Genomic DNA, 71,915 nt, shown 5'->3' on the forward strand with positions numbered 1-71,915 from the left:
TTAGAAATTTCGGTTGCTTAATAAGAAAAGCAGGATTTATGTCAACTCTCCATGGGACATGATACCCTGTAAAGGCTCAGGATGTTGGGGTAACGGAGGCCTCTTTAGAGGAGGTTTTGAAACAAACTGATAAATTGGGTGCGTAAACATGGTCGACTGACCTGAAAAAAGATGTTTTGGACTTGGAATATGATCAGACAAGGGCAACCAAAATTAAAAGGATTATAGAACGGCTGCCATATGTGGAAAGATTCATGACACTGGGCCTTTTCAGCTAGAAAAGAGGCAACCTAGGAAGAATATGATACAAGGCTTAATGATCATAAATAGTATGGGGAAAGTGAATAAAGAAGTGTTATTTTCTCCTTTACTTAGCACAAGAACTAGGGACCACCAAATGACATTAATAGGCAGCAGGTTTAAAACAAACATAAGGAAGTACTTTCTCACACACCACAAGGCCTAACTGGGAACTAGTTGCCATAGCATGTTGGGAAGACCAGCACAATAACCAGGTTCAAAAAAGAAAAAGAAAAAAACCTCAGTAAATTCATGGAGGACAGGTCCCTCAATGGCTGTTAGCCAGATTGCACAGGGATGGTGTCCCTAGCCTCTGGGTACAGAATCTAGAGCACCTGGCATTTTCCAATATCAGAAGACAGGGTATTGAGCTTCCATTTCACCCAGTATGGACATTTTATGCTCCTTTGTTTGTATGATAGTAGGCAAACTCTTCTATGGTTCTATGAAACAGATCTGAGGCAGAGGACTCAGGAAAAACAGAGGATGCAGTAGGTTGTGTTAAAAAGAATTTATCTGCTCACAATAGGACAAATAACATCTTCACAGCCATAGATATTTGCTACACAGCATCTCAGATCGATAGCCATGTTAGTCTGTAGCTTCACCCAAAAGAGCAGCCTGGTAGCACCTCAAAGTCCATAAAATTTAACATTTAACCTGGGACTTAATAGATATCTCAATTATCTTATGCCTTACAAGGGCAATTCCCACCCACACCCTATCTATAGTCACAGGAATGGCAGCCATCCCATTCCCAGGCCCTATTAATGACAAGTGACTCCCCCCTTCTGCCCCCCCGCCGATCCATGCTATACGGACCTTGGATTCTTATTTTTCCTCCTACTCTGAGGAAGTGGGTCGTACCAAAGAAAGCTCATTACCTCATAAATAGAATTGTCAGTCTTTATGGTGCTACAGGGCTGCTTATTTCACCAGCTGGGTGGTGAATCTCTGGAATGGACTGCCCAGGGAGGTGGTAGAATATCCATCTCCTTCTGCACCATGTATGCCATTGCAATCTTGGGGAACTCTACCGTCCTGTTCATCATGAAGATAGAGCTGTGTCTCCATTTGCCCAGAGTATATCACTGAACAATACACAGTCATGAGTTATTTGTTCAAAATTCATTTCTCTGAATGATGAAAGTGTCATTTATCAGTGTGTGAGGAGTGACCAATCTGCTTCACCCATAAGAACAGCCTCCAGGAGTGCATAGAATCATAGAATGCTAGGAGTGGAAGGGACCTTGAGAGACAATGAAGTCCAGCCCCCTGCCCTCATGGCAGGACCAAGTACTGTCTAGACAATCCCTGACAGACATTTATCTAACCTGTTCTTAAATATCTCCGGAGATGGAGATTCCACAACCTCCCCAGGCAATTTATTCCACTGTTTGACCGCCCTGACAGTTAGGAACTTTTTCCTAATGTCCAGCCTAAACCTCCCTTGCTGCAGTTTAAGCCCATTGCCTCTTGTTCTATCCTCTGCTGGGGAATCAGTCTATGTGGGGCTCATTCATTCAGAGCTCTTTTACCTTCCTAACTGCTGGTAACTGGATGCCCAAGGCCGCACCCCATTCCCTGCCTATTTCCCCACACCCCACCTTTGTTAGTCCCTCCTCTCAGCCCACCCCAGCAAGGCTCCCTGGATTCTCTCCATCTCCCTTTCCTCCCACCGGGACTCCCTCTGCCCCAGACTCCTGTCTGCTGCTAGGAATTAGGGGATTTTGAAGTTCCTGGGCTCCTTTCGAAAAGGAGCCCCTTCTGGACGAGCTGTGCGGCAGTGAAAAGCGGCAATTCTGAAGAGCCGCGGCCGGAGGCGTGCTAATGAGGCACTGAATATGCGTTTCAGAGCCTCATTAGTAATCTCCAAAATGGCCATTTGCGTGGCCACTTCGAAGGTTTGGGCTAGTGTGGACACGGCCCGTTGGATTAAAGGAGAAGGGGGAACTCGCTTTCAAGCAAACGCACTCACACCCTCCTGAACTCACACCCTTTCATGGGCGAACTCGGGCAGGGGAGGAGTTGCACAGGGTCAGTGGAGGAAGCCAAGACACAGCAGGTGTCACGTGTCTGGCTGCAGTTATGAATCCCGGGTGCAGAGCTGATTGGACAACCCTCTTGTCAGCCTGCTGTCTTGTCAGGGTAGGACTCCGGAGCAGGCAGTACCACCCATCCCAGGGTCTCCTCCTGACTCCCCAGCCAGCTGAGACTATCTCCTGCAGAGTGGTGATGGCAAGAACCCTCTTATAGCTTTTGAACCCTAACTTTGTATGTTTCAGTCCATAGCTCTTGTCCCGTCCCACTGCCCCAGGACTCTGTATGACCAGAAGTCACCAGGTAACAGCAGATGGGGCCTTCCCTTGATGGGGCCTCTTTCTCATTCTTGGGTGGGTTCTTTTGCAGGGCCCAGCTCCTATTATGTTCTGTCCATCTAGGTGCTGCTGGCCGCTGGTCATCCAGACAGGCTGACTTCAGGGACTGATTCCTTTGCGCGCGCGCACACGCACACACACACACACACACACTTTCCACACTCACACAAAGGAAAGCTCACTGCAGAGAAAGCAATTTATTTTACAAAGGAACAGCCAGGATTTCTTACAGACGTATGGTATCTATAACCAATTTTTCATACCATATAATAGCTAATATAGTCCTAGCAGCTGCTACAAAACAATCCTTCTTTTAGAGAAAGCTACAAGACTCACATCTGCATTGTATCAGACTAAGCAGAGGCTTTATACAACAGAGGGCAGAGCCCCTGCAGTGGATGTGGGCAGGGAACCTTGTTCCCTGAGACAGGTCTTGGTGAAAGAAGGGTGGATCAGGTTTGAAGCTATGAGGACAACAGGTGAGAGAGGCAGAAAGATATGGGGGTGGCCTTGTGTTAGTTAGGAAGAAGGGGTGCTGGGCAGAGCCTGGGGCAGCTTTGGTAGCTCATAGAGAGAGAGGTAAGTGACAAACCTTCTATTAGCTGGTTCTCTAGAGCTACAGGGCACACATTGCCCGGGGTGGATACTGAACCAGAAACTGAGTCTGGCATACGCTCTTGTTGTAGTGCGTTTTGGTAGCTGTGTAGCCAGGCTGCTAGGTAATATTATCCTCATGTCTTGAATGGACTGAGCCACACAGAGGCAAAGTGATTCACTCAAGGTCACACAAAGAGTCAGTGCCAGATCTGAGAATGGGAACTGGGAATCCTGATTGCCCTTTAATCTCATTGCTCTGGCCATGAGCTGGCATTTTTTTTTTCCCTTGGTTTTATTAGATGCCAATAATAAGCAGTCGTGTAGCACCTTAGAATTAGCATCCTCTGAGGAAGTGGATTTTGCCCACGAAAGCACATGACCTAAAACATCTGTGAGTCTCTAAGGAGCCACATGACTGCTTGTTGTTTGTGAAGCTAGAGTCTGACATGGCTACTGCACTGAAATGATTTATTAGGTGCATTGAGACAATTTGTGTGCCAAGGTCATTGGAGGAATTTATTAAAGAAACAGCTAAAAAATACAACCGTAAACATAAGCTTCCCCACAGCTCAGCCTCCAGCCTTGTCTAGCTGGTTTACAAGGGACCACAAACTTCCTAGAATGCTGCACAGTGAATAGAGCTGAGTGATGTTCTGCAGGCACCAAATCAGGGCACTGTGTGACTTGACAACCCCGATCAAGGCCCTTCGGTAGCAGCAAAACAGACATAATAAATACCCACCTCCACTTAATACATGGAGGGGCTGTGACCAAGTCACCCAGTGACTCTAGCACAACTTGGATTCTTTCCTCCCAGCTCTCTGGTCTCTGCTGATGCTTTGTCTCTAGGTCAATGACTTGGGCCAGATTCTCAGCTGGTGCAAGTCAGGGCAGCTCCACTGAAATCTGGGGAAATTCCCTCACTGGAGAATCCAATGGCGAGAGCGCACCAGGCCTCTGGGCTGCTGCAAGGGCCATGCATCCCAGATCCCAGAGAAACTAAGCAGGGGATCAGCAGTTAGAGCCTAATGGGTTGTTGCTGGATACAGACACTTTCCTCCCTGTTTTGAGACACCTGTTGGTCTCTCTAGCCCCATATCTAATCCAGACAGCCACGTAATATGTTATTGAGCATTAAGGCCTAGTAGTAGTATGCATCCTTCGATCCCAAGGGATCATGGGTTTGCGCCCCAGTTGGACTGGTTTGAGCAGTGTCTTCTGCGGCTGTGCAATCCAATGTGGGAGTGGCAGTCCCTTCCGCACTGTGAGCAGCAGTAGGCAGATGTCGCTCTGGTATCACGGGCACCGATCTTCCTGAGGGCTCTCCTGTCCTGTGCTTCCTTCACCAAGGTAGTTCCATACATAACGAGAGCTTCCTTCACTCCCTGTTTCCAGGCGTGCCTGTCTGAGGCGAGCGAATACCAGGTGTTCGCACTGATAGAGAGAGCACTGAGGTCACGCTTGCACGTGTCCTTGTAGCACAATTTAGGTCGCCCTTTCGGCCTCTTTCCAGACGCCAGTTCACCGAAGAGGAGGTCCTTCGGTATCGGCCATCCGTCATGCGCGAGACATGGCCCAGCCAGCGCATACGCCTCTGTTTGAGAAGGGTGAACATGGAGGTGGTGCCTGCCCTCTCAAGCACTGCGCTATTGGGGACCTTGTCCTGCCATGAGATACCGAGTATGCGCCTAAGGCAGCGCATGTGGAATGTGTTGAGCTGCTGCTCTTGTTTTGAGCACAAAGTCCATGTTTCACTGGCGTACAGCAGTGTGCTCAAAACACAGGCTGTGTAGACCTGCACCTTGGTGTGTACAGTGAGCTTATTGTTAGCTCATACTCTCTTTGTCAGCCTGGAGAACGTTGTGGCGGCTTTTCTAATGCTCTTGTTGATCTCGCTATCAAGTGACAAGTTGTCCGAGACCTTCAAGCCTAGGTACACAAAGTCATGGACGACTTCCAGTTTGTAGTCTAGCACGTTGATAGATGGCTCGTTACCCACATTTTGGCCCCTCACCTGGGTCTTCTTTAAGCTGATTGTGAGGCCAAATTCCATACATGCATCTGCAAAGAGAGTTATGAGTGACGGCAGTTCCTGCTGAGTGTAAGCAGCAATAGCTGCATTGTCAGCAAAAAGGAATTCCCTTAGACACTTCGTAAGCACCCTGGTCTTCGCTGTAAGCCTCGACAGTTTGAAGAGGTTGCCGTCCATTCTTGTGCAGAGAGAGATGCCCTCTGTAGCAGTTCTGAAGGTCTGTTCACGATTCTGGCTAAGATCGGCTGTCCCCCAACTCTGCTCAGCATGATTAGGGCCTTCCATGAAGCATTATTAGGGCTGTCCATACGACGGATCCATATCTGAACACTTTGAGGTTCTCAGCAGAGTGAAGCAGGGGTTTGTGTTGGCTCCAATGCTGTTCAGCATCTCCTTTGCAGTTTTGCTCAAATATGCATTAAGGCCTCATGTGGATGGAATGCACTTCACACAAGTCTCAGTGTTGCAGTTCTATCTCTGGGATAGCAGAAGAACCAGCAGATAAGTCGGTAACACCAGCCGGATTGCAATAAAAGTGTGCAAGATGTGAAGTTCCCAAGCGGAGAGAAAAGACCTCATGGTGTGCAGTGTATTTGGACGGATATATTTGGAGTCATTCATGGATCCAGAGCCCAGTTTGGACGTAGGGTTTTTTTCTGTTTGTTTGTTTGTTTTTTTGCTGACTTCCCCACATCTTGTTCTCCATGTGTTGAAGCACGTCTGAGATGGAGCCCCTCACACGGACAGGTCACCTGTCCAAATCATTTCTAAGCAATCGACCATTGCCTGGCTGCTGGGTTACATGTTCACAGTCAGGTTCCTCAGATATGGATTGGCACCTGGTCACATTCTTTATCTCTCAAGTACAGCTTCACATGATGAGGAACCTCTCACAGCAGGTCACCACACCTCCCCGTGAGGTCATCCGGAACAATAACTTCAAATACAAGCAAAGAGCCAACACTTATAACCCCTCCTATGAAAATTATTTAAACATCAGAGCGGTGAAAGTAAAATCAGTGACTTAACAGCCATCAATAGACCCTCACTTGTCCCAGTTTGCACAAGATTTGGAGCAAGCACAGAACAGTGGTTACACCATCTTGCAATTTAATCTCCAACTCCAATAATGTCACAGAGTGTACCCCCAGCACTTTATATATGGAGATACCGAGGCAGCGGGAGAGGAAGGCTCTTCAGCCAAGAGCATAGCCCATGATACCCCAGCTGCTAATGACTTGCTGAGCCTCTCTCAGAGCTGGCTGTAGCCAGAGACATGGTTCATGCCCTCCAGTGGTTAGATACTTCAGGAGGCCTCCCCTGATTTCCATGGGGCTCAGCCCACTGATATGAGCAGGGGATGGGCCTCAAGTCATTTAACTAGAGACAAAAGGCAGCAGAGAGCTTTTTAATTTAAAGATATACGCATCTGATAAAGCTGGAAGGGACTTCAGGAGGTCTTTGAATCCAGTCCCCTGCCCTCTTGGCAGGACCAAGCACCATCCCTCACAGTTTTTTTTTTTAAACTATTTACCCGAGTCCCCTTAATGGCCTCCTCAAGAGCCAACCTCACAACCACGGGTTTAGCAGGCCAATGGTCAAACCACTGAGCTATCCCTCCCCCAGTGAGCAGCTCTCCTGGGACTCAGGTATGCTGGGTGACCTGGGAGAAGGCACTTTCTCTGGGTCGCTGCCTCCCTACATCCTAAATGTTACGTTCCAGGCCACTAGTGGGCAGGAACCAAAGGGAAGTGAAAGCTAAAGAAATAAGCCCTGCCAAGGTCTCTAAGCTCGGGACATTTTAGCCAAGCTACAGGGGCCATGAGCTGTGTGATTCACATATTACCCCTGAGGAAATGAGACCCATGAGAAGGGAGAGTGGAGTCTGTGCTCTACAGCCTTGGCAGAGAGTCAGTTGGCCTTTAGCTCCTGTGGCAGAGCACAGGGCTTCAGCTCCTAAGGTCACAGGTTCATTCCCTCCTGCTGCCAACATTGGTCCAATGGCCTTACATGCAGCCTCACCATCCTGGATCCCACCCCTCAGCTGGTTTCTATGGCTTACTGCTCTGCTCCCCATGCACCTGTCTGCTCTTGCACCATGCCTGCAGAGCAAGCACCTGATCAGGCAGCTGCTGCAGTCCCAGCCCCAGAGCACACAGTGCCCAGCTGAGAGGAAAGCGAGGTTGAGATGGTCCTGCCCATGGCTGGGGCTGGAAGGAAGAGGAGACAGCACCAGGAGTGGGACATGGGGAGAAGAGGCCAAGCCCAAGCACGCACTTGGGAAGGGGGTGTAAGGGGCTCGTTTATCAGCAGTTACAAGTGTGACAAATGACAGCCATGTGTGGAGCATTTTCTCAGCACCTGAGCACCAAGAGGAGACTCAAGGTCCCTTTGTGTACAAATATCCAGAGCAGCCTGACCCAGATCTGTTTGGTCCTCTCCCCGTAGATGATGGGGTTTAGCATGAGGGGCACCAGGAGGCACACATTGGCAATGAGAACGTGAACATGTGGGGGAATATTCTGACCAAACCAGTACATGAGGAGAAGAGACCTGGCATACAAAAGGCTAAGATGGCACAGAGACGGGAGACGTAGGTCCCAAAAGTCTTGATCTGGGTGTCTTTCGTAGGGAGGCGGAAGGTGGCCCTGCGAATCTCGCTATAGGACATAGCTATGAAAATCACATCCGAACTCAACACACAGAACAGCACAAAGAGGCCATAGGAACTGCTGACGTGGATATCAGCACAGGCCAGCTTCACCACAGCTATGTGCACACAGTACAGTTGAGGGATGATGTTGGTTCTGCAATATGGCCACTGCCTGGCCAGGAAGGGATGGGGCATTAAAAGTATACCAACACGCAGCACCATGGCCAGTCTGACTTTGGCCACCATGGGATTTGTCAGGATGGTGGAGTGTCTCAGAGGATTGCAAATGGCCACATATCTATCCAAAGCCATGGTCACAAAGATCCCAGACTCCATCACTGAGAAGCAGTGAAAGAAATGCAGCTGGGTGAGGCAGGCATTGAAACTAATCTCACTGTCATTGAACCACAAGAGGCTCAGCATTTTAAGCAAGATTGACGTGGACAGCACAATGTCAACAACAGCCAGCATGCAGAGGAAATAGTATGTGGGCTCATGGAGGCTCGGCTCCATTATCACAACACACAGAAAGGTGAAGTTTCCCAAGAGGGCTGTGATGTACATGGTGCAGAAGGGGATGGAGATCCAGACATGAGCTACCTCCAGGCCAGGGATGCCCATCAGGATGAAGGTGGAGGGGTTGGTGAAGTAGGTTGTGTGGAAATCTGACATGGAGAGGGGGAGGTATACAACTCTGAGGCAGAACGGTGTTTTCTGCATGTACTGTATGTTCTCCTGACTTCCGTATGTTCCCAGCTCTATGGTGATGATGACAGTCAAAATTCATGGAAGAAGAGACAATGTTAATATGAAACAATACAGGCTCAACCAGAGATTGCACTTGGAGTGAAGATGAATGATGAACAACTGACCTACTGATGACCATTCCATATCTCAAGATGTTCTTATGCATTGTGGTGTGGGAAGCATGAACAGACACTAGTTGGAAACATGAGGAATCTGAGAAGGGAAAACCCAAACCTTTGCCAACACGTAGGCCTGGGGGAACCATCCCACCTAGAACACACCTCAGAGAACAGACCTGGCCCTCACTGGGAGGAGTTCCACAGAAACAACTCCCTAAAACAACCAGAATACATCAACAATGAAAAGGGTGGCAATTTTGATCACTTAGTCCCTCTAGAGGATAAAGCAGATAGAGGGATTTCAAATATCAGAGGGGTAGCCGTATTAGTCTGTGTCTCCAAAAACGGCAAGAAATCCTGTGGCACCTTATAGATGCATCTAATGAAGAGGGTCTTTGCCCATGATGTTTTATGCTCCAAAATCTCTGTTAGTCTAGAAGGGGCCACCGGACTTCTTGTTGCTGTTAGAAGGACTTCTGACAAGCTGTGAGGCTGGAGAAGGCTGCCATGTGTGGACAGACTGAAAAGTTTGGGATTGTTTAGTTTAGGGAAGAGATAAAGAAGGGGCAATGGACAGAGCAGAGCAAAACAAAGGTGAGGTAATTTATCAGTAAACCTGATGGAGGAAAAATTTAGGCAGAAAAAATATTAATAAAAATTGAGACCATGTTACAAAGAGATTATTAGAGGTAGAAAGGTATGAAAGTGGACAACTATGGACAAAAAGAAATCTGATTAAGTGGCGAAGTGGAGGCAGCAATTAAAGGGAAAATACAATATCAAACACATGGGAAAAGGAGAAAATGGATTGTGAATAATACAAACTGGATGTTGTGAATTTTGTAAGGAAAAGCATCTGGGAAAATCCACTCTTGGCCAGGCTAAGGATCTAAGTATTAGGCATAAGCTTACAATGATCAGAGAAAAGGTGTAGGCCAGCTCCTCGAGGGAGAAAGGAAGCTTCTTAATGTCACAAAAGGTGTAGATGTATTCAGGAAACAGACTTGTTACACATGTGGAAAGAAGCACTTGTATCACTCGAATTGTTGAGATACTTTCTAGTCCATTAGCAGTGAAGAAGGATATCAAACAGTTTCTATAGGAGAACATTAGAATTATTAATGGCAGTCACACATCTGATTCAGAACCAGAAATTTACAGACACCAAGGGCTTGTCTATACCAGCTCCCTACTTCGATGGGAGCATGGTAAGTAAGGTGTCCAAAGAGGATTAATGAAGTGCTGCACTGCATAAGTAGCACTACATTAAGCTAATTCACCCCTGGGGCAATTTCGAAGTGAAGTGTTGAACTTCGAAGTGCCGGCTCGTGTGTAGCTGTGGCTAACCCGCTGGTACTTCGAAGTGCCTGGGCAACTTCAAAGCACCTTTATTCCTACATGTGAGCCGGCACTTTGGAGCTTAACACTTCAAAGTTGCCACGGAGGAAAATTAGCTTAATGAAGTGCTGCATATGCACCACAGCACTTCATTAATAATCTCCCCTCATTTTACCATGCTCCCTTCAAAGTAGGTAGCTAGTGTAGACAAGCCCCAACAGAGCCAAAAAAACCCACAAAAGGTAAATCCAGGACAAAGTTGGTGGACAACACTAAACTAGTGGGACAGGTAGATATGTTGGAGGGCAGAGAGAGGCTCCAGAGTGACAGATTAATTGGAGGATAGGACCAAAAGAAATGTGATGAGGTTCAACAAGGACAAGTGCAGAGGCCTGCACTTGGGACAGAAGAATCCCAGACACTGTTACAGGCTGGCGACCGACTGGCTAAATAGCAGTGCAGCGGAAAAGGACCTAGAGATTACAGTGGATGAGGGGATGGATATGAGTCAACATTGTGTCATTGTAGCCAAGAAAGCTAATGCCATATTAGAGTGCGTTAGGAGGAGAATTTGAGCAAACCTAGAGAAGTTATTATTCCCCTCTGTTTGCCACTAGTGAGGCCTCATCTAGAGTAATGTGTCCATTTCTGGGCCCCCAAATATAGAAAGTATGTGGATACATTGGAGAAAGTCCAGTGGATGTCAACAAAAAATTATTAAGGGGCTGGAGCACATGACCTATGAGGAGAGGCTGAGGGATTTGGGGTTATGCCATTTGCAAAGGAGAAGAGTGAGGGGCGATTTGAGAGCAGTAATGGAAGCCACTTCGCTGAAACATTTCCAATTGAAGCAGGACAGCCGGCTGTGTAGGAATACCATAGGTCAAACACATTTCGGCATGCGATAAATCTATCAATAAATACAGTAAATCAAAACAATAAGCAGTCAAGTAGCATTTTAAAGACTAACAAAATAATTTATTAGGTGATGAGCTTTCATAGGACAGACCCACTTCTTCAGACCATAGCCATACTAGAACAGACTCTATGTTTAAGGCACAGAGAACCAAAGACAGTAATCAAGGAAGACAAATCAGAGAAAAATGATCAAGGTGAGCAAATCAGAGAGTAGAGGGGTGGAAGGGGGGGGAAAGGTCAAGAATTAGATTAAGCCAAGTATGCAAACGAACCCCTATAGTGACTCAGAAAATTCCCATCCCGGTTCAAACCATGTGCTAATGTGTCGAATTTGAATATAAAAGACAACTCCGCTGTCTCCCTTCGAATAGTAATGCGAAAATTTTTCTTCAGTAACAACTTCTAACTCCCTTAGACAAAGAGTTAATGGGCTTTTTTGTTTTGATAGTATATAGACTAGCACTGCTCCCTCTCTGTTACTACAATAAATCAGGAATTTATGTTTACTGGCTCACCACACACAAACAAATGATCCTTCAAGCCGATAGAAAGTCTGAACATAGAACCCTGAGAAAAGAAAAAAAGACACAGACATTATGGAAGCAAAGAGTTTCGCTGAATGGGATTCACAAAGGGACTGACAGTTACAGGTGGCAATGGTAGCACTACCTTTAGTTACGGCTGTCGGACACCTTCACTTAGAAATCCTCAATGTCAGTCTCTTTTATGTTTTCCAAACTTTAAACTTTTCAACTGGAAATGCCCTGCTGGCTGGCTGCACCTGGCTGAATTTGGTATGTGGTTTTTAAAAGTTTTACACATAAGAACTTAGTCAATTCCTCAAATGAAGCTACAAGAGAAATTGTCTTGTCCATGGGGAAAAATTGTTATTATTTTTCCAAGGAGGAGCCTAGTGCCTCCTCCGTCACCTCCCCTCTGCCCACTTAACAGCTGTGAATTTTCCAGTCTATAAGCACATTTGGAAAGAAATATACTGAACTGGGGGTCTGCTGCTGTCTGAACTGATTTCTTTATAAAGTTTCAGACATCACAGGTGAATCGACTTCTCAAGTGAAGTTAGGAGAAAATAAACCTTTTCCTTCTTGTTCCAGTGAGGACCTCGTCCACCTCTAAGATCTCCAGCAGGTAAAAGGGATGTACGGCACCCCCCATGTAACAGCCAGAGGGGTGCTGATATACAAGAGGAATAGGTGATGGTCTCTCTGAGTAATACATAGTGGCTTCTCTGCTCTTTTATCACTACCCTTTGGACTGTATATCTACTAACACCTTGAAGGATCTCCTGTGTCACTGAAATGCAACCACTTGAGTGCTGGGGGGATTTAGCTGGAGGTTCACTGCAACAAGACCATTTTGACCAGTGATACTAGAGCAAACTCATCCACTCTGGCAAGGACCCCAGGATGTGTAATGGCTGTGCAGAGTGGGAAGGACCACAGACTTCCTCTGTGTCCCACCATGCTCACATTGCATTAAGTTTGGGGTCTGGGTGAGCTTTACAGCAAGAGATACCTGTGAATTCTGAGATGGAAGTGTCTTCTCTGGGAATCCCCCTCAGGCAGCCGTGTCCCACACCTCTCTCAGCCCAGCATCTGCAGCAGCATCCCACGCTGAGAGCTGACACCAGCGTGATCACCATTTAGAAAAGAACTCTGTGAGGTCCCAGTGGGGTTTGCTCAGCCTCTAGGAGAGAAGGGGCATCTGGATGCAAACAAGCTGGAGACAAACCTGTCTGGGCAGCCGAGCTCTTGATCCAGCTTTGGGAGTAAACAGCAATTAAGGGACCTTCCCAAAGGAGATGAGAACTCCCGGACTTTGTGTGCTGAATGCGAGCAGAATTCACTACTCTGTGAATCTGTGTTTCTTTTAGAATTATATGTGAAGATCGTGAGACGGGGGTGTACTTTCTAGGTATGACCATGCGCACATTATAAGGCATATTGCACACCTATCCTACTCAAATAGTTAAGAAAAGGGACTGTTGTATTGGTGTGTTCATGAAAGATAGAAATCAGAAAATTTTTACCTCAGAAAAATCATTTAAATCATGTATACCCACTTCTCCATAGGACTTCATTGTACACAATTCTAACTGCCAAAATTCAAAAAGGCAGCAGTCTTCAAATAGGTCCGCTTTGCCTCAGAGCGTGGACATCTCCATACATGGGCATGCTTCCAGCAACTTCTGCATGATAATGAGCTGGGCCTATAAAAGGAGGGACGGTCAGGTAGTGTGGGGGTTCTCTCTCTAGTGCTCCTTCTCTTCTTCTGGACAAGACTGAAATCACTTTGAGCTGACTAATCATTAGCACTGCTGGCACTTTCAAGCTGCAGTTGCATCAAGACTGCTTCCTGTAGGGAGACCTTCTTCTGTTCCTGCACCACTTCTTCATCTAAAGAGCCAGCAGAAGAGGACAGCAACAGAGCAGCAGCCTCCGCCGCCTGTGGCACCACAGATCTTCGTGCGCCTGTCCCCGACGCTGACCCTCGTTCACCTGCCGGCGTCACTGTGACCGGCTGCACCAACAAGACTCCACTGAAGGCCTCGCCTGATGCAGCGCCCCGCGGCAGGCCTCTGAGACCCATGACTGTTAAAATAAAGGCCTTGTGCCCATATTAAGGCTTTTTAAAGCCAGAAGAAAATTATATCATCTGAGAAACTTGTTTATAATTATTATTAGTAGTAATACATTCAACTGTTTAGTAATTAGCATTATAATAGTTGGTGGTTAAGGGTATTTAAGCAATATATACAGTAGTTATTGAATAATGTTATAGTTGTAATAGAGTTAATAGTGTAAACATAAGGGATAATAGTATAGGCATGATTTAATATTCGGGTATCTAACTGTATTGAGGACTATTTAGAGGTGGGTACAGCAACCTACCTAAATATTCAGTGGTGGGCCAGCAACCCCCAACTGAAATAACTGGTTCTGGCAAAAAAGCCAGAATCTACTTTAATCTGACACAAAAAATCAGACCTAAGGGCTCCAATCTAGCAAACTGGAAGCCATAACAGGCTCTGGCATAGCCAGATAGCCATATCACTGGCCTAAAAGCCAGATAGTTAATCTCAGTAGCCTAGCAAACTATTGAGGTAAACGGGTCCTGGGCCAAAATAGGCTGTACTCATAATCAGCCTGGATAAACTGTCCCTAAAGACATCTATCTATTAACAGTGTTCCAACAGGGTCTCCAGTGACAGACACCATGGTCTTCAAACCTGCGATAGCAATTCTAACCGTAAGTTAAAAGCCATGAGTATTGTCTATTGTTTGTGCTATTGTTTTTGCTGTTTACTTGTATTTTGTTGCTGTTATTAACAATAAACCGGTTGATTCATTCCATTTAAACTCCTTGTTATTCTCATTTTTACCCCTAAGTAGAGGGATTACTTGATTGTCTGGGCTTCCCCTCGTGTAAATCTAGTTATTTTATGGCCGGGTCAAGGGCAGCTGAACCCGTGACCAGTTAAAATAACACATTGAGGCATCCTTTTGGCCACCCCCATTTTATTAATTTACCATATCTGCCTCAACATTATAGATGGTCAGAAAAAGAGCTAAGGTCTCCAGAGGGCCTTACACCCTGCAAATTCCCATAAAAGAGAGAGAGACAGAGAAAGAGATTAAAGAGGACTCCATGGGGATCTGGCTGATGGGCTGGTGCTAGGAGCCCATTGCCACATGGGACTGACAGGTGTGAGCACTTTCCTGGAGCAAGGTGCCTAGGACAGGTCAGAGCTACCTCATGAGAGACCCCAGAGAGAGGAGGGAGACCCAAACCCAATGTCTCTGCTCTACCTGATGTGTAAGAGAGACTTAAACAGAGTTCTCCCATGTCCCCTGTGAGGTCCCTGAGCACCAGGAAAATGTCTCTTCTGGCTGGGGCTCTCCACTCTCCAGCTGGAGATGCCCCACTCTGTAGAACTAACCATACATTGGAACAGGGATTTGAACATAGGTCTCCTGCACTCCATGTGAAGGTCTGACACAGCTGTCTCCCTTCAGGGAGTGGATGGCATCACAGCCTCAGGGTTACATCTGCAGGGCTGTCTCCAGATTTGGAACTTCGTGGTGCTGTGGCTAAAATGTTCAGAGAGACTTTTGAGGAGATTCTGCGCAGCAGCCCTGGGGGTGCCGATGTGACATCCAGATGGCAGCATCTGAGGGACACAATCTACAACACGGCCTTGTCAGTGTTTGGAAGAAGATCTGGAAACACAAATGACTGATTTGAACCTAACTCCGATGACATGATTTCAGTCATCGAAAAGAAGCGCGCTGTACTTCTGGAGTATAAATGCTCACCGAGCCCGAGTACGCTGCAAACACTCAGAGTAGCCAGAAAAACAGTACAGCAGACAGCCAGGTACTGTGCCAACAACTACTGGCTTAAGCTATGCAGCAATATCCAGACCAGTGCTGACTCTGGTAATCTCAGGGGAATGTACGAGGGCATAAAGAAGGCAATGGGACCCATCCAGAACAAGACAGCACTTCGTCTTCCTCGTGCTTTTAATGTCATTGTACAACATTTTCTTGTAACATTTATGTCTCTGACTAGTTTGATCTTGTTTTGTGCCTTGGCCTTTCCAGTTTGGGCCCTATATACTTGTTTTATTTGTACTTTTTAATTTCCCCTTGTGTCACTCTTAAAAAAAATAGGTCATTGAAGAATTCTTGGTTGAGCCAGGGTGTTCTGTTGCTATAGTTCCTATCTTTCCTCGACAGTCAGGAGATGAACGATCTTGGAGAGGAAATTCCCAGCAAAGCCAAGGACTTGTAATGTGACTTTGGAAAAGTTACTTCCTCTTTATGGGCACCAGCCTCTCCAGGTATTAAATGAAGATTTTTCTTATTCTTATTCTTATTTTTTCTACGGTGCTGCTTTTGAAAGGCACTAATCAGGGCCTTCAAGTGACAAGCAGCACTTTGTGGGGCTGCAAGAAAGTGCAGCGCTCAACAGAGTATGTGGTTACTGGTCAACCAATGAGACAAGACTGGCAGCTGAGGTTAGTGGAAACCTTTTTTTGTGCTGTACTTTCTAGATGGTTTTTTTAAATGAATTCTTTCTGTTTAAGAAGTGCTGCAGGGCTGCTCATCAAACATCAATAGCTAATGAGTTAATGAGTAGTACACAGCACAGTGAGGCCATGAAAGGCTTTCATGCCTCTCTGACTGACCTGTAAGTGATTCAGTGTGCATGGCCCAGCACCATGCCACAAGGCAGCTCTGTATGCATTCTTGGTGAGAAACCCAAAGCACACAGAGAAATCTTCAGGTTCTTTTGTAAGTGAAGAGTTGGAGCAGACTATCCCGGATCTGTTTGGTCCTCACCCCATAGATGATAGGATTTAGCATGGGAGGCAACAGGAGGTACATATTGGCAATGAGAATGTGGAAATGCAAGGCCACATTTTGTCCAAATCGATACAAGACAGAGGAGAAGATAGCTGGGATATAAAAGGCTAAGATGGCACATAAATGGGCACTACAGGTCCCAAAAGTCTTGAGCCGGGCATCCTTTGTGGGAAGACTGAAAATGGCTCTGAGTATCTGGGTATAGGACACAGCAATGCAAAACACATCCAGACCCAGCACACAGAATACCATAAAGAGACCATAGTAACTACTGACACGGGTGTCAGCACAGGCCAGCTTCACCACAGCCATGTGTTCACAGAATGAGTGTGGTATAATATTGGTCCTGCAATAGGGCCGACTCATTGCCAAGAGTGGATGGACCATTACAAGTATACCACCACGCATCACAATGGCCAGGCCAATCATGGCCACGATGCGGTTTGTTAAGATGGTGGAATGTCTCAGGGGATGGCAGATGGCCACATAGCGATCAAAAGCCATGGCCACAAAGATCCCAGACTCCATCACTGCGAAGCAGTGAATGAAGTATAGCTGCGTGAGGCAGGCATTGAAACCGATCTCCCTGGAATTGAACCAAAAGATGCTCAACATTTTAGGAAGGATGGTTGTGGGCAGGACCAGATCGGTGGCGGACAGCATGCAGAGGAGATAGTACATGGGCTCATGGAGGCTCGGCTTCCTTATCACAATGAACAGGATGGTGAAGTTCCCCACAATGGCTGTGGTGTACATGGTGCAGAAGGGGATGGAGATCCAGACATGGGCTGCCACCAAACCAGGAATGCCCAGCAGGATAAAGGTGGAGGGGTTGGTGAAGTCAGTTGTGTTGGAATCTGACATGAAACAGGGAGATGATGTCCAGCTTTAAGCAGAATGGTGTCTCCAGCATACACTGTAGGTTCCAATGGCTTGCTGTCTATGTCCAGTGTCTAGGGTGATGGTCACAATACAAATGCCTGTATGGAGACACAATGTTAGTATGAGAGTACATGCACTACTGAAATCTGTTCTCATAGCTGAAGCAGATTTGTTTCTTTTCAAACTCTGAAAAATGACACCTTCCTTATTTAGAGAAATAAACTAGGAACAATTGAGCTGTCCAATACCAATTATCTATTTTATGAATCTGAATACATCAATAATTCCTATAACTTGTAATGTCAGTAAAATTAATAGGTGCTGGCAAGAAACATGAATGTAGATACCTGCCACCAATAATTGTTTATCAGAGAAATAAAAATAGGGGTGCAGAGGCCATGCTGTACAGAGCTTCGTGTTCTTCTGGTTGTTCAAAATCTGAGTAATTAAAAAAAAAATAAAACTTTGAAAGGACACCTGCCTGGGAAAACACCCCAGCCAGAACACACTTCAGGGAAAACAGCTGTCCATCAGTAATAACAGCTCCACAGAAATTCCTACAGATTCACAGCAGTGTCCAAACAAAAACAATGCTAGGACGCCTAAGGAAAGAGATGGAAAGTAATGAAAGCATAAAATAATGCACTTGGAGGACACCCTGAGATAAGTGTTACCTAAATCATCCCTGACAGGTGTTTGTCTAACTTGTTCCTAAAAATCTCCGGTGGAGCTACAACAACTTCCTTAGGCAATTTCTTCCAGGGCTTTGCCACCGTGACAGTTAGGAAGTATTCCCTAATGTCCAATCTAAACCCCCTTGATGTTATTTAAGCCCATTACTTTTCATCCTATCATAAATGGTTATGAAGAATAATTTTCTCCTCCTCCTTGTAACAACTTTTTAAGTACTTGGAAGCTGTTTTTCTGTCCCCTCTCAGTCTTTTCTTTCCTAGACTAAACAAACCAAATTCTTTCCATTTTCCATCATAGGTCATATTTCCTAGACCTTTAATTAATTTTGGTTGCTCTTCTCTGGAGTGTCTTCAATTTCTCTATATCTTTCCTGAAATGTGGTGCCCAGAACTGGACACAAGACTCCAGATGAGGCCTAACCAGGGCAGAATAGGGCAGAAGAATTTCTTCTTGTGTCTTGCTCACAGCACTCATGTTAATACGTCTCAAAGTGATGTTTTCTCTTTTTGCAACAGTGGCACACTATCGACTCATATTTACCTGAAGTACCAGCACTCTCTGACGCACCCCCGTCTGCAGTACTCCTTCCTAGACAGTTACTTCCCATTCTCTTACTTCCTTGGCATCTGTCTTTATTGAAGTTCATCCTATTTACCTAAGGCCATTTCTCCAGTTTGTCCAGAATAATGTGAGTTTTCATCCTATCCTCTGAAGCATTTCAATCCCTCCAAGGTTGATATCATCCAAAAACTTTGTAAGTGTATGTGTGTACCAACTCACACTGAACAGAACTGGTCTCACTGTTATTACTCTCCAGGTATGGTTATCTAACCAGCTACACAGTCACTGGATATTAGCTCTATCTAGGTTGCATTTCCCTAGTTTGTCATGAGAAGGTTATGCGAAACTGTATCAAACGCCTTACAAAAGGCTAGATATGCCATATCTGCAAGTCCCCTGTCATCCACAAGGCTTGTTACCCTGTCAATGAAACGTGTCAAGCTGGTTTGACATGATTTCTTTAGAGACACATGATGAGCAACTGTCTCTGGACATGGGTTCAGTTTGGTTATCCAGTCTTTCTGAGGGATATTGTAGATACAAAGGGGATCTCCAAGGCAAGCTATGAGAAATGGGGAGGCTGACACTTATGGAAAAGTTTGGGGATGTTTCATTTAGACAATGGACAAATAAGGGGGCATGAGATAGAGAAGAACAAATCAAATAATAAAAGTGATCTCATTCAAATAGTTAGACAGAGAACAGTTCCCAATCAGCACTATTTATAAACACTGAATAGTGACAGAGAGAAAGCTGTGCTAGTCTATATACTATCAAAGCAAAAAAGCAGTCAAGTAGCACTTTAAAGACTAACACAATAATTTATTAGGTGACGAGCTTTCATGGGACAGACCCACTTCTTCATTCCACACAAAACAGACATAAAAACACTCCTGATCCACAAACTGGTCAGCCAGCATTTTAATGGAGTGGTCCATTCTGTTAATGACTTAAAAGTTTGCGTCCTACTGAAGAGGAATTTTCACAACACTCTTGAAAGAGAGGTTGTTGAACTATCTTTTATATTCAAATTCGACACATTAACACATGGTTTGAACCAGAATCAGAATTTTCTTGGTCATTATAGGGGCTCGTTTGCATACTTGGCTTAATCTAATACTTGACTCCCCCCCGCCCCGTCCCCCTTCTGCTCCTCTACTGTCTGATTTGCTCACCTTGATAATTGTTTTTCTGATTTGTCCACCTTGATTTCTATTTTTGTTTCTCTGTGCCTTAAATATTGGGCCTGTTCTTTTCTGGCTATGGTCTGAAGAAGTAGGTCTGTCCCACGAGAGCTCATCACCTAATAAATTATTTTGTTAGTCTTTAAAGTGCTACTTAACTGCTTTTTTGTTTTGACAGTATATAAACGCTGAGTGCTTCAAAAGGGTTAGCACTCCAAAGCTGAGAGAAATTATCAGAAAAAATATTTTGGAACAAATCTTAGAAAAAATGGTAATTAAAGTTGGGTATTCTTGTGGCAGAGCTTATTAAATAGTTAAAAATCCCAGAATTTCTGAGACAAGAAAGTGCACCACTCTGACTAAAAATCCAGCTCAGTGGGAAAGTAAAGGCAGCAATTAAGAGGAAAAAAAGTTATATTTAGCAAATGCAGAACAAGGGAAAAGAGAAAGCAGGAAATATAAATTGGAAGCTATGAAAACTAATAAGAGATGTTAAAGACATCAGATAAATATCCATGACTGGGACAGCTAAGGATCAGAAAAAAAGGTTATAAGTGCATTAAGAACAAAAAAAAAGGAAGAAAGAAAACTTGTTAATGTTGCAGAAAAGGTTGATGTGTTGAACAAATATTAATGTGAGGTACTCAAATCATAGGAAGCGATGAAGCACTTCCAGTCAACAAACAGTCGAGGAATATATTGAATAGCACCTAATGTAACACCTGACAATTTTGAACATCAGGTTTATGAACTTACTGATCAACCACACGTTTCTTGAGCAAGCAATTGAGCAAAATGAAAACAAACATAAAAAAAGGCAAATACAAGTCAGTACTGTGTTAAACGTCAACTGTGAACAAAATACAGGGAAAGTGCAAAAAAAATTTGACAACATTAGGGAGCAATAGAATCCCTGGCATGGGACTGATTAAACAAAGAAAATCTTGGAATATAATCAAGGCCAGTCAACAAACATGGTTCATAGAAAACAGGTCCAATCCCCGACCCCTAATCTGATGTCATCCTTTAAAGAGAATACACGTAGGGATGATCGAAGGAAACTTGCAGATGCAATACAGTGTGATTTCTCTGGTGCATTTGATGTAGGAAGGGAAACTGTTCTGACAAACAAATTAACACTACACAATATCAGAAGAGCATGTGCTGAATGGTGAAAAAGAGGCTAATGGACATATTTCAGACAGTAGTTGTGAAAGGGTCATTGTCAGCAAATGGACTGTTTCTAACAGGGTTCTGGAGAAATTGGTTGTAGGCCAAGTTCTAGCCAATATTTTCATCAATGATCAGAAAACGAATAAAGAATCACTGCAGATAAAACTAGGAGACAAACCAGTACTGGCAGGGAGGTTACAATTATGCTTTCAAAGCAAGTGGGTCTGTCCCACAAAAGCTCATCACCTAAAAAGTTATTTTGTTAGTCTTTAAAGTGCTACTGGACTGCCTTGTTGTTTTAACTGATCTGGTACATTTGGTAAAGGGGGCCAATGCAAAAAATGCTTTAATAAAGTCACATTCCGAGTTACCCTCTCTACACAAGGAACACAGGGTCACCCTGCAGAGAAGAGCATTGGGCTATGGAACACAGGGACCCTGTAAAGGAGTTACAAGTCATTGTGCAGACAGCTGACCGATCGTGAGATCCTACTGAGTTGCTGTCACCAAAAGAGCTGATGGGATCCATGAATGTGTAGACAGGGGAGTGATGAGTGATATTCGGGGAAGGGTTTTGTATCTGCATGTGGCACTGGTAAAGCTGAGTGTTCAGTCCCAGTGTCCACATCTCAAAAAGGAATTTGAGAATTGGAGAGGATGTAGAAAAGAATAAAAACAATGACTGGAGGCTGGAGTAAATGCCCAGCAAAGAGAGGAGAGAGATCTAAAGAGCTTCATCTATTTATCTTATCAACAAGATGAACAACTGGAGATGATAGTGATGAGAAAATTCTGGTAATTATGGGGCTCTGTAATCACAGAATCATAGAATCCTAGGGCTGGAAGAGACCTCAGGAGATCATCAGGTCCAACCCCCTCCCCAAAGCAGGACCAATCTAAGTTAGCAGAGCATGACAGAGCAAGGCCCAGTGGCTATAAGCTGAAACCAGAAAAGTTTGATTTGGATATAGGCATCAATATTTTGCGCTCAGGTTGATTAATCTTTTGAATCAACTGTGAAGGGATGTGAGAGAGTCTCAAACTCCATAGCATTGCAGATCCACATTGGAAGTTTTCCTGGATGGTCTTCTTCAGGGCTTGCTATATTTTAAAAATATCATGGCACTCTAGATGCTGCTAATAGTGACAACAGGGTTCTCCCATGAGTGGTAGTCATCCCCCTTCTTGAGAGGTGCTAGCTAGGTCAACGGAAGAATTCTTCAGCTGATTTCCTGCTGTCTACAGTAGCATAGAAATACAGTTTTGGGTTTCACAGCATTGAAATCGGGGTGGTGATAATATTTTGCTACTCAGCATTAGTTAGGTCTTAGATGGAGCACTGTGTCCAGCTTGGGTCACTAATGTATAGGGTGGCTGAACAGAAAGTGGGACGGTTTCAGAGGTGAAAGACAAAGGGTGATCCAAATTATGAAATACAAGCCATGAGTGCAGAGTGAAGGAACAGTGTGGGCTTACATTGGAAAAGAGGAGACTGAAGGGAGGCATTATGGCAGTCTTCAAATCCTTGAAAAGCTGCAATTAAAAACATGGAGAAAAGTTCTCTTGTGCTGCAGTAGTCAAGAGAAAGGAACAGATGCAGCTGGAGGCTGTAGAACCTCCTTCACTATTCTTTATTTCCCAAGGAAGCTGGACAGTTGTTTGTCCTGGATGGTAAAGATAGAAGAAATCCATCCCCTGGGTAGAGTGGTGAACCTTCCCATTCCTCGTGACATATGGGCTACGTCTACACGTGCAGCCAACATCGAAATAGCTTATTTCGATGTTGCGACATCAAAATAGTCTATTTCGATGAATAACGTCTACACGTCCTCCAGGGCCGGCAACGTCGATGTTCAACTTCGACGTTGCTCAGCCCAACATCGAAATAGGCGCAGCGAGGGAACGTCTACACGTCAAAGTAGCACACATCGAAATAGGGATGCCAGGCACAGCTGCAGACAGGGTCACAGGGCGGACTCAACAGCCAGCCGCTCCCTTAAAGGGCCCCTCCCAGACACAGTTGCACTAAACAACACAAGATCCACAGAGCTGACAACTGGTTGCAGACCCTGTGCCTGCAGCATAGATCCCCAGCTGCCGCAGAAGCATCCAGAAGCCCTGGGCTAAGGGCTGCTGCCCACAGTGACCATAGAGCCCCGCAGAGGCTGGAGAGAGAGCATCTCTCAACCCCCCAGCTGATGGTCGCCATGGAGGACCCAGCAATTTCGACATTGCGGGACACGGATCGTCTACACGGTCCCTACTTCGACGTTGAACGTCGAAGTAGGGCGCTATTCCTATCTCCTCATGAGGTTAGCGACTTCGACGTCTCGCCGCCTAACGTCGAAGTTGGTGCCGCTACTTCGAAGTAGCGTGCACGTGTAGACGCAGCTATGGCTTTATGATTCTATGATGTAAAATCCTGGTGTAGATGATCTCTTAGTCCAAGCCACAAGTAATGGAGCACAATACAGGGGAAACTAGGTGAAATATAATGGCCTGTGTTATAGACAAATTCAGAGCTGATATGGTCCCTTCTCACTTCAAAACCCCTGTGTTTACTGATATAAGAAGTAGATAAGGTATTTATATTTACCTTGTCTCCTAACACACACTTGGAACCTTCAAGTACATGGGAACTCTGAACATAGAACACAGATCAAAGAAAACTCTCTGACTTAATAACTATTTCTGCTGTAGAAATCCTTGCCACATGCATTAGTGGAGCAAAGACCTTAAGTGAATGGAATGGTCACTTTAGGTGGTACTGATGGCTCCTCGTTTAATTAAGGCTGTGGGCAAACATCAATTAGGAGACCTCATTTGTTAGTAAGCTTGACAGACTTCAATCATTTTGAGTGAGCTTCCCATGCTGACTTTCACCTGCTGGTCACATTGTGCATTTCTTTCTTTTTTTACAAAAATTCAGACGTGACAGCAGATCTGAGTTGTCAAATGAAGTTAGGAGAAAGTGTTTCTTGCCTAGTTGAAAAACTCAGGGAACATCCCCCATTTCCTGTTATCAGTCAGAACTGCAATGTGCAAGTGGAGGAGAAGGCAGCGTCTGTGCATTAACACACAGCTGGCTCCTGAGCTCCTTACTCAGTTCTTACTGATTGGGGCATTTTCCTTCTTTGGTGTCCTGGTAAACTACAGGCCACTGTCTCAGAATTTGCTTTTGTACATACACCTAGTAACACATTTCACTGTGACACTTAAATGGAACCATTCTGGGGCAGGAGACTGTGTGGTTGGGGAAGGGGCAAAGCTAAAAGGGGCATTTTCAGGCATAATATCAGAGAAAACTTACACCCTGTGTAGGGATGCGTACCTGTGAATTCTGAGACAGGAGTGTCGTCCAGTCAGGCAGCCATGTCCCACTCCTCTCTTGCCCCCGGAATCTGCAGCAATAGCCTGTGCTGAGGAGTGAGAGAGGTGTTGTTTGTTTTTAACACAGCTCTGTGCAGTCCTGTTGGGGTTTTCCAGCCTCTGGGGGAGAAGCGGCATCTGGATGTAAACAAGCTGGAGACAAGTGACACTAGCCAATATCTGCACTTTCTGTGCCTCTGCTTCTGTGCTCGTTATCCAGCTTTAGGTGTAAACAGTAATCAAAAGACCTTCACAATAGGAAAAAACAGTCAAGTGGTACTTTAAAGACTGATAAAATAATTTATTAGGTGATAATAAATTATTTTGTCAGTCTCTAAAGTGCTACTTGACTGCTTTTTGGTTTTGATAGAATAGAGACTAACACAGCTATCTCTCTGTCACTATACGCAATAGGGCACAAGAACATTTAGGTTCTGGACTACATCAATGAGGAATCAGTGGTCTGTGTATTTTGTTCTATTTAAAATTATAGTTGACAATTAAAAAAGCAGGAATAATGCCTAGGTGTCCATAGGGTCTGATAGCCTGTAAATGACCAAGAAGGATGGACAGTCAATAGGCAGACAGGCCTGAAGACATTATTTCAGGAGAGAAATGAAAGATTTCTGCAGACCTATGGTGCTGTCATGAAGTTAGAAGAAATCAGCATTCCTCATCGGTATCCATAACTATGATCAGACTCTGGAGCACCTTTCATGGATGGTTCTATAAAACACCCAGCACAGGAAAGTGACTGGCTGTGTCTACACGGCTACGTCTACACGTGAAGCCAACTTCAAAATAGCTTATTTCGATGTAGCGACATCGAAATAGGCTATTTCGATGAATAACGTCTACACGTCCTCCAGGGCTGGCAACGTCGATGTTCAACTTCGACGTTGCGCAGCACCACATCGAAATAGGCGCTGCAAGGGAACGTCTACACGCCAAAGTAGCACACATCGAAATAAGGGTGCCAGGCACAGCTGCAGACAGGGTCACAGGGCGGACTCAACAGCAAGCCGCTCCCTTAAAGGGCCCCTCCCAGACACAGTTGCACTAAACAACACAAGATCCACAGAGCCGACAACTGGTTGCAGACCCTGTGCCTGCAGCATGGATCCCCAGCTGCTGCAGCAGCAGCCAGAAGCCCTGGGCTAAGGGCTGCTGCCCACGGTGACCATAGAGCCCCGCAGGGGCTGGAGAGAGAGCATCTCTCAACCCCCCAGCTGACGGCCGCCATGGAGGACCCAGCAATTTCGACGTTGCGGGACGCGGATCGTCTACACGGTCCCTACTTCGACGTTGAACATCGAAGTAGGGCACTATTCCGATCCCCTCATGAGGTTAGCGACTTCGACATCTCGCCGCCTAACATTGAAGTTAACTTCGAAATAGCGCCCGACACGTGTAGCCGCGACGGGCACTATTTCGAAGTTAGTGCCGCTACTTCGAAGTAGCGTGCACGTGTAGACACAGCTCACAGGAGCCCACCATCAAAAGAGCAAAATCGAAATTCAGAAATCGATGTACCATCTTTCAAAAGAACACGACCACACGGCACAGGTGGATCGCAGTTCCGACCCACTCTTTCGAAGACCCCATCCCATTATTTCGAAAGAGAGCGTCCACACATGTCCGAGCGCTCTTTCGAAAGAAGGGAGGTGGAGATGCCGTGGGCGGGGTATCATGGCTGCCAAGCCCTTCCAGGGCCCACAGCCAGCCACTGCCTTAAAGGGCCCCCCTTCACCTCCCCTGCCCTGCACTAGCCAAGACCTGCCGAGCTGCCAGGAGCAACGCATGATCCCAGCACAGCACCACCATGGCCAACGACACCCTGCTCCTCGCGCTGGATGCAGACATCCCGGGCACTGTTGCCCATGTTGTCTGCACGGTCGCCACAGCCGCCCCCCTCCTTCTTGGGAGACAGAACAGGCCCCTCCCAGGGACATGGAGCTTGCCCAGCCTGCACCCCGCCCCCTGGTACCCCGGCGCCTGTGGAGCCACCCCAGCAGCACGGACTGGTGGGAGCGACTGGTTCTGGGGCAATGGGATGATGTCATCTGGCTCCGGAACTTTTGCATGAACCGGGACACCTTCCAGGAGCTGTGTCACTGGCTGGCATCTGCGTGGAGGCATCAGGACACCATCATGCGGCCTGCGCTTCCCCTTGAGAAGCGAGTCACCATTGCGGTGTGGAAACTGGCCACCCCGGACTCTTACTGCTCAGTAGGTCACCAGTTCAGAGTGAGCAAGGCCACTGTCAGAGCGGTGCTCATGGAGATAAGCCTGGCCTGGGGCACGCTTCCACAACAGGAAGGGGCAAGGGTGCCCATGGACACTGGTACCCCTCGGGGTTTGCCAGCTGGGGGGGTTGGGAGGGGGGGAACACCCCACCGCACCCTCACGAGAGCTCATGGCCTCCCTCCCTGCAGGTTTTCTGTGTCCTGAATGCCATGCTCCTGCACCAGGTCATCTGTTTTGGGGACTTGCACGCCATCGTCGAGCGTTTCTCCTCATTGGAGTTCGTGAAGTGCTTTGGTGCCCTGGATGGGATGCATATCCCCATCTGTGCCCCACCACACAGCGCCAGCCACTATGTCAACTGGAAGGGCTACCACTCGGTCGTCCTCCACGCCCTGGTGGACCACAAAGTCCAGTTCATGGACATCTACATGGGCTGATTGGGGTGAAACCACGACACCAGGGTCTTCCGCAATTCTGGTCTGTGCTGGCATATGGAGGACAGCACCTTCGTCACCCAGCAAGAAATGCCGGATGGGGGCATCACCATGCTGCTATGCATAGTTGCGGATGAGGCATACCCCCTACTGCCGTGGCTGATCCGTCCCTATACTGGCCAACTTGACCCCAACAGGCAGGCCTTCAACACCCACCTCAACCAGTCCCGGAACGTGGTTAAGCGGGCCTTTGGGCGCCTCAAAGGGTGGTGGTGGTGCCTTCCTGCCCACCTCGAGGTGGGGATGCACAATGTCCCAGAAGTGATGGGCACCTGCTGCATCCTCCACAACATTGTGGAGGCCAAGGGGGATGCCTACATCCAGGGGTGGGCAGCTGAGGCCACCACGGGGTTCGAACAGCCGGCTGCTGTCACCAGCCACCAGGTGAACCACAATGGTGTCCAGATCTGGGAGGCCCTTTGTGTAAGTCTCACCTTGGGACCACACTGAGCACCTCGATGCCCACCCCTCACACTCCCCTCAAACATCCACTCCCCCACCACATGCACCATCACCACCACTATGCGCATACCTCCCCCCTCACGGGACCATGGGACATGGGCATTGGTGCACCATATAAACCTTTGCCAACAATAAACTGTAAAAAACTGTGGTATAAAAGTCCAACTATGTACAATGTGTGTGGGGGGACACCCCTGTCTGTTGCGGGGCAGGGAGTGTGAACTTGGAGGGGAGTGGGGAAGGGGCTAGAACTGGGAGAGGGGGGCAGGAGGCCTGAACTTGGAGGGGAGTGAGGAGGGGGCCAGCCTTGGGAGTGTCATTTGGGCAAGGGGTTGTGGGCTGAGAGCCACGCTGGCCCCAATATTCCCTTCCTGGGTGCCACGGCAGGGCTGGGATGGGGCAGGGAGCATTGGAGGGTATGGGTGTGGTGGGATGGCAGAGGGGGCATTGGTGTGGGGTGGGATGGAGGACTCTATGGGGGGTGGGGGGTGGGCAGGGGACCCTGGTGGGCCTTTTTGGGGGGAGCCCTGCAGGGGGCTCAGGGGGTTGCGTAGCTGGGGCAGGTGCAGAGGGCCAGGAGCCAGGCCACATTGCCCACGTACTCCTGCAAAGTTCCATGAATGGTGTCCAGGCGGGACATGAGCCGGTCCCAGGCCTACCTCCGCCACACCAGGTTGGACTCCTCCAGCTGAAGCCAGCACTCCATAAGCTCCTCCTGGCGGAGGTTGGTGGGGTCATCGACTGAGAGCCGCTGCAACCTCCAGCTGAGCACCCGCCGTGATGCTGCTGCTGAAGGTGCCTGGCCCCTGTCCGATGCCTCTGGGGGGCTCTCGGGGACCAACGACACTGATGGCCCCGCCTTCCCCAACTTCCCCAGTGCCTGGCCATGGTGGACATGTCATCCCTGTGTCATCAAGTGCACATGGGCTTCCCCCTGGGGTGTGGGATGGCCTGCGGGCATCCACTAGGCAACTGGGTGCCTGGAACTGTCCACGGTGCTGGGTGGCACTGGCAGGTGCAGCGGGCGTGTTCAGGGCTGTGACCAGCTGGGATGTGTGGCCCTGGGCCTCCGCACTTGTGCCTGGTCCACTGGCAGGGGTGCCATCCCCATCCTGATCACCAGGGTGGTGGCCCCACTGTGCACTTACTGGGGGGACCTCTAGGATCTCTGGGGACACCCGGCTCCCTCTGGCATGGCTGGACAGCCGTGAGGGGACGTCGATCAGGAGGTCACCCTCCTTGCTGGACCAGTCCTGGCTGGTGTCTGCCCCCGGCTTGGGATGGCTGGTCCTGGCTCCTGCAGCTCCTCCGGCTCGGGCTGGTCTGCTGAGCTGTCCAGGACCACTTTTGGCGGGGAGCTGTCCCAGGGCCCAGGATGCTATGGAGCTCCCTGTAGTAGGGGCAGGTGGAGGGGCCTGCCCCTGAGCGCCCGGCCTTGTCCCAGACCCGGGCATACCCTGCTGGAGCTCTTTAACTTTGCTCCAGACTTGCTCCTGTGTCCACTCGGGGTGGCCTTGGCTGGTTAGTCCCCAGTTAAGGTGAGTGAAGGCAGTGGCGTTCCTCTGCTTTTCCCCCATCTCCCAGAGGGCCTCCTCTTCCCTCCAGAGGCCCAGGAGGTCTCTGAGTTCACGGTTCGTCCAGGAGGGGCCCCTTTTTATTTTCAGGGACAGACCCTGGGAGTCCTGTAGGGGCTGTGAGGGAGGGCCCTGGGGCTCGGGAGACTGCCAGGTGCTGGTCATGTGCCTGTAGTTGTTGTTGGGGGCGGTGGAGAGGGCGTGCTGCCTGGAGCTCATGCTTTCGCAGCTTGCCTGCTCTCAGCTTCCTGCCACGGGGTTCTGGGTCTGTGCGGCTAGAAGAGTGGCCAGATGTGCGGGTCATGGAGCTCCGCTTGGTGGGGCAGGGCGTCTCTGTGCTCAGGCTGGGCACCGTTGTGGAGGACTCCTCTTTCAAAAGAGCGGGCCACGGTGCGTCTACACGTGCCTTCTTTCGATGTTGTTTTTTGACGGCTGGTGCTGTTCCTGTATGGGATCGGGATCCAGCTTTCAATATCTTGGCTGCGTTCCTTCGATTTCAAATCAAAAGAGCGCATGGCATGTGTAGACACTCCCTTCGTTCTTTCAGAAGAGGACCAGACTTTTCGAAATACTGTGCATGTGTAGACACACTCACTATGATTGTATCCCCTGGCGGAGAGCTGTAGACTGAGGGAGAGGGTGGTGGAGGGATGTAAGCACAAGTCTCCCACATAGCGCATGAGTGGCCTGAGCAACAGGCAAATGCCTATTCTGGGTGGAGCTCTCAGGCATTCCTGATTAAACCCTTCCACTTTGTGCAAAAAAACTTCCTTTTAAGTTTGTACTTTACTTGTAATGCACCCATCTCCCGTGACTCACCATCACTCCACAGCTCCCCACCTGCACTTATTACATACAGATAAGTAGACATGAAGGGATTGTAAATAGGGTGTTTTGTCTGCAGCTGAGGTTACAAAGAGTGTCCTACCCACATTGACAGAAGAGCGGACTGGGTAACGATTTCTCCTGGTCCAAGAAGAGAACCAGGACAGGATGGTGCAGTTCTGCAAGGCTGGGGAGTTGGAGGAACTGTTAGTGAGTTTATTGGTGTAACACATTTGGCTGTACGACTGTCTGTGGATATCTGTGTAAACCCAGGGCCGGCCAGAGGTTTGCAACTTGACTCAGCATCCCAGAGAGAGGAATACTCCTTGCTGGTGGGGCAGAGGGGGTCAGTGGTCCCATAGCCCATGTTGCACCATAAGGAACCCATGACAGGATGTCTTTCCTTGGGCTAGTCCCAGAAAAGACAAGGGCCATAAAAAGCAGCTTGTTCAAAGCAGGGGTTTGGCTGGCAATGTCTTGGCATGAACAGCTACATTCATAGATATCTACCTCTCATCGTTAATGACTCTTTTCCTCCTTTCTTATTCAAGGAACAGGTTCCTTGCAACAAAACATGATTTTATCTTCTGTTCCCACCCCCCGTGGCTCTAATGTCCCAGCTGCTTCCCCCGCTAGAACCTGGGCAATGCCCCTTCCTTGAGTGGCTGGCAGCTGTGTGATGTTGTAGGATTGAATATGGCCATTTTTTAAAATTTAAAAGGGGGCGGGGCTCACTGGATTTAAAATCTTTAATTGCAAATGTTTCGTTACTGAGCAGAGTGACATCATCAGTGCCCAGTAAGAGCTCTTCAAACTGTTGTTCACACAATCCTTTCTCATAGCTCTTATCAGTAACCGGTTCTTAATTAGATACTTGTGTCTTCTATTCAAGACCAATTGCACCTGAGCACACCCTCATTAGCAGTCCTTTGATTGCCTAAGTTCAAACACCAGGTTGGAATCAGTAACTAGATCTTTAATTAGTTACTTGCGTCTTCAATTTGAGACAAGCTGCACACAATCCCACTCCTATCAGCCATTCTTCTTCTATTATCTTTTAAACTCATGGGTTCTAACACTGGATCTAAATCAATATGCCGGTTAATTGCCTCCTTTCCAGAGAACCATGCTTCCAAGAATTCTCTTCCCTGCTGATATCTAGCCTGTCCTATTCCCTTCACATTACTAAAATCTAACTTGTGTCCGGTGTTGTCCTCATGCAATTAAATTAGCGATAAGGGATCATGCCATTTAACAGCTAGCTGGTGTTCATATATACAGGTAATTAGTTTTCTTCCTGTTTGTCCTACATAATACTTAGAACAGTTTAAACATTGGATCTCACAGATCACATTGGTTTTATACATATGCTTGACCACATCCTTTGATTTTAATAAAATACCCTTTAACATACTTGTTGGTCTATGTGCTATTTTAATCCCAAATGGTTCTAATAATCCTGATGTCACCTCAGAGCTATTTCTAATATATGGTAATGTTATTCATTCAATTTAAATACACTCCTGAGGTGCTTCTCTTCCGCCTCGCGTGACAGTTCAGTACTGCAGTGTGTACTAATTCTCCTAAAGAGAGTTCTCACACCACTTCTTGTATGGCCGACGGGATGATTACTAAGGAAGTTGAGAATTTGGCCTGTGTGTGTTTCTTTTCTATACCTAGATGTTTCCAGGTACCCTGTTTCACTTTGACCGACCAGTATGTCCAGGAAAGGAAGTCTGTGATTATTTTCCTTTTCAATAGTAAATGTGATGCCTTTAATTGTACCATTGAAAATACTGTGTGCCCATTCTATATCTGAATGTTTGATAATAACAAACGTGTCACCTACAAAGCGTAATCAAATGCTTGGTTTAATTGCTGGTAGCACAATCCATTCTAAGTGTTGCATTACTGCCTCTGAAATTAACCCCGAAAGTGGTGATCCCATTGGAGTTCCTTTGACTTGCCTGTATATCTGCCCATCAAATATAAAGTTGGTATTAAGACACAATGGCCACTTTTTCTTTGTTGCTACCACTGTTACGCAAAGGCAACAAACAGGTGTCAATGGGAAATTGTATCAGAGGGGTGACCATGTTAGTCTGTATCTGCAAAAATAACAAGAAGTCCTGTGGCACATTACAGACTAAAAAAACATATTGGAGCTTAAGCTTTCATAGGCAAAAGCCCACTTCAGCAGATGCATGTTTCTATCTACATGCATCTGATGAAGCAGTCTTTGCCCATGAAAGCTTATGCTCTAATGAATGTGCTAGTCTATAAGGTGCTACAGGACTTCTCATTGATTTTTTTAGTGGAAAACTGGCATCTCACACATCTGTTGTATTCCTAGGTAACACTCACCAGGCAGATAAGGTCAGGCAGCTATGTGCTGGTGGCCTTTTAGGAACACTTGACTCTCACAATGGGACACAGAGCCAATACAGCTCTGCGGGAATGTGGGCAGTGGCTGCCTGCTGAGTCATCAAAGCATGGAAGGACATGGGATATGCTCCTGTGTCCCTGGACTCCAGCTTGGGCCAGTAATTTGCCAGGCACCTGGGCTGTAGGCTTTGTTCAAGATAGCAAATTTGCGCACACCGAGCAGAGGATACAGAGTGAACCCTGAGGTATCTGTGTCTCGTCTTCATTTCTTTGAACTTCATTTATGACAGGGAAGCTCTGACCAAGGACTGATGACCACCAGTCTGCTTGGGCAATTTCCAGAGAGGCTTTTGTGACTTCACCCTTTTTAGCATCCCTGCTCTGATCCTGACCTATGAACTCTATAAAGTCACTCGGCTGTATCCAATCCAGTAACCATTTATACCTCTTCTTCTTTTTGCTTATTAACTCTCTAGCTCTTAGTTACTAACTGATTGCAGCAGCCTGATCATTGGTTAAGAAATGAATAATATATTCACCTGGCTAAATGGCTGCTCTTGAGGTTAGAAGAACTCATTAGATGGGAAAATTGGTTTTCACTAACTGCTCATCCTGGAGTCCAGAGTCCAGAATCCAGGTGGTGAGCCAGAACTGGGGATTACATTTTTTTCATCTTAGCTCAGCAATGTGCTGAGACAGACATTTTCCTATGTTACTGTTTTAGTACAATGTAATGACAGACCATCCACCAGCCAGGGGTAAGCCTCTCTATTTCTCAGCAACTTATCCCAAATTTGGCATCCTCAGCTGTGTCCAACAGAGTCCTGGTGACACACGGACATCACAAATAGGTGCTTTTAGGACTTTTCTCCTTCTCCTGAGGCTGTATATCTCCCTTTTACAGATGGGAAAAGAGAGGCACCAGGCCCTAGCCGCCAATCCCTTGCTCTTAGCTTCTCTCAGATGCTGCTCTTGGTACCCATACAGGCCTGGTGTTCCTGGAGTTATGAGGTGAGTGGAAACTTGTTTTCTTGCTGTACTTACCAGCTGTTTCTTTCACAAATTTCTCCCGCTTAAGAAGCACTAAAGGGTTGCTGAGTCCAACACTACAAGCTTCACTGCATCTTCTACCCTCCTGAAAAGAGGTGCCCATTTATGGCCATAGCAAGATCCATGTGGGGTCAGGAATCTCAGTTCCTATTCTCAGCTCTGGAACAGAGTCATTGTGAGGCCTTGGGTGAATCACTTTCCCTCTGCGTGGGTCTGTGTGCCTGACCTATGACACAAGGATAAAGCTGCTTAGCAGCTGAGTTACAGAGCTTCCAGGTGAAGTTATGAAAAGCACCGTTCAGGTGTAAGTCAGGCTCAGCTTCACTATACAGCTGCAGCCCCATGGCAAAGAGTTCCTTATAACTTCAGGCAAGGAACTGTGCACGTGTATAAATATCTGTGTGCTAATAGAAGCTGTGCCAGCTGTTGCACAGGCTTATCCTTCAGTCCTCTTAATCTCAGGGTTGATCTCTTGTCCTGTCCCTGCTTCCCATCTCAGGGCAAAGCGCTCCCAGCCCACACCCTTTGCAGGGACTCTGCCTGCTACAACCCGCCTCCCCCTCCCGCCCCCCCAGCAGGGAGTGACAAAGGGGAACTGAAAGCTGAATAAATTAGCTACACAATGGTCTCTGATCCCTGATGATTTAGATGGGGTTTTTCCCGGTTTGGAGCAGGGGATTGGACTAGGGTCTCCTGATGTCTCTTCCAACCCTCGTCTTCTAAGAATCTAGGATGCTAGGACTTTGCATCTGAGCCTCAGGGCTCACAGGCTGTCAGTTGCACTTCCTTGTCTGCATGCCTCACAGCCCTGCTCCTAGCCCTCAGATTCTTTGATACGACTTCCCAGACTCTCTGCTCCCAATTGGCTTTTTGGCCCCAGTGCTATGGCCTCATTGTTCTCATGGCAGGCTCCTTGTCCAACTGCATCAGCTTCTGTCCCAGCCCTGGAGTAGAGGGAGCCCAGCAGGGTGGGGATGGAGGTGGAGACAGTGGAGCACGTGACGGTGGGATAGTGAACACCAGTGTTAGGACCTTAGAGAAAAGGTGCAGAAGACAGTGGGGCTTTAAGGGAAGGTGTGCAGAAGGAGTGGGGCTTTGTGGGAAGACATGGGGTAGGGGGAGTGATTTCAGTGGTCCAATGACCGGGACTTAGAGAGGTGTAACCCTATGAGTTAATTTGCTGTCCACAGACCTATGCCTCAGTTGTCACATTGACACAACACAGGGATCTCAGGAAATCATTTAATGTGCCTGACAACCCAGCCAGCGATTCATGGGTAAGGGCCCAGCACCATATCACCAGTCAGCTCTTTGACAGGCTCAGTCAGAAAGCCAGAGCACAAGGAGAAAATGTTAGGTCCTTGTATAAGTAAAGAGCCGGTGCAGCCCGTCCCGTATATGTTTTGTCCTCACCCCATAGATGATGGGGTTTAGCATATGGGGCAACAGGCGGTATATATTGGCAATGAGAATGTGGAAATGCAGGGGCACATTCTGACCAAACCGGTACAGGAGGGATGAGAAGATAGCTGGGACGTAAAAAGCTAAGATGGAACATAGATGAGAGATGCAGGTCCCAAAAGTCTTGAATTGGGCATCCTTTGTTGGGAGGCAGAATATGACCCTTAGGATCTTGATATAAGACACAGAGATAAAAAACACATCCAGACCAAGCACACACAATACCACAAAGAGGCCATAGTAGCTACTGACACGGATATCACTGCAAGCCAGCTTCACCACAGCCATGTGCTCACAGTATGAGTGAGGAATGATGTTGGTTCTGCAATATGGCCGATGTCTCGCCAGGATTGGATGGACCATTACAAGCACAGTACCACGCAGCACGATGGCCAGGCCAATCTTAGCTATAACACGGTTTGTCAGGATGGTGGAATGTCTCAGGGGATCACAAATGGCCACATGGCGATCCAAAGCCATGGCCACAAAGATCCCAGACTCGATCACTGAGGAGCAGTGAATGAAGAACATCTGGGTGAGGCAGGCATTGAAACAAATCTCCCTAGAATTGAACCAGAAGATGCTCAGCATTTTTGGGAGGATGGATGCGGGCAAGACCAGGTCGGTGATGGCCAACATGCAGAGGAAATAGTACATGGGCTCATGGAGGCTTGGCTCCCTTATCACAATGAACAGGATGGTGAAGTTTCCCGAGATGGTTATGATGTACATGGCACAGAAGGGGATGGAGATCCAGACATGGGCTGTCTCCAGGCCTGGAATGCCCAGCAGGATGAAGGTGGAAGGGTTGGTGAAGTTGGTTTTGTTGGACTCCGACATTGAGTAGGGGAAAAGGTGTGCAACACTGAGGCAGAACAGTGTCTTCTACAGGTATTGTATGTTCCCCAGATCTCTGTGTGTCCAGGTTCTTCGGTGATGGTCACAGCACAAGTGCCTGAATGGAAAATCAGTACTAATATGAGACACTGCATGCATTACTGCATGTTGTTCTCTCTTAGGTGTAGCAGACTGGTTGTTTCTTACACTCTGAAAATGGCATTTTCATTATTCAGAGTAATAAACTATGAACAACTGGTACTACTAATGCCAATTACATATTGAATGACTCTGCATGCATTGATAATTCCTATACCTTGTGCCGTCTGAAAAATTAATTGCCACTGGCAGGAAGCAAGTGTGTGGGTATTGGCCATCAGTAGTTTGTTAATGCAATGAAACCCAAGACTTAGGGTGCATCTACACTAGCCGGCTACTTCGAAGTAGCTGGCACAACGTCAAAATAGCATGTGTTGTGTCTACATGCGCGGTGCGCTATTTTGACATTGAAATCGACATTGGGCGGCTAGACATCAAAATTGCTATTCCAATCCGAAGATGGGAATAGTGCCCTACTTTGACGTTCAACGTCAAAGTAGGGTGTGTGTAGATGATCTGTGTCCCACTACGTCAAAATGGGGTGGTCCTCCACGGCGGCCATCAGCTGAGGGGTTGAGAGACGCTCTGTCCAGCCCCTGCGGGGCTCTGTGGTCACCGTGCACAGCAGCCCTTAGCCCAGGGCTTCTGGCTGCTGCTGCTGCAGCTGGGGATCCATGCTGCGTGCACAGGGTCTGCAACCGGTTGTCAGCTCCTTGGATCTCATGATGTGCAGGCCCAGTGTGTCTGGGAGGGGCCTTTTAAGGGAGCAGGTTGGGGCTTTGCTGGCCCCTTATTTCGACAGGGAGTGCTTGTGTGTGTGGACGCTCCGCGTTTCCTTCTGGGGCGGCTCCTTTCGACATTCCCCATCACTACTTCGACGTTGAACGTCGACGGCACCAGCCGTGGAGGATGTTTAGATGATACACATTGAAGTAGCCTATTTCAATGTTCTTAAGTCGAAACAGGCTACTTCTAAGTAGTGTGCTAGTGTAGACGTAGTCCTTGCTCTAGGGAGCTTCCCATTCACTTGGCTGCTCAAATTTGAGTTAAAACCCCCATAACTTTGCCAGGACATACCAGGGGGGACATCCCAACTACAGCACACTTCAGGTAAAATACCTGCCCATTTTTAATAGATGCTTCATGGAAACACCTTCTTATTTGAAGCAGTGGCTAAATGAAAATAGTGTTTGGATGCCTAAGGAAAAGGATGGACAATTATAGATATATCGAATAAAAGAACTGGAAAAGACCTTGAGATGTCACCAAATCCAGTCACCTGCACTTGTGGCAGAATCAGGCATGACTTAGCATCATCTGGAACATTCCTGACAGGCATTTATCAAAACTACTTCTAAACATTTCCAATGATGAAGATTACACAACCTCCATAGGCAATTTATTTTAGTTCTTAACTGCCATGACAGTTAGTAAGTGTTTTCTAATGTCCTGTCTTCACCTCCCTTGCTGCAACTGAGACCACGAATTCTTATCCTATCATGAGAGGTTAGAGGGAATATTTTTTTTTCCTATTCCTTGTAACAATCTTTTAGGTACTTGAAAGCAATTATGTCTCCTCTCGGTCTTCTCTCTTTTAGATTACACAGAGTTCTTCCAATCTTCCCCCATAGAGCATGTTTCCTAAACCTTTAATCATGTTGTTGCTTTTCTCTGGAATTTATCCAAGTCATCCAAAACTCTTTTGAAAGGTGGCATTTAGAATGGGATATAGTACTCATCCTGAAACAGAGCAGAAGCATTATGTCTCGTGTCTTGTTTACAACATTCCTTTTAATCACCTCAGAATGATGTTTGCATTTTATACTGTTGACTCATATTTAGCTTGTGGTCCACTATGGCCCACAGATCCCTTTCCGCAGTATTGCTTCCCCAGTAATTATTTCCATTTCATATGAGTGAAACTGATTGTTCCTTCCTAAGTGGATTACATAAGAACATAAATAAGAACATAAGAACAGACACACTGGGTCAGAGCAAAGGTCTGTCTAGCTCAGTGTCCTGCTGTCCAGTAGAGGCCAATGCCAGATGTTCCAGAGGGAGTGAACAGAACAGGTATCATCATGTGATCCCTCCCCTGTCATCCATTTCCATCCTCTGGCAAACAGAAGATAGAGACACCATCCCTACCCAGCCTGGCTAACAGGCACTGACGGACCTAACTGTCATGAATTTATCTAGCTCCTTTCTGAACCCTGTTAAAGTCCTGGTCTTTACACCATCTGCTGGTAAGGAGCTCCACAGACTGGCCATGTGCTGCATGAAGAAAACATTTCCTTTTGTTTGAAACCTGCTACCCATTAATTTCATTTGTTGTCCCTAGTTCTCACAGTATGGGAACAAGCAAATAACTTTTTCTTATTCCCATTCCCTGTACCTGTCATGAGTATGTAGACCTCCGTCATACTTCCCCATCTCATCAGCAGGGAGGAATAGCTCAGGGGTCAGAACACTGGCCAGGGTTGTCAGCTTGACCTTTAAGGGGCCTTTCTACAGGTCTGGGGCAGGTGTCAGGGATGGTGGTAGGTCCTGCTTTGAGAGTAGTGGACGGGACTTGATGACAGCTTGAGGTACCTTCCAGCTCTGTGACACATCTGTGCAGTACTAGGACTGGAGGGGACCACAAGAGGACCTCTAGCTCCCTGCCCTCACAGCAGGACCAAGCACCCTCTATACCAGCCCTGTTAGATATTTACCTAACCTGTTCTTAAATATCTCCAGTGATGGAGATTCTACAACCACCCTAGGCCATCTATTCCAGTGCATCACCACCCTGACAGTTTGGAAATTTTCCCTAATGGCCAATCTAAATTTTCCTTGCTCTAATTTAAGCTTCTTGTCCTATTTTCAGAGGCTAAGGAGAATAATTTTTCTCCCTCCTCCTTGTAACACCTTTTTAGGTACTTCAAAAGTGAACATGTAACACTGATGAATGAAAACTTTCTTATATAACTTGTATTGCTCCAGTGGATGTCCTTGAAACAGACATTAACATAGATTCATAGAATCACAGAGCTTGAAGAGACCTCAAGAGGTCATCGAGTCCAGCCCCTGCTTCAAGCAGGATCAAGCCCAACTAAGTCATCCCAGCCATGCCTATGCAAAGGTGTCTGCAACTCACAGGTGGGTAGGCTATTTTAGGTGATACTAATGGCAGAATCTTTAGATAAAATTGTATGACACATTCAATTAGGAGACCTCCTTTACAATGGTTAGTAAGTTTGCCAGACTAGGTATATGAAGTGAAATTTCCCCATGCCCAGTTCCTGCTTTGGCTGCATTTTTTAATGAATGAAATGACTTTTAATTTTGATAAATGGAAAGTAATGCACTCTGGGAAAAATTCACAAAATAATAGGAACTAATTTACCCCTATACTCTCAAGGAAGAACTCTCCAGGTTACTGTCGACACTTCTCTGAAAACATCCACTCAATGTGCCACAGCAGTCAACAAAGCAAATGAAATGTTAGCAAACATTAAAAAAGAGTTAGAGAATAAGACAAAGAATATCCTATTGCCTTCATATAAATCCATGGTATACCCACATCTTGAATACTGTGCACAGATGTGGGCCCTTCATCTCTAAAAGATATCTTGGAATTGGAAAAGGTTCAGAAAAGGGAAACAAAAATGATGAGGGGTTTGGAATGGTTTCTATATGAAGAGAGATTAAAAAGACTAGGATATTACAGCTTCAAAAAGAGGAGACTAAGGCCGGATATAATAGAGGTCTATAAAATCATGACTGATGTGGAGAAAGTGAATAAGGAAAAGTTGTTTACTGGTTCCCATGAAATAAGAAGTAGGGGTCATCAAATGAAATTAATAAATAGCAGGTTTTAAACAAACAAAAGGAAGTATTTCTTCATGCAGAGCAAGGCAGGCCTGTGAAATTCTTTAGCAGAGGAGGTTGTAAAGACCAGGACATTATCAGGGTTCAGAGAAGAACTAGATAAATTGAGGGAGGTCGGGTCCATCAATGGCTATTAGCCAGGCTGGGTAGGAATGGTGTCCCAGGCCTCTGTTTGTCAGAGGCTGGAAATGGATGTCAGGAGAGGGATCGCTCAATGACTACCTACTCTTTTCACTCACTCTGGAGAATCTGGCATTGGCCACAGTCGGACGGCAGGATAATGGGTTGTATGGCTCTTTGGTCTGACCCATATGGCCATTCTTATATTCTTATGTTGTTAATTTCAGACATAACCACACAGCTGACATCTCGAATGAAGTTAGAAGAACATATTTCTTGCCCATGTTAAAAAAAAATGGTTAACAAGTCCCGTGAATAGTTGTACTACTTCAATAATTCTCCACAGATAAAGGTCAGGCAACATCCTCACACCTGTCCCTTCCTTGGCAGTCAGAGCTGTAAAATGTGAAATGCTAGTCCAGGGGCAGTGAGTCTCTGCATATTAACACATAGATGGTTTCTGAGCTCTTTACTTAATTCTTACTGACTGGGGAGTTTTCCCTCATTGGGGTCCCAGTAAACCACAGGCCACTGCCCCAGGATTTGGTTTTGTACCTTACATCTAGTAGCACATTGCACTGTGACACTAAAATGGGACCATTCTGGGCCAAGAGGCAGCGTGGCTGGGGAGAGGGACAAAGCTGAAAGGGACACTTTGGGCCATAATACGAAAGCAAACTCATGCCCTGTGGAAAATCTCCTTGGCTGTTTAATGGCCGTGCAGAGAGGACAGGACCACGACCTATTCACTATCCAATCAGGGGCATCTTACACTGGGTCTGTAGAGCAAGTGAGCTCCTCAGCAAGGGATGGGTACCTGTGAATCCTGAGATGGCAGTGTCTCTCTGAGAACCCAAGTCAGGTAGCCGAATCCCAAACTCTTCTGACAGCAGAATCTGCAGCAATCACCATTGCTGAGAATTGGCAGAGAGCTGGGCATTGTTTATAATACAGCTCTGTGCAGTCCCATTGGGGTTCACTCAGCCTGCAAGGGAGAAGTGGCATCTGAATGTAAACAAGCTGGTGACAAGTGACACTCGAGACAATGTCTGTGATTTCCAGGTCTGTGCTTGTTACCCAGCTTTAGGAGGCATTAAGGGACCTTCCCAAGGGGAGAGAGAACTCTGGGGATCTGCTCTGAGCCAGGCAGCAACTGGCTGCTCTGTGTATTTGCGTATATCTAAAATTATATTTGAGTAGGGAGAAAATGAAAGACAATGCCTAGAGCTCCAAAGGGTCTGATGCCCTAGAGCTGCGCAGGAGGGATGGGTGGGCAGTAAACAGATGTGGAGACAAATGATTCAGGAGACATAATAAAACTTTCTATGGGCACACACCACTGTCCCTAAGGGATCAGAGATCAATAATTCTCATCAGTAACTATCACACTCTGAAGCACCTTTCACTGGAGATCCTATAAAATACCCAGCAAAGGAAAGTTGCTATGACTATGTTCCCATTATAGAGATCTGTTAACTGAGGCATGGGGTGACATGGCTCAGTGAGCATGAATCCTGACTTCCCAGTGGTAACTACTGTGTTGCCTTCAGTACCCAAGCACACAACAAGAGTGAAATGGTCTAACAGGGCTTGTGTGCTGAGGTGAGTGTGATGGACTTGTCCAGCCTGCAGCCTTGAACTGGGGCACTGAACCCTTTAGCATACCACTCTGGACTCCCTCCCACACTGTGAGGCTATGGCAGGCTGGCATCCTCCCCAGGTCTCGCTCTCTCTCACAGCCATCCCCAGACAGGCACACAGACAGCTGAGTTACAGGAATGCTTTCACCAGCCTCTCTTGAACCACTAACTGAGAGGCTGAAGCCAGTCCCCTCTCCCCCAGCCTCACAGCACAGAACTCCAGAGATGTGCCATCCTGGCCCATTTGGTAGCCTGATCAGTGTAAGGTTAGTACCTGGTCCGTCCCACCCCCAGTGTGGAAAAACCAATGCTCCGGCTCCTGTTCTTGAGCAGAAGCCCCATTCCTCTTTCACCCACATGTCTGTAGGTAACAAAAATAAAATGAGATTTATTTAGCACAGAGAGGTCAATTTACAGAGACGATGGTGGTCGTCTGCAGGCTAGGTTGGTTACCTAAGGAATAAACAAACCTGCAATCAAAGCTCATCACACCAGACAGGATTTGAACCATGTCATGTATCACACTGACGGTGTAAAGAGTCAACCAGTCTTCTACGCACAGGCAACAAATCCCTCCAGCCTGGGGCCACATTTCCAGTTCAGTCCTAGTTTCTGAGGGATTTCCCGGTGCTGAGCTGTGGGTGCAGTGAGGCCAAGTGATGATGTCACTTCCACCTTTTAGAGCTTTTACTGCATGGAAAGGTTGAATTTTCACCTTAGGAGGGAAAGGAAAGGGTAGCCCTGTGAGGAACTCCCAACAGAAGCAAGTAGGGGGAAGGTCCCACTCTTTGGGGGAACTCTCCTGGCTTATACGTTACCCAGGTGGAATTGGCCACCAGAATTATCTGAATCCTCATTCCTACTCCTATTACCCAGCTGAGCTCTAGGACCGTACAGCAGAGACCTCAAAACCCCAGCGAAGCTGGGTCCAGGATTCTTGGGTGCTTGAATCCATAAGGTGTCCTGGTCATTGAGGAGAGGACGAAGGTGTCAGTCCAGGGTCCCCCCTCTACGTGGAGGGTTTCCATGAGCCACTGACAACTGCACGAATGTCAGGGACCTGGAACTGGTTGAACAGCAATCAATTAAACAGGAATAAAATGGAACGGGTTAAAGGAAGAGACATAACTCTGCTTGTGGGCCGGTGGCACCAAACATCTGATACCAGCACACAGGGACTAGTCACACTCAGTCCCTGACAGGCCCAGGCACTTGTTCAGTCCCTATCTGTGCTGCAGGGCACCATGTGTCAGACACTTGCCCGGCAATTGCCACAGACTCTCAGGCCTTAGCTGGGTGTGCGCATCTGCCCAGCATTGTCCCGCCCCCATTGGGGTTGAGATTCCCCTGCAAGTGTGACCAGCAAGGCCCTTTAGCGGGGGTTGTCCACTTGCACTGGGATCCTTCTCCAGGGCCCTCCTCATGCTCTCTAGCTGCCCGCCACACCCGGCCGCAGCTCCACACAGTCTCAGTGCTCCTGCTGCTCTGCCTTCCAGAACGCTCCTCCATACCTCTGGTTCTGGGCGGCTCGGCTCTGCACCCTGCCACCTCAGCCCCCTGCTCTCTCTTTAACTCGGTTCTGCTCTGGGCCAGGCAGCCCCAGCTCACACCAGATATAGGAACCCCGCCCTGACTCCCTCCCTCAGCTGCCTTCCCCGTCCATCAGCCCCCTCCCCTACGCTTCCAGGAGGCTGCCGACTCTCGGGGACAGAGGCAGCCCTCAGCTACCCTGACACGTCATCCCAGGAGGTAGGATACCTGCCAGGGCCCACAGCTGAGACATCATGGTGGGATTGCCGAGGATCAGCTGACTCTGGGACTACTCCCCTGTGCTACTCAGCCATGTGCCGGGGCCTCCTGCAGGTGAACCCCTGGCTGTGAAGTTGGTCTCGTCAGGAGGGCTTTAGCTTCCTGAGCTGCGGGATGCTGCTCAGTGAAGGGCTGCTAAGTAGAGAGGGGGCCCAACTGCCCGGGAAGGGGAAGAGCATTTAGGATACTGACTGGCTGATTGCATGACTGGGGCTTAAAACTTAGTTTAGAGGGAGGCAGGAGACCAGAGCCTGCGGGTAAGTCAGGCAGAGCTGGCTGAGAGGAGTTAGCCACAGGTTCTAAGGATCCTGAGCAAGGCGCCCTTTGAGGGGAGGCTGAAGGTGATAAAAAACACATCCACACCTATCCCAAGGAAGCGCCAGACAGCCCCAAGAACGACTGACGTGGGTATCGGTGCAAGTCACCGTAGGCCGGGCTGTGTGCTGCGAGGCCAGAGCTCCACCACGCCCACGTGCTTGTGGTTTGGGGCAGGGGGTGATGCTGGTTTGCAATGTGGCCATCGCCTCACTGGGGAGGGATTGGAAAGTGCGAGCACCACAGCCAGGCTGATCTTTCACACCACAGGGTTTGTCAGCTCTGGGCACCAAGATCCCAGACTCCCCCGCTGAGAAGCAGTGAATGACATACAGCAGGGTGAGGCAGGCACCAATGTGTGTCTCCCAGGAGCCGAACCGGAAGAATCTCAGAGTTTTGAGCAGGATGGATGTGGACAGGAGGTGGTCAGTGATGGCCAATATACAGGGGAAGTAGTACGTGGGCCCTCCATGCCCTCTTCACAGTAAACGGGAAGGTGACCCCCCCGCCCCCAAGCCTGCTGTGGCATACAAGGGACAGGGAGAGATGGGTAAACGTGCACGAGGAGAGAGAGAGACAGGACATAAGCATGTAGAAAGCAGCCTCCCTGCCCCTGGTCTCCTGGGACACTTTCACAGGGAAAGACAAGGCCTCGCCCCTACCACTGCCTGGTAGAAGAAACGTTTCCTGCAGGAGAGCCTGGCTGGATCAGTCCAGGAACCAAAGTGCTCAGGAGACACCGCAGGCAGAGGAGCCACATTTTGGTGAAGAGAACACCTGGGAGACATCCCCCTACCCAGCCCCACACCACTTCCACTAACAGTCCCCAGCAGTCTCAGGCTTCCTGTCATGGCCCCGCTGAAGGTCTTGTGTCTGCACACCCAGCAGGCTTGGGTCCCAAGCACAGGGCCCTTGTGCTTTGCAGTGGAAGCAGCATTCCGGCCTTGCCCCTGGGCTTCTGGACCCACACTTGGAGTGCAGCTTCCATTCTCGTGCTTCCCCCTGGGAGTGGGGACCTGCACACCAAGCTCCAGAGCCCTGAAGCTAGTGTTGGCCTGACTGCCCAGACCTCCACTTGCTTCAGCCCACCCTTCCAAGAGCCCTGTCTGGGGTGCACTCCATGTGCTCTTTCTCTCCTTAGGGTCAGAGAACCATTACAACAAACAGTCCCAGGCCTCACAAAAGGGGTTGCTAAGACAGTTCCCCCCTCTAGGCGTCCCACGAGATACCCAGAGCTAGGGAAATGCCCTGCAACCCCTGCACGCCATTCCCTGCCTCAGGGTCCTCACTCCCCCAGAGCATTCTTTGGGGTTTGGTCAGAGTCCTCCAAAGCATCCACATCCTCCAGCTCCGGGCTTCTCCTCCAGCTGGAATCTCTCTCTGCTGCAGCCACAACACTGCGAGCAAAGAATCCCCTCTGCCAGCCTTGTGCCTGTCTTCTCCCAGCTTTTTGCTGGCTCAGCTAGTCCCTGTGTTTTAAAGCAGTGGAAATACACCACCACCATGTGTTTCCTCTCTCTGGGGCAGGTTCTATTCTTCCCACCGCAGCCCTTAGCAGAGACTCTGGAGAAATGTGCCCTTCTCCAGAACAGTTACTCCTTTTCCCTATGCAGGTGGGATCTTTTTAGGGCTGAACCTTGTGGCAAGGTGCCCGCTTGTCTTGCCCAGGTCCCAGACCTCGGGCTCTGGCTGGAGGGCTTAGGCTGCCCCACTTCTGTTGCTCTGGCCAGTTGGTCCATCTCTTCCGTCCCTAGCCACAGCCAGGGCTGTCAGCCTTGGGGGAGGAAAGCCCAGGCACTCTGCCCTCCCCAGCATTCCTTCAAGCCTTCCCCAGTCCTCTTGTCTGTTTCATCTTCACCTGATCTCTCTCAATGGCTTTACAAACTCCCCCTCCCTGACACTCACTTGTCCCTCCCTGATTGGCGGGAGGTTGTTTTACACCTGCCGGCAGGCCGATCAGCTGGCTCTGCTCAGTTACTTTCCCCTGGGCTGCTGCAGGAGCTGTGACCCTCGCTCAGGCTGCCAGCCCGTGGTGCCTTTTCCCCCTTCCCAGCAGTGTCTATGATGACCAGCCTATTTAGAGACAGATGCTCCCAGCTTCTGCCTGGGGAGTGTATTGATTGACAGAGGCAGGGTGATTAGAATAACAAAGGCCTAATCACTGTATTAAATTAAGGATTATTAGATGACCCTGAAAACATTTTCAGGCTCTCCCTAAAAGCTAGGAAAGAAGGTTAGGAACGGCAGGGTAGAATGGCAAGCGGTAAATGGTGCTGTCCCCCCCGGCATCCACACACAGACCAGCACACGTCAGCAGATTCACCAATGACTTGGGAAAGGGCTGAACAGTGATGTGGCAAAACTTACAGCTGATGTGAAATTAATCAAGCCTGGTAGCTCCGAAGCACAATGCAAAGCAATGCCCCTGAGCTGTGCTTCAAATTAACACTTCTAGGAAAAGCTGAAGTAGCTCCTCTGCAGCTGGGGTAAGGAAGGTCACAGAGATAATCCAATGAGTGGCAGAGGTAGGGGAGGAGAGGAGGGAGAAACAGGGGCAAAGGGTGGGGCCTGGGAAGTCCAGCTCCCAGCAATTAGAGAGATGTCGATTCAATGAGCTGAACATAGACGGATTCCCCACTTGATCACACTGAGACTGCACGGTTAGGTCAGGAAATGACTTAATGTCTCTCTGACAAGGTCAGTGATTCAGGGAAGTAGGGCCAGCACCACATCCAGTTCTGCTTGAGCTTTGTGAGAGAACAGAGCAACAGGAGAAATTTTAGGTCCCTTTATGAGTAAAGGGTCGGAGCATCCTGTCCCAGATCCGTTTGGTCCTAACACCAAAAATGATGGGGTTTAGCATGGGGGGCACCAGGAGGCAGATGTTGGCAAAGAGAATGTGGAAATGCAGGGGCACATTGCGGCCAACCCGGTAAGTGAGGATAGAGAAGAGACCCGGGATGTAAAAGTTTAAAACGGCAAAGAGATGGGAACCACAGGTCCCAAAAGTCTTGAGCCGGGAGTCCTTTGTTGGGAGGCTGAGGATGGCCCATAGTATCTGGATATACGACACAGTGATAAAAAACACATCTAAACTGATCAGCAAGTTTCCCACAGAGAGGCCATAGTAACTACTGATGCGGATATCGGCACAAGCCAGATTCACCACGGCCATGTGGTCACAGCACGTGTGGGAGATGATGTTGGTTTTGCAGTATGGCCATTGCCTCGCTAGCAAGGGGCAGGGCAGTGTGAGCAGGCTGCCACGCAGCACCATGGCCAGGCCAATCTTGGCCACCACAGGGTTTGTCAGAATAGTGGAGTGTCTCAGGGGATCACAAATGGCCACGTAGCGATCAAAAGCCATGGCCACGAAGATCCCTGACTCCGTAGCAAAGAAGCAGTGAATGAAGAACATCTGGGCAAGGCAGGCACTGAAATTGATCTCCCTGTCATTGAACCAGAAGATGCTCAGCATTTTGGGCAGGGTGCATGTGCACAGGACGAGGTCAGTGACGGCCAGCATGCAGAGGAAATAGTACATGGGCTCATGGAGACTCAGTTCCCTCTTCACAATGAACAGGATGGTGATGTTCCCCAAGAGGGCTGTGATGTACATGGCACAGAAGGGGATGGAGATCCAGATGTGAGCCTCCTCCAGGCCAGGAACTCCCATCAGGATGAAGGTGGAGGGGTTGGTGAAGTCAGTTACGTTGAAATCTGACATGAAGTAGGGGAGGAGGTGTGTAACTCTGATGGAAATGGTATCTCCTGCATGTACTGTGCAGTCCCCTGCCTTCCTGTGTATGTCCAGGGTGCAGGGTGATGGCTGCAGCATGAAGGCCTGGATGGAGACAGAATGTTAATATGAGACATGTCAAGCACTGCTGGAGGCTTTTCTCATGGGTGAAGATGACTGGTCACCCTTCACACATTTAAAAATGATATGATCAGTATTCAGATAAATGAATTACAAAAAAAAAATTATCTCATTGAAACCAGTTCTGTTTTTATAGTGCCCCTGAATCAGTAATTCTAGAGTAGTATGCAATCATGGTATAGGGTACTAGAGTAGTATGCAATCATGGTATAGGGTACTAGAGTAGTATACAATCATGACTGTTGAGAAGAAAGGAAGATAAAAATGTTATTCACTCCTTATGAAACAACAACATGGAGGTCACCAAATGCAGTGAATCGGCAGCAGGTGTAAAACAAACAAAGGGGAGGATTTATTTACAAAATGCACTCTCAAGCTGTGGAGTCTTTCCTAGATGATCTTGTGAGGGACATGACCATGAAAGGTTCAAAACCCAAACTAGATACATCATGGAGGCTAAAGCCAAGAATTTCCAGGGTGGGTAGGGATTCTGTCCCTAGCCTGTCTTTGCCAGAAGCTGTGAGTGGCCAATGGGGGTGAATCAATTGATGGACCTTTGGCTGCTTTCATGGTCCTTTGTTCTCATGGGTCCAGTTAGCAAAAGTTAGTAAGATGGCAACCCATCTTTCTAACTGCCTAGATGGATTCCACAGTGTTTTACACCAAGACTGCAAAGTAACGGCAGGAAAGGGTCTAATGTCTCTTTGACTTTTGTGTCCGTGATTCAGGGAATAGGGCCCAATACCATGTCCGCATGAAGCTCAGTCTGAAAGCCTGAGCGTTAGTAGGAAAAGTGAGGGCTCTAAATGAGTACAGAGCTGGCTCAAGCTGTCCTGCATCTATTTGCTAATCTCCCCATAGATGATGGGGCTTATCCTGAGAAAGTGGAGCGGGCACCAGGGGGTGGTACACATTGGCAAAGGGAAGATGGAAATGCAGCAGCACATTCTGGCCAAACCCCTGTGTGAGGAAGGAGAAGAAAGCTGTAAAGTTAAAGGCTGAGATGACACAAAGGTGGGAGCCACATGTCCAAAAGTTTTCACTCAGCTGTCCTTCACAGGGAGGCTGAAGATGATCCTGAGGATCTGGATATGAGACACGATTATAAAATATATGTCCAGACCAATCATGCAAAAGGCGGCCATAGTAACTACTGCTGCAGGTGTCAGCCCAGGCCAGCTCCACCGTGACCATGCGGTCCCAGTACATATGGGGGATGAGACTGTCAATATTCAACAAATGGGTGGAAAGGGAAATAGCTGGGAAGCAATACACATTGGCAATTATGAAACCTAGTAAGAGATGTCAAAAATAGCAGGGAAATGTTCATGCTCAGCAGGGATAAGGATCACAGAAAGGAGGTTTGAAATATGTTAAAAACAAGAGAAATGCTACGGAATATTTCACCAAATCCCTAGAGGGAGAAATGAAATGTGCTACTGTTGCAGAAGAGAGCTGTGGTGAAGAAATAGTTTTGTTCTGTATTTGCAAATAAGCGTTATGAGATATTTGTGTGACATGAGGCAATGAAATACTTTCCAGTTCCTTAGCAGTCAAGGGGGATGCCGCGGAGCATCTACAGTAGAACCTTGGACTTATGGAAACCAGAATTCTGAACTTATTAGTCAGACATTCATTTTTTGAGGAAGCGGAAGTACAGACGCAGCACTCACACAGCAGCAGAGCCAGGAGAAAAGAAAAGAGAAATACCAAACTGCACTCCATGAAACAAAATGTATATTAAAAATTAATAGAAGCTTTAAAAAAGAGTTTGACAAGATCTGATGCTACTCAATATTTTCATCAACAATCTTGGAGCAGAGCAACCATCCCTGCTCAGAACACTTAGGCTTACTGGAAGTCTGGCAGAGAGGTTACAAAGAGGAGCCCAGGGGAGGCAGCCCAAACAGACTGAAGAGTCTGGTGAGCGGGGCCCATGAACACCAAATGCTTTAATCCAGGGAAAGACAAAGCAGTCCAGGAACGCAGATGTTCCACAGACCAGGGTGTTGTATTATCCAGTGCAGGGATTCTTCAAAGTGCGTCATGGTGGAAGCTTAACTCCCAGTGTGATGCTGTGGCCAAAGGGGCTGATGGGATCCTTGGATGCATAAGGAGGGTTGTGGTGAGTTGGAGCAGGGCAAGGCTTTTTCCTCTGCCCCTGGCATTGGTGAATCTGGCCCAGTGCTGGGGTTCACCTTTCCCAAAAAGGGCTGTTTTAAATTGGAGATGGTGTTGATAAGAGCCAGAAACAGAGAACGCTAGACATTGAGAGAAACATCAAGAGCTTCACTGACTTGTCTTACGAAAAAGATGGCCAAGCAGAGAGCTTCATGTCCAGAAAATCCCGGGGCTGAATGGGCTCTGTAAGCTAATGGAGCAAGGCCCCATGAAGGGAGACTGAGACAAGACAAAGCACAGCTGAAAAGAGAAGCCAGAGGTAGCACTGAGGATGATCACCTCTTGGAACAGACTCCGAAGGGAAGTGGTGGATTCTTCAACTGCCCATGTCTGCAGATGAAGACAGGTCGCTTTTCCAGAAGATCTGTTTGTGGGCTTGTCTGCACTTGAAATCCTACAGCAGCACTACCATAGAGCTTCAGTGCTCGCAGAACTTACAGCAACGACAGGGTTCTCCCATAAGCATGACTGAGCAGGCCAAATCCCTCAGAGGCGGAATACTTCCCTGCATCTCTCATGCTGCTACCCGGGGTAGAGTTTGACAGAGCGACATCTCACATGGAATGCGGGTTTTTCTGTTCTTGCAAAAAAGAAAATCCCTTGTGGGTTGCAAGTTTCAGGGAGCAATAATCCTGCGCTACTCAGCAGTGTTTAGGCCTCAGCTGGAGCAGTGCGCCCAGTAGGGAGGAAGAAGAGAACTGGAAGGAATGCATATGTGAGCGAGAGAGATGATGCAAGGGAGGGAACACAGGCCAAATGAGCAATGGCTTAAGGGACTGGGAGTGCTGAGTTTGGAAAAGTGCGACTGAGTGGGAACATGACCCCGGTTCTCAGATACGGCAGCGACTGCTGTAAACAGGTGGAGAAAAGTTGTTCTGACTTTCTGTGCAGTGTGGGCAAAAGTCTAGAGGAACCCTACAGCGTAGCAGATTTCGATGAAATATCGCAAAAAACGCTCCCTCTCTGAAAGAAGAGGAGCTCAATGGAACAAACACCATGGGAGGTCGTGTTCTGAGAGAAGGCTGAACAGCTGTCTCTCCTGGGTGATTTAGATTCAGGAAACCCTGCACTGAGACAGGCCTTAAAGGGTGTGTAGAGGAGAAAGGTCCACAGACTCTCTCTCTCTCCCACTGCAGCTGGTGGTTGCAGTGGGTTGATCGAGCAGGTGAGCAGATCAGCAAGCATTGGATACCTGTAAATTCTGCGATGGAAGCGTCTTTCCTGAGGATCCCGCTCAGGTAGGCATGTGTCTCACCTCTCAGCCCAGCATCTACAGCAGCATCCCAAGCTGAGAGCCAGCACAGGGTCTGTGATGCTCATAATATAGCTCTGTGCAGTCCCAGTGGAGTTTGCTCAGCCGCTAGGGGAGAAGTGAACACATGCATGCAAAAAGGCTGGAGACAAGCCTGTGCTCTTTTTCCAGCTTTAAACACAAACAGCAATTAAGGGATCTTCCCAGAGGACAATGAGATCGCTTGGGCTCTGGGCTGAGTCAGACAGGAACTGGCTGCTCACTGTATTTGTATATTTCTAACTTATAACTTTTTAGAAAGAAAACTAGATGCTAGATCCCCCTGAGGTCTGGTGCCCTGTAAAAGCCCACGGTAGATGGATACAGAGTAGACAGTCAATTTGCAAGAAGGACGAGTGGGGGAGATACCTGCACTTTCGGCAGTGTGTGCGGCTGTCGCTAAAGGACTGGAGATCAATAATTCCGATCAGTGGCTATCATCAGACTGTGTGGCACCTTTCGCTGAAGGATCTTCAAAACACCTAGAAAAAGTAAGTCACTGTGGATGTATTTCCATTATACAGATAGGTAAACGGTGGCTCACAGAGAGCTGTATTGGTCAAAGTCACATTGAGACTGAGAGCCAGGATGACAGACAGAACACACATGTCCTGGCTCCCATGACATAACGCAGGCCTTTCTTTGAAGCCAAGCTGGAAATACACTCGTGCTCTGGCAGGGCCTGCTTGTTGTGTGGGAGGCAGAGGAAAGGCTGGAGGAGGGAACCTGAGCCTTCACCATCTTCACGTCTTTCAAAGTGGGTCTGAGGTTTCCAGAACGAGCTGGCATTTGTGAGAAGGAAGACGAAGGAGGAGGGAGTGGAACAGGATGGGGGTGAGGGCTTAAGTGAAGGGGGAGAGTGGGGAGCAGGGCCTGGGGCAGAGCAGAATCAGGCAGCCTGGGAACTGGAGAAGACGGCGCCTCTGCTCTCAAAGGTCCTCGTCTTTCTTGAGCACTCACTGGTTGCCTGCAGACAGCATCGCCACTCAGTGCTGGCTCCACCTGCACCTCTAACGTGGCTAGACTGCGCTGGCAGGCTGCTCCCAGTACAGACCACACTCAGGGTCCAGTTTGCAATGAAATAGGTGCTGGGACTCTAATTATTTTTTTTTTCAAACTCATAACTGATGCACCAATCCCAAAGCTGCCAGGGCTCTGAAAGGCCAGGCCCAGTGGTGCGGGGGCTGAGCCTGGCAAAACCCTGACACAAGCTATGTCCGTACTCTCCTGACACCCCCTTTCCATCTCACCAGTTGCTGTAGTCACCACGGCTACGTCTACACGTGAGCACTACATCGAAATAGGCTATTCCGATGAATAACGTCTACACGTTCAACGTCAACGTTGAGCAGCACCACATTGAAGTAGGCGCTGCAGGGGAACGTCTACACGCCAGAGTAGCACACATCGAAATAAGGGTGCCAGGAACAGCTGCAGACAGGGTCACAGGGCGGACTAGCGCTTCCGGGGCAACAGCTAGCCGCTCCCTTAAAGGGCCGCTCCCAGACACACTCAGCCTGCACAGCACGCGGTCTGCAGAGCCATAGGCATGCACACCTCGGGCGACGCAGGCATGGACCCCCAGCACCAGCTGCAGCAGCCAGAGGTCCACACAGCCGCCCCTGCAGGAGCAGGACTTGCCCTGATCCATGCCATGTGGGAGGCAGCTGAGCACATCCTTGCCACATAGGAGGAGCTGCCCGCAGGGGAGGAGGACGCAACCCCCAACCCTGCAGCACCCCGCCCCTCCCCCCCCACCTCACACACCACCGGCTGTGGAGCTACCCCAAGAGCACCGACTGGTGGGAGCGGCTGGTGCTCGGAGAGTGGGACAATGACCGCTGGCTCCAGAACTTTCGGATGAGCCAGCAGACATTCCTGGAGCTCTGCCAGTGGCTCACCCCCACACTGAGGCACCAGGACACCGCCATGCGGCGTGCCCTCAGCGTCGAGAAACAGGTCGGCATCACTGTCTGGAAGCTGGCCACTCCAGACAGCTACCGATCTGTGGGCCAGCAGTTTGGCGTCAGCAAGGCCACCATCGGGGCTGTCCTCATGGAGGTAAGAGGACCCACGGGGGGAGGGGGAGGCAGCCCTGGCAGGGGAGAGGGGGAAAGGGGGGCCCTGGCAGGGGAGGGCCACACACACCCTGCTCACCCCTCATTGGTGCTCTCCCATGTGCTTCCCCTGCAGGTCGTCCACGCCATCAACACCCTGCTCCTCCACAGGCTTGTGAGGCTTGGGGACCCGGATGCCGCCATCATGGGCTTTGCCACCCTGGGCTTCCCCAATTGCTTCAGGGCTCTGGATGGGACTCACATCCCCATCCGCGCCCTGGAACACAGTGGAGGACGCTACTTAAACAGGAAGGGCTACCACTCAGTGGTCCTCCAGGCCTTGGTGGACAGCCGGGGCCATTTCCTGCACATATATGTGGGCTGGCCTGGCAGCACCCATGACGCCCGGGTATTCCAGAACTCGGGCCTGTGCCACCGGCTGGAGGCAGGGACCTACATCCCCCAGCGGGAGATCCCTGTGGGGGACACCACCATGCCCCTCTGCGTCATCGCAGATGCAGCATACCCCCTCCGGCCCTGGCTCATGCACCCGTACACGGGCCATCTGTCTGCCAGCCAGGAGCGCTTCAACCAGTGCCTGAACCACGCGCGCCAGGTGGTGGAGCGCACATTTGGGCGCCTCAAAGGGCGCTGGAGGTGTCTCTTCACCTGCCTTGATGCGGACCCCACCAACATCCCTCTGATTGTGGGCGCATGCAGTGCCCTACACAACCTTGTGGAGAGCAAGGGGGAGGCCTTCTTTCAGGGCTGGGCTGTGAAGGCCGGCAGGGCCGATGTGCAGACACCAGCTGCCCCCAGTCACCAGGTGGACCCCGAAGGGACCCGGGTCCAGGAGGCCCTGCGGGCCCAGTTCGATGAGGCCACGGGGTGAATGCTGGCAGGCACCCCACTGCCCCCCCCATCCTCCACAACACTCCCTGCCCCTACACCCACACCACAGAGCACCCAAGAGCACGCCCCCACCCCCACTTTTCTTGTAAATAAAAGCAGACAGTTTTTTGTCAAATCAAATATCTGTATAACTCTTATTATTATTATCAACAAGACTAACTATTTACAGGCAGAATCTAACTTATATATATATATATATATATATATATATATATTATAAATAGGGATAAGATGAAAGGGGAAGACAAGGAAGGGGAGAACTATGTACATGGGTGGGGAAGGATCAACATAGTAATGGAGTCAAATATACAAACTATTTACAAAATAACCTAAAACTGGTGGGAATATATACAAAGGGGGAGGGGAGGGGCCACGTCCTGGGCCCCACACCCCTAATGTCCAGCGCTGGGGGTGGGCGGCTGGGATCCCCGCCTCAGTCTCAGCCCTGGCCGGGGCTGGCTGGGAGCCGGGCGGACCAGGAGATACGGCCGGCGGGTGTCAGCTGGGCCCAGGCCCCCCTCGGCGGAAGGGCCCTCGGTGACGGGTGGCAGTGCGACAGCGGACGGCGCAGCGGCTGAAGCAGCGGGTGGAGCAGCAGGTGGAGCAGGCAGGGCGGGTGCTGCTGCGGCTGGCACGGCATGGGGGGGCCAGGTAGTCCGAGATACAGTGGAAGGTCCGCATGAAGGCCTCCCATGCCTCCTGGCGCCAGGCCAGCACCCGCTCCTGCAGCTGGAGGCAGCGCTCCTTCACCCACAGACGCTGCTCGGCGACCTCCAGCTGCCGACGGTGGAGGGCCAGCAGCTGGGGGATCCATTGCCGTCGGCTGGTGGTGCTGGGTCCACTGTCTTCCCCACCGTGGGGCTGGTCGGTCCTTCGCCGAGGGGCTGGCCTGGAGTGATGGCCCCGGGGGGCTGTCCGGGACCACTGACGCCTCGCCGGCGCTCTCCAGTCCTTCCGATGATGCAGCTGTGGAACACAGGAGGGGGGGAAGAAGAGTGGAGACAGCCTTTAGTGTGGGCCCCGAGCTGTGGCCCTTGTCCCCCCACCCCTCTGCTGCAGGTTCCCCATCCCCGTCCCCGGGAGATGCTGCTGTGATGGGGTTCAGGGGTCCCCCTGCACTGCACCCCGTCCACTGGCAGGAGTGACTCTCCCTCAACAGGTACAACAGGAGGTTTCTTAGGCAACAGATGCCCAGTTTCTCCCAGAAGCGACAGTACAGCAGTCAGAAACAGTCTTTCCAACCTGTCCTGGGGAGAAGACCCTGAGGGGTGCCCCTCTGGGGTGTAGCCTTCCCCCTCCTCAGGCTGGCTGCCTTCTAGCTCTCCCTTCCCCTAGCCTCTAACTGCCACCCCCCATTCAAAACCAGCTCGGCTCCTCCCTCCTCTTTGTTCAGGGCAGAGGTGTAACCTGCCAGTTGTAGCCCCAGGATCATCCATAGCCACTGGGAGCTATTCTGCTTGTTTCTCATATGTAGCCTGAGCCTCACATTTGCACTCCCCCCACTCCATCACATGCTGCTGCTGCTGGGTGTCCCACCCCCTCCCCCCAGGGGACCCTAGAGGGTCCGCTCCCCGCAGCCCCGGGGATGGGGCATGGCACTGTCGTGCTGGCGGGGGGCAGGGGCTGATGCACTGTTCTGAGGAACATGCCACTGTTGTCCTTGGGGCCATGGTCATCTGGGCATGTGGAGGGCCCTGGTCATATCTATTACCCCCGCCCCTCAACCCCGGGGGTGTGCACCGGGGGGGTACATACCTGATGGTCCATTCCCACAGTCGGGGGCCACCTGGGGGGTGGACGTCTGGCTGGAGCTCCTGGATGGCAGGACGATCTGGAGGCCGGTGTCGCTGGAGGAGGACTCCCCGTCCTCCTCCTCCTCCTCCTCCTCCGGTGCCCCGGGGGTGGGCTCCTGGGGGGGCCCTCAGGGTGCGGGGCTTGCCTCCGGGGTGGACTTTGCCTCCGGGGCCTGCTGGGGCTCCTTGGCTGAGGTATCAAGAGTGGCCGGAGGGGAGGAGGTGTGCCGGGGGCCCAGGATATCCCTGAGCTCCCTGTAAAAGGGGCAAGTGACGGGGGTGGCCCCAGATCGGCCGTCTGCATCCCGGGCCTGGGCGTAACCCTTCCGCAGCTCCTGCACTTTACTCCGGACATGGTCAGGAGTGCGGGCAGGGTGACCCCGGGCGGCCAGGCCCTCGGCCAGCCGAGCGAAAAAATCTGCATTCCGCCTCTTGCTCCCCATTACCTGGAGCACCTCCTCCTCACTCCAGAGCCCCAGCAGGTCCCGAAGCTCGGCCTCCGTCCAGGAGGGGCCCTGCTGCCGCTTCCCCACTTGGCTGTTGGGCTGGGAGCCCTGGCTCCCCTTGGGGAGGTCCCCTGGGGGCGCTTGGGGGGCTGGCAGGCGGCCATTGCAGCGGTGGGGTGTGTGTGGGGCTGCTGAGGGATGTGCAGGCTGGCCTGTGTCTGGGCTGCTGCCTGCACGTGCTCTCAGCTTCCTGCAGAGGAAGGCAGGGGGCGGGGAGCTTTAAGGGGCCGCTGCAAGCGGCGACCATCGAGCTCAGGGGCTGGGCAGAGCGTCTCTCAACCCCTCATCTGATGGCTGCCATGGAGGACCCCGCTATTTCGATGTTGCGGGACGCGCAACGACTACACGTTCCCTACTTCGATGTTGAACGTTGAAGTAGGGCGCTATTCCCATCCCCTCATGGGGTTAGCGACTTCGACGTCTCGCCGCCCAACGTCGATGTTAACTTTGAAATAGCGCCCAACACGTGTAGCCGTGACGGGCGCTATTTCAAAGTTGGCGCCGCTACTTCGAAGTAGGCGGCACGTGTAGATGCAGCTCACAGGTGTGTGTTGTCATGGTCAAGTGGAGGGGAGATCTCCCTGGAGATGCTGAGTAGACAAGGAAGTCTCCCTGGTGCTGCTGAATGGGAGGGGAGAGGTCCAACGTGCAATCTCTCCATAGAGATGTGCTTCCTGTTATTCAATAGCCTGAAAATCGCTGGCTCAGAGGATCCCATCTAAATGTGGTGAGCTGTGTGGTGAGCTGGTGGGTGAATGTCTGTCTGTGCAGCTATGTTACTTTGCAGAGAAGGGCAGTTTGATCAGCTGCCTGTGTGCCTGAGCAGTTTGCAAGGTGTGAATTGGGGGAGTTCCCTGCCAGGTGAGCCTTCAAGGGCTGATTAGACTGGAGGCAAGGCTTTGAGCCAGGCCTAACCAGCTAGCAGCTCTCTCTATAAGAAGGGAGCTTTCAGTGAACACTGTGAGCAGCGAACAGAGGCAGCAGCTAACAGGGAAGGGAGTTTGCCTCTGGGAGTTCGCCGAGGGAGAAGCCCCGTGTTTGTCCTTTTCAGGTATGGTGTTCCACCTGTGCCCCGCAAGGCAGCACTATCAGGAAAGGGAGTCTCTGAAGAGAAGAGCCTGAAGAGCGATGGGGGAAGGTGGACCTGGGGGCACTAAGAGCAGCTGGGGGAAGAGGGGCCAGTGCAGTGAGGAGGGTGGACATGGGAGCAGATGGGGGTAGTGGGTTGGGGAGGGTCCTATGGTGATGGTAGCTGGGGGTGGGGCAAAAGGTAGGGAGGAGGGTCCCGGGGATATGAGGTCATTGTTCCACAGGGAGCTATGGAGACTCGTGTTGACAGGGAGGTATGAAGCAGTGGGATCCTTAAACACATTCTCCACACCCCACTGCCTTGTGGGTTATCCTGGGAAGGAGCAAGGCTAAGGGAGTAAACCCTGACAGAAAATCCGGAGTGGAGTCCTAAGGCAGTTCAGTGTCAACTTCTGGCACTGTCCCAGCAACTCCTGCAGCTGAGCTGGTACCAGACGTGGAGGTTATCCTCTCCTTTGGACTATATCAGTAAAGCCGAGAGGGGGACACTGGTGACTGGGCAGCCCAGAGTCTCCATCATAAGTGCCCAGGCTCACGCCCGGAGAGGTACTCCGGTATCGCTGAACAGTGTTGCATCAACATGGGAGGCAACAGTTACCGGTTATAAGCTCTTGCTTGACTGGCGCAGTGAACGAGCACCAGGGGTTGCCTTCGATGGTGGGAGAGATCCTTGCATCTCACTGGACAGTCACCGCCCGCCTCAAGCTGGGCAACCCCCAGCCAATAGGGTACTGTCCCGCCACGGTTCACCTGCCTCGCTGGGTGCATGAGGCTTAAGGTTCCTGAACCTGACAAGTGACTGAAATTTGGGCACCGGGCAAACCAATAAGAAAATCAACAAGAAATGAGAAACATCAAAAATTTAAGATGGTTGCTGGAATGTGCGGACCATGCTGACTGTCTTGACTGAAGATCTTCAGGCCATCAGTGACACCCGCAAGACCGCTGTCATCAACGAGGAACTGAAGAGGCTCAGAGTTGATATCGCTGCACTGCAAGAGACGCAACTCGCAGATTCAGGATCTCTAAAGGAAAAGGATTACACCTTTTTCTGGCGGGGTAAAGCCCAAGAAGAACCCAGAGAGCATGGTGTTGGCTTTGCTGTCAGAAACACCCTTCTACAAATGGTGGAATTAGTCATGGGTGGATCAGAAAGACTTCTTTGGATCACGCTTCAAACTTGCGCCGGTCCCGTCCACCTGATCAGCACTTGTGCTCCAACCCTGTACGCCACACGAGAAGTAAAAGACAAGTTCTATGATGTGCTTAGTGCTGCTGTAGTGCAAATACCTGCTTGTGAACAACTGTACATCTTGGGTGACTTCAATGGAAGAGTTGGAGCTGATTGGGCCTCACGGCCTTCCTGCTTAGGACACTTGGGTGTGGAGAAAAATGAATGACAATGGACAGCATCTCCTTGAACCGTGCACATACCACAATCTGTGCATCACAAACACATTCTTCCAAATGAAGCCACAGCACAGAGTGTTGTGGAGACACCCACGCTTGAAGCACTGGCATCAACTAGATGTGGTCATCACTAGGCGTAATAACCTCAAAAACGTCCTTCTGACACGCAGCTACCATAGTGCTGACTGTGATACAGATCACTCGCTAGTTTGCTCCAAGCTCAAGCTGAGACCCAAGAAGCTGTACCGCTCTAAACCTGCTGGAAGGCCCCGCCATTGACGCCAGAAAGACGGCAAACTCGGAGAAAGCTGAAAAGTTCAGAGAGACCCTCCAGGAAAATCTGCGCAGTGGCCCTGGGGATGCCGATGTGACATCCAAATGGCAACGTCTGAGGGGTACAGTTTATAACACGGCCTTGTCGGTGTTTGGAAGAAGAGCTAGAAACACGAACAACTGGTTTGAAGCTAACTCCGATGAGATGATTCCAGTCATTGAAAAGAAGCGCGCTGCACTCCTGGGCTGCGTCTACACGTGCACGCTACTTCGAAGTAGCGGCAGTAACTTCGAAATAGCGCCCGTCACGTCTACACGTGTTGGGCGCTATTTCGAAGTTGAAATCGACGTTAGGCGGCGAAACGTCGAAGTCGCTAACCCCATGAGCGGATGGGAATAGCGCCCTACTTCGACGTTCAACATCGAAGTAGGGACGTGTAGATGATCCGCGTCCCGCAACATCGAAATAGCGGGGTCCTCCATGGCGGCCATCAGCTGGGGGGTTGAGAGATACTCTCTCTCCAGCCCTTGCGGGGCTCTGTGGTCACCGTGGGCAGCAGCCCTTAGCCCAGGGCTTCTGGCTGCTGCTGCTGCAGCTGGGGGTCCGTGCTGCATATACAGGGTCTGCAACTAGTTGTTGGCTCTGTGTATCTTGCACTGTTTAATGAAAGTGTGTCTGGGAGGGGCCCTTTAAGGGAGCGGCTTGCTGTTGAGTCCGCCCCGTGACCCTGTCTGCAGCTGTGCCTGGCTCCCTTATTTCGATGTGTGCTACTTTGGCGTGTAGACGTTCCCTCGCTGTTCCTATTTCGATGTTGGGCTGAGCAACGTCGAAGTTGAACATCGACGTTGCCAGCCCTGGAGGACGTGTAGACGTTATTCATCGAAATAGCCTATTTCGATGTCGCAACATCGAAATAAGCTATTTCGAAGTTGGGTGCACGTGTAGACGTAGCCCTGGAGTACAAACACTCACCAAGCCAGAGTACCCAGCAAGCACTTAGAGCGGCCAGAAGAACAGTACAGCAGACAGCCGGGCGCTGTGCCAACAACCACTGGCTCCAGCTATGCAGCAGCATCAAGACCTGTGCCGACTTTGGTAATCTCAGAGGAATGTGCGAGGGTATGAAGAAGGCATTAGGACCCACCCAGAACAAGATGGCACCTCTGAAATCCAAATCTAGTGAAGTCATCACTGACAAAGCCAAACAGATGGAGCGCTGGGTTGAGTACTACTCTGAGCTGTACTCACGTGAGAACGTTGTGGTTGACGCAGCCCTCGATGCCATCCAGCTCCTACCAGTAATGGACGAACTGGATCAAGAACCGACTGGGGATGAACTGAAGAGAGCCATCGACAGCATTGCAGCAGGAAAGGCCCCTGGTCAGGATGGTATACCACCAGAGGTAATCAAATGTGCCGCAGACACACTCCTGGAACCCCTACATGAGCTACTGTGCCTGTGCTGGAAAGAGGGTGAGGTTCCACAGAATATGCGCGACGCTAATATTGTAACATTGTATAAGAACAAAGGAGACAGAAGCGACTGCAACAACTACCATGGAATCTCCCTCCTAAGCGTCACTGGTAAACTGTTCGCTCGCGTCATCCTTGGCAGACTCCAGAAGATTGCTGAGAGGGTGTACCCCGAATCACAGTGCGGATTCCGCACAGAGAGGTCTACCGTTGACATGGTCTTCTCTCTAAGGCAGCTGCAGGAGAAGTGCAGGGAGCAGAGGAAGCCACTCTATATAGCCTTCATCAACCTGACGAAGGCCTTTGACTTGGTTAGCAGCGATGGTCTATTCAAACTGCTCCACAAGATAGGCTGTCCTCCACGGTTACTCAAGATGATCCAGTCGTTCCATGAAGACATGAGAGGAACCATCTAATATGACGGTGCATTATCGGATGCTTTCAGAATCAGGAGCGGCGTCAAACAAGGATGCGTGCTTGCTCCGACATTGTTCGGGATCTTCTTCGCACTCCTCCTGAAGCATGCCTTTGGATCTTCAACAGAGGGCATCTTGCTGCACACAAGATCTGATGTGAAACTCTTTAATCTTGCAAGGCTGAAAGCTAAGTCTAAGGTGCGGGAAGTCCTCATCAGAGACATGCTGTTCGCAGACGATGCTGCTGTAGTGTCTCACACAGAAGACCAGCTGCAAAAACTGCTGGATCAGTTCTCTAAAGCGTGCAAGTACTTTGGGCTTACCATCAGCCTAAAGAAGACAAACGTACTCAGTCAGGATATTGCTGAATCCCCATCAATCAGCATTGACAACTATACGTTAGAGGTCGTCCACGAGTTCGTTTACCTCATGTCCACCATCACTGACACCCTGTCGTTGAACACTGAACTAAATAGGAAGATCGGAAAAGCAGCCACAACTCTGTCCAGACTCAGCAAGAGAGTGTGGAATAACAACAAGCTGTACACTCACACCAAAATGCAAGTCTACAGAGCCTGCATCCTCAGCACCCTCCTTTATGGCAGCGAGACTTGGACCCTGTATGCCCGTCAGGAAAAGAGGCTGAGCGTCTGCCACTTGCGCTGCCTCAGGGGCATCCTTGGAATATCATGGAAGGACAGAGTGCCCAACACCGCCGTTCTCGAGCAAGCTGGAATCCCAACCATGCACACCCTCCTCAGGCAACGTCAACTCCGCTGGCTTGGCCATGTCCACAGGATGAACGATGGAAAGATTCCAAAAGACATCCTGTATGGTGAGCTAGCCTCTGGCAAAAGACCTCCCGGACGCCCCCAGTTGCGCTACAAACATGTCTGCAAGAGAGACTTCAGAGAGGTAGACATCGAGCTGGACAACTGGGAAGAACTAGCAGACGACCGCAGCAGATGGAGGCAGGGGTTACACAAGGGCCTTCAGAAGGGCGAGATGAGGATCAGACAGCTAGCAGAGGAGAAGTGAGTGCACAGAAAGCACAGTAAGGACTTGCCAGACACCCACTACATCTGCAAGAGATGCAGCAAGGACTGTCACTCTCGTGTGGGTCTTCATAGTCACAATAGACGCTGTAAATGAAGTCCTCAATTGAAACTTTTAAGGGTGCGATCCATAGTCTATGCAGACTGAAGGATGCCTACTACTAGATGAACCCAAGGACCCTTCAATGAAACATCCTCTTCTGACCCGATAGACGCTGGGTTCACTGTGAGTGGAAAAATTCAGGGTAAGTTGGTTACAGTCACGTTCCCATGGGGAACCGGGCTGTGACTCAGCTGATGGGTGAGGATGAAGAGAAAGGCTGGAGTGAAAGTCACTGGGATGATGCAGGAGTGGGAACCACAGGCACTAGGGAATTTTAGATGCAGTTGTTTGGAGGGAAGCTTGATGTTGGCCGAGAGGATCGTGATAGACGACAGAATAACGAGGCTGAAATCTATCCCCTGGTGAGAAATGTTACAAGGTCACAGGCTCTTGTGACCATTGTGTCCGCACAGTCCAGTTTCGTCAGTGCCATGAACTCACAATAGATGTGGGAAATTACATTGGCCCTGTAGTACAGGAGCCACTGCAACTGGAACAGGTGAGGACCCACTGCCATGGCCAGCATCATCACAATGCCCAGCCCTAGCTTGGCTATGGCTCAGTTCATCAGGCTGACCGAGTGTTTCAGTGGATTTCAGATAGCGACACAGAGTTGGAAAGTTTGGCCAGCAAGAATCCAGACTCTATGGCTGACAGAGTGAGTGACGTACCACAGGATCAAGCATGCACTGATATGAATCGGCCAGTCCCCGAACCAGAGAATGCCAAGTGCTTTGGGCAGGGTGATGGTGGAGAGAACCAGATAGGTGAGAGGCAGCATGGAAAGGGCTAGTGAAGCTTGTCTCAGTCTCAATAACAGCCAGGAGGAGGCCGTTCCCTAGGAGGGACAGGATGTAGATGGAGAAGAAGGGGATGAAGATCCTGACATGCACCACCTCAAGCCCTGGGATGACGAGGGGAAAAATGTAGGAAGGGTAGGGTGTGGTCCAGCTGAGCGGTGCCATTGTATGGTGAGCTGGGTGCGTTCACTTCCACAGCACAGCTGCTTCCTGCTTCTGCAACTAGCCATGAAGACAGTCATTGATCAGCTGAGGGGGCATGACAAGGTGGTGTTTTCCCAGTATTGTCTTCATATAATCTGTGCTAATGCCACACAAAGTGTGAGGCCAGGTCTACAGTAGACCTGAAAGTAGATTTCAGATACACAATTCTAGCTACAGCAATTGCTTGGCTAGAATCAACGTACTGGAAATCAACTTATTTGACTGACTTCACTAAGGAAGGTTGAGGGGATCGTTTATCCTTTTGATCTCCCTTACTCCTCACAACAGGTAGAAGTACAGGGATCAACTGCTGGCCCCAGAGAAATCGATTTTGTGAATCTACCAGATGCATGAAATTGAACTCCAGAAGATCGACCCTTACCCTGAGGGGGTCAATCCTTGCAAAGTTTGGACAAACCATACTAGCCTAGTCTCTCAAGCCATCCCATCCTTCTCAAGCAGAGTTTTAGCTGTAAGTGAGGTCTCAGGAACAGTTCCCAGTTAAGTTCCTTTTCCTTCTGCATTCTTCTCCTTAGCTGCAGTCAGAGCTGTGCGGGAAATACCTGTCTGAGAACAGACTCTCTGGCTTTGTGAGCTGCTCCAGGCCAAGCCCTGAGCTGATGTAAGTGGGTGGAGAACCATTAGAGTTGTACCCATTTAATCCACCCGCCAGTACCCCAGTGCAGCTGGATGAGAGAGGCCTCACTCCAACCACAGTGACTCATGATAGACAGTGGTACACATGCTACATGCTGACTCTGCTACAGGGATAGTGAATGCCAGCAGCAGAGCAGGTGATGGGTGGAGAATGGGAGGCTCAGCTGTCCTCCACATCCTTAGAGGCAGCAAAGGTGATTCATTCTTCCTGAAACTGGTGGGGGGCATGAGGTCCAACCCCTCTTTGTGAACTCTCTGCCCCCTGCACCAGTCCCTTGCAGCAGCCTGGGGTGGGGGTACAGCTGCCCCCGGCCCATGTTCCCACCCCTCAGACCCTCTGCCTAGCAAAACCCTGCTGCTGGAGGACTGGGAGGTGCAGGGCTGAGCCCCACTTATTTATGGGGTACTTGCGGATATCCTCACTGCCCTTCCTTTGGAGGGAGGACACTGGAAGTTCATGCCCTGGCTCTGACCTGGGAGCTCTCTGTCCGTGCTGGGGATTGCTCCGGACACTGCTGGGAGCTTCACACATAGGGTCCAAAAAGGCTCTGAACGAACGATTTCAAGCTGGGAGAACGGGGTCACACTCCTCCATCGAGTGTCTGCGAGCTTGCCCCCATCACTGCTGGAGAGGTAGCTCCCAGCTCTAACAGCCAACGTGCTAAGCGCAGCAGGGCCATTTGTCATGAGCCAGCTGGGTCAGAGCTGGTGTGCGTACATCCGCCTGAGCAGGGAATTACACCACCAGCTGCAGCCTGCCTTGCTCTAAGTCTGTGTTTCTTAAAGCACATGACCTGGAGCACTGGAGTTCCGGGAGCAACTCGCAGGTATGCCGCGAGCGTCTGATGCTTGCTGATATCATACACTGATGGGCTGTATTTTCTGTTATTACAACCAGATGCAGTGGTACTTCTTCATTGCTATGAGACCTGATTGAAAGCACTGCTCTGAGGGACGTTCTGGTAGCTTTCCTCCACCTCCTGCCTTAGCACTCACAGCTCAGCCTGAGGTGAATGAGCCCCAGGCATCATCCAGTTGCAAAATGCCAGTGGCTGTGTGCAGGCGAGGAGCCCTTCCTCCACTCCTGCCCTGGGCACACCAAGGCACGCGCTGCACAGAGGAGGCTGGGCTTGTGGCATAGGCGCTTGCACTGGTACAGTGCAGGGCGCGACTGAAACTGGCACAGAAGCCCTTGTGGCATTTTGATTTCTGGCGAAGAGTGACGGGCACCACCCCAGTGTGGTGCCCGCCTATGCGTGTGTTCTTGGGCCTTCCTGCTGAAGTAAGGAGCCTCTCCCTGAGGAGGGGAGCTGCTGGAGCCTTCCCTTGCCCCCAGCGCCTTCCCCTGCAGCAGGGGAAATTTCTCCTTTAGAAAAACAACTCTCAGAGCAGTTTGGACCAAATGTCTATATGAATTTAAACCCAGCTTTTCGATGGGACACCCCCGTAGGAATATTCATCCCATCCGGCCACTTATTGTGCCTCTTCTGAGAATGACAGAGTAGTTTTGTAAAAGAACCACCACGCCAAGGCGGGGACTGCTGCCTGTGCTTAGCTTATCGTATATAATCTGGGTTAGATATTAGGAAACCATGATAATCTAGCTAACGGAGGCCTAGAAGGTTCTATGCCCGTCTTTCTCTCCTGTCAGCAGTAACGCAAGGGGCCTGCCCAGTGAATAGGGCATGGAGGTGGGGGGGAAGCTTGGGCAAATTAACTTTCCGTATGTAGGTTTAAGGTCAGGTTACTAACAGTGTGTCATATCAGTCTGTGCCATCTAAAAATACTTCTCAGACATCAAAATACACCCAAACTTTTCCTCACTTATAGGAAAGAAGAGAAGATCATCTGATAAATTTAGGTAAAGGGGCTCGGACGGGAGTTTCCCCTTGAGGTCTTTTTCGAGAACAACAGGATGAATAGAATAAGGTCATCAAAAACACAGGGATCTCCACAGGTATTCAAGATTCGATTAGGTCAGACCCTAATTTAGTCAACATGAAGGAAAAGGGTATAAAAATCCTTTGGGAGAAACAGAAAGGGGGCATAGAAGAACACTCAACCTGACATGTGTGAAGCTGTGCTGGACGGATCCACACCAGCCGGGTGCCTATCACCCCGACTCGCTCTCACTTTTCTTTGCTACATTCTCCTTTTGTTATTTCTTAGAACTCTCGGCTAATTTCTTCCCTTTCTGAACCACTGCAATAACTCCTTTCTGACAGGTGGGAGCGAGCTGGTCTCTGCTTCTAAAGAGCTCAAAAGGAGTCAGTGAGTATTGCATCCTGCTTACCTAGCATAGGTTTAAACCATAAGTGCAGTTAGTAAAACAATAGGTACTGCTTAGAGACATTGTTAAGTAAGATCTTTTTATTGTATTTCTAAGTGCTAACTGCTATATATCTGTATTGCAGTGTATTGGTTAAGTGCTGCATACGTACCATTGTGCTATTAAATAAAACATAAGTACTGCTAAAATCATTGTCTGTGTTCTGACCAGGAATCCTGAACACTCACCTCCGGCCTCAGCCTGAAACTCTGTCTCAGACTTCACTGTTAATCTTCAACTTTAAATCAGATTGGCGAGCCTTCCCAAATTTCTATATCTACACATCTTGCTACCTTTCACCCAGGCCAACACCTCCAACCCGAGCCCGCTCCTGCACACTCCCTCCCACCCATATCCTCCAACCCCAGCCCGCTCCTGCGCACTCCCTCCCACCCGTATCCTCCAACCCCAGCCCGCTCCTGCGCCCTCCCTCCCACCCGTATCCTCCAACCCCAGCCCACTCCTGCGCACTCCCTCCCACCCGTATCCTCCAACCCCAGCCCGCTCCTGCGCACTCCCTCCCACCCGTATCCTCCAACCCCAGCCCGCTCCTGCGCACTCCCTCCCACCCGTATCCTCCAACCCCAGCCCCCTCCTGCGCACTCCCTCCCACCCGTATCCTCCAACCCCAGCCCGCTCCTGCGCCCTCCCTCCCACCCGTATCCTCCAACCCCAGCCCGCTCCTGCGCACTCCCTCCCACCCGTATCCTCCAACCCCAGCCCGCTCCTGTGCCCTCCCTCCCACCCGTATCCTCCAACCCCAGCCCGCTCCTGCGCACTCCCTCCCACCCGTATCCTCCAACCCCAGCCCGCTCCTGTGCCCTCCCTCCCACCCGTATCCTCCAACCCCAGCCCGCTCCTGCGCACTCCCTCCCACCCATATCCTCCAACCCCAGCCCGCTCCTGCGCACTCCCTCTCACCCGTATCCTCCAACCCCAGCCCGCTCCTGCGCACTCGCTCCCACCTGTATCCTCCAACCCCAGCCCGCCCCTGTGTCCTCCCTCCCACCCGTATCCTCCAACCCCAGCCCGCTCCTGTGCCCTCCCTCCCACCCATATCCTCCAACCCCAGCCCGCTCCTGTGCCCTCCCTCCCACCCGTATCCTCCAACCCCAGCCCGCTCCTGCGCACTCCCTCCCACCCGTATCCTCCAACCCCAGCCCGCTCCTGTGCCCTCCCTCCCACCCGTATCCTCCAATGCCAGCCCACTCCTGTGCACTCCCTCCCACCCGTATCCTCCAACCCCAGCCCGCTCCTGCACACTCCCTACCACCCATATCCTCCAACCCCAGCCCACTCCTGCGCCCTCCCTCCCACCCGTATCCTCCAACCCCAGCCCGCTCCTGCGCACTCCCTCCCACCCGTATCCTCCAACCCCAGCCCGCTCCTGTGCCCTCCCTCCCACCCGTATCCTCCAACCCCAGCCCGCTCCTGCGCACTCCCTCCCACCCATATCCTCCAACCCCAGCCCGCTCCTGCGCACTCCCTCCCACCCGTATCCTCCAACCCCAGCCCACTCCTGCGCACTCCCTCCCACCCGTATCCTCCAACCCCAGCCCGCTCCTGTGCCCTCCCTCCCACCCGTATCCTCCAATGCCAGCCCACTCCTGCGCACTCCCTCCCACCCGTATCCTCCAACCCCAGCCCGCTCCTGCGCACTCCCTCTCACCCGTATCCTCCAACCCCAGCCCGCCCCTGTGTCCTCCCTCCCACCCGTATCCTCCAACCCCAGCCCGCTCCTGCGCACTCCCTCCCACCCGTATCCTCCAACCCCAGCCCGCTCCTGTGCCCTCCCTCCCACCCATATCCTCCAACCCCAGCCCGCTCCTGTGCCCTCCCTCCCACCCGTATCCTCCAACCCCAGCCCGCTCCTGCGCACTCCCTCCCACCCGTATCCTCCAACCCCAGCCCGCTCCTGCGCACTCGCTCCCACCCGTATCCTCCAACCCCAGCCCGCTCCTGTGCCCTCCCTCTCATCCGTATCCTCCAACCCCAGCCCGTCCCTGTGCCCTCCCTCCCACCCGTATCCTCCAACCCCAGCCCGCTCCTGCACCCTCTCACCCGTATCCTCCAACCCCAGCCCACTCCTGAGCACTCCCTCCCACCCGTATCCTCCAACCCCAGCCTGCTCCTGTGCCCTCCCTCCCACCCGTATCCTCCAACCCCAGCCCGCTCCTGCACCCTCTCACCCGTATCCTCCAACCCCAGCCCGCTCCTGCGCACTCCCTCCCACCCGTATCCTCCAACCCCAGCCCGCTCCTGTGCCCTCCCTCCCACCCATATCCTCCAACCCCAGCCCGCTCCTGCGCCCTCTCACCCGTATCCTCCAACCCCAGCCCACTCCTGCGCACTCGCTCCCACCTGTATCCTCCAACCCCAGCCCGCTCCTGTGCCCTCCCTCCCACCTGTATCCTCCAATGCCAGCCCGCTCCTGCACCCTCTCACCCATATCCCCCAACCCCAGCCTATTCCTGCACCCTCCCTCCCACCTGTTTCTCCCAATCCCAGCCCATTCCTGCACCCTCCCTCTCATCCAGAGTCTGAACCTGATCCCTGGCAGCCTCGTCTGACACACAGAACCCTAACTCCCATTTTGGTCCTAACTTGGGACCTCAGAAGAGTTAATCTGGCCTGGAGGAAGCCCTGAACTTCACTCTTCTCTTCTCTAGCCCCCTGCGCATGGTGCTGGAGTGTGATGGGAGTTAGGGGTCTCAGTCCTGGGCCACATCACTGAGGGCTCTGTGTTTTTGTTTGTTGTTTGTTGCTTCTTGCTTTTATGTGGTCCCCGCATGATTAGTTTGTGATTCAGTGGCCCCTAACACAAATAAGTTTCCCACCCCTGCTCTGTGTAATGTGTAGGCATCCTTCAGTCTGCATAGACTATGGATCGCGCCCTTAAAAGTTTCAATTGAGGACTTCATTTACAGCATCTATTGTGACTATGAAGACCCACACGAGAGTGACAGTCCTTGCTGCATCTCTTGCAGATATGGTGGGTGTCTGGCAAGTCCTTAGTGTGCTTTCTGTGCACTCGCTTCTCCTCTGCTAGCTGTCTGATCTTCAACTCGCCCTTCTGAAGGCCCTTGTGTAACCCCTGCCTCCATCTGCAGCGGTTGTCTGCTAGTTCTTCCCAGTTGTCCAGCTCGATGTCTACCTCCCTGAGGTCTCTCTTGCAGACTTCTTTGTAGTGCAACTGGGGGTGTCTGGGAGGTCTTTTGCCAGAGGCTAGCTCACCATACAGGATGTCTTTTGGAATCCTTCCATCATTCATCCTGTGGACGTGGCTAAGCCAGCAGAGCCGACGCTGCCTGAGGAGGGTGTGCATGGTTGGGATTCCAGCTTGCTCGAGGATGGCGGTGTTGGTTACTCTGTCCTTCCATGATATTCCAAGGATGCCCCTGAGGCAGCGCAAGTGGCAGATGTTCAGCCTCTTTTCCTGGCGGGCGTACAGGGTCCAAGTCTCGCTGCCATAAAGGAGGGTGCTGAGGATGCAGGCTCTGTAGACTTGCATTTTGATGTGAGTGTACAGCTGGTTGTTATTCCACACTCTCTTGCTGAGTCTGGACAGAGTTGTGGCCACTTTTCCCTACTCTACAATGGTACTATGTGGGTGAAATCTTGTTCAGTCTGGTAGTGTTCAATGAGCAACCAGTTTATAAACAAATGCACCCAGTTTTGACGGGGAAGGGGCAGGGAATGTTCTTATGAACGGATACAGGCAGGCTGAGTCAGATAGTAAAGTCCTAGCTGGTAAAATAATTTAAAGATCCTTCGGTGATCTTGAAGGCATGGCCAGGCACTCCCACTGAAAGCGAGCAAAGCTGGTTAGGAATGCCTGTGAGAATGGAAAGAGGTAAACAGTGCTGTCCCCCAGAGGTCTCGACCAGGGGCTGTGTTCTTCAACATGTGCCTCAATGCCCTGGGAAAAGGGGTGAATAGTGATCTGGTAAATCTTTCAGATGACGGAAAGTTAATGAATACTGGTAATTCTAAAGCAGACTGCAAAGTGCTACAAAGGGATCTCACAAATCTGGGTAATGGGGCTACACACGGGTAGGTGAAATTGTGTGCTGGTAAAGCCCTTGGCAAAATATAAGCCCAACTATACATAGTAAATGGTGGTGGCTAAACTATCTGCTAGCCATTAGAAAAGAGATGTGGATGTCATTGTGAACAATTCTCTGAAAACATCTGTGAAATGTGCAGTGGAAATCAGAAACATTAACACAATGATGGACATTTTTAGAAAAGGGGTAGATGATAAAACAAAGTGATTAAGCAAAGCAATTAGCTTAGGAATGAAGCTGAGCATCTTGAAAATATGTGCATTCAGCAGCACGTTGTACGGATATGAGACATGGGTGATAACAAAAGATTTGAAAAGACGACTATTGGCATTCAAAAGGAGTTGTTACAGAAAGATTCTGAGAATAGGATGGATGCAGAAGGTCACCATTGAGGAATTATATAGGAAGATACAGCCAAAAGAGAACCTGCTGCAGAAGGTTATAAAATGGAAGCTAAAACTGTTGGGGCATATTTGCAGAATGAACAATGAATGAAAAATCAAGACCCTGGTATCTGGCATAATGGACGGTTCGAATAGGAGAGGCAGATTCCACAGAGAATGGATAGATGATATAGTAGAGTGGTGCAGAGCTGGTCTACAGAAACTGAGCCACTCTGCACTGGACAGGGAAAGATGGAAGGCAATAGTGAGAGAGGCATCGGACACCTACGGGCCCTGAGCCCTCGCTTATTGATGATGATGATGATGATGATGTAGATGCGAAGAAAGGAAATATTCCATTGCCTCTGTAAACTTTTAGTTTGCCCACAACTAATGTGCTGTATACAGGTCTGGTTGCCCCATCTTAAAAATATATATTAGGCTTGGAAAAAGATGCATAGAAGGGCAATAGAAATGTTTAGAGGTCTGCAACACATTCAGTACAAGGAGAGATTTAAAGGTCTGGGGCTTTTCAGCTTGGAATTGGGATGCCCGAGGAGGGATATGATTTATGTTCTGTAAAATCCTGACTCGTATGGAAAATTGAATAAGGAAATGTTCTTTTACCTGTCTCATTACTCAAAAACTAGGGGTTAGCCAGTGAAATTAATAGACAGCAATGGTAGTCAGAAGTCACCGGAGTGCTGTAATCACCGGTCTCCTGCTCTGTCACTGATGTTAACACTTTGGCTAAGATTTTGGCCCTTTTCTATTTTGCCTTTTTGGCTTGCACAAGTAGTCAACACAGCTGCCTCTGAGAGATCCTCCCAAAGACGGCCAGACCAAACAGGGCCACATGTGCCAGGCCAGGTCTATTGTAAACGAAGCACAGCTCTATCTTCACCGGATCAGATGTCTACAGGTAGCCTAACACATGTAGGCCGTGTCTACACTAGCCCCAAACTTTGAAATGGCCACGCAAATGGCCATTTCAAAGTTTACTAATGAAGCACTGAAATGCATATTCAGCGCTTCATTAGCATGCGGGCAGCCGCGGCGCTTCGAAATTGATGCAGCTCGCCTCTGCGCGTCTCGTCCCGATGGGGCTCCTTTTCGAAAGGACCCCGCCTACTTCAAAGTCCCCTTATTCCCATGAGCAGATGAAGAATTTGGTCTGAAGAAGTGGGTCTGTCCCACGAAAGCTCACCTATAAACTATTTTGCTAGTCTTTAAAGTGCTACTTTACTGCTTTTTGTTTTGATAGTGTATAGACTAGCACAGCTTCCTCTCTGGCCTGTGCTTAGGACTTCTTTGTACCTCTTCAGTATGGGTGTGTCTATAATACCAGCCCTGCTATTGCCAACTTCTGTGAGCAGGGCCGTGCCCATTGTTCACAGCTTTACATTAGCAAAGTCTTCAATACTGTGGTCTAGGCCTTGGGCCTCACACCAGGGATGTAATTGTGGAAGTATAAGAGTTACATTGTAATATGGAAGTATAAGAGTTACATTGT

At 49.8% G+C, this 71,915-nt stretch overlaps 1 protein-coding gene and 2 pseudogenes across 1 annotated transcript; all 3 read right to left on the reverse strand.

Moving 5' to 3' along the window:
* Nucleotides 1-16,385: 16,385 nt before the first annotated feature.
* On the reverse strand, nt 16,386-17,463 carry LOC142001831 (olfactory receptor 52M1-like; annotated as a pseudogene).
* Nucleotides 17,464-34,639: 17,176 nt separating this feature from the next.
* LOC142001838 (olfactory receptor 52M1-like) lies at nt 34,640-35,714 on the reverse strand (annotated as a pseudogene).
* A 10,587-nt stretch (nt 35,715-46,301) lies between these two features.
* LOC142001847 (olfactory receptor 52M1-like) lies at nt 46,302-47,249 on the reverse strand. The gene has a single exon (XM_074977456.1). The coding sequence runs from the start codon at nt 47,247-47,249 to the stop codon at nt 46,302-46,304; it is 948 nt and encodes a 315-aa protein (XP_074833557.1).
* Nucleotides 47,250-71,915: the final 24,666 nt, after the last annotated feature.

Source organism: Carettochelys insculpta, chromosome 1, assembly GCF_033958435.1.
Source record: "Carettochelys insculpta isolate YL-2023 chromosome 1, ASM3395843v1, whole genome shotgun sequence".
NCBI classification, from domain to species: domain Eukaryota; kingdom Metazoa; phylum Chordata; order Testudines; family Carettochelyidae; genus Carettochelys; species Carettochelys insculpta.

Coding starts and splice junctions, on each gene's coding strand:
- LOC142001847 (XM_074977456.1), bottom strand. CDS start 47,249: ATGTCAGATTTCAACGTAACTGACTTCACCAACCCCTCCACCTTCATC.